The 72,089-nt window shown below is 40.5% G+C and overlaps 1 protein-coding gene across 1 annotated transcript; it reads right to left on the minus strand.

The window, feature by feature from the left end:
- Positions 1-561: 561 nt before the first annotated feature.
- LOC308232151 (hippocampus abundant transcript-like protein 1) lies at positions 562-46,677 on the minus strand (the record flags this gene model as incomplete). The annotated part of the gene is made up of 12 exons (XM_080638215.1): positions 562-1,661; positions 6,267-6,424; positions 8,302-8,399; positions 9,284-9,396; positions 22,060-22,131; positions 22,666-22,779; positions 23,941-24,159; positions 26,067-26,181; positions 27,016-27,143; positions 33,840-33,902; positions 37,506-37,601; positions 46,504-46,677. The coding sequence occupies 12 exons, from the start codon at positions 46,675-46,677 to the stop codon at positions 1,458-1,460; spliced, it is 1,554 nt and encodes a 517-aa protein (XP_080494341.1). The 3' UTR covers positions 562-1,457.
- Between the last annotated feature and the right edge of the window lie 25,412 nt (positions 46,678-72,089).

Consider the following 72,089-nt stretch of genomic DNA (forward strand, 5'->3'; position numbering starts at 1 on the left):
ATGGACCTGGAAGAAAACACACTTACACATGAAACCTAGAAAGCTTAAGCTGTAGATTTATTATGCATTAGGAAGCTTATTAACTGAAAAACCAAACTGCATAGTACAAAAGGTTTGTTATCTATGCTCTATGTGGAACAAGTTTCAAAATATATACTCTTAAATTTGTTCAGTCAATACACAATCCTTTTAAAAAACTATATCTGTCAGTACCCTCATTAAATTTATAAATACTTGATTTACATAGCACCCCATCTGGAAAAATTGAAACTCCTTACAAATATCTACATACATTACATACATATAAAACATTCATAGGAGTACTTCATTAAAGTTGGGTTTAATGGTCCATTTACACTGCAACAAAATACATATAAATCTCTTTTTCATAAAATGTCTCTAAAAATTAGCACATTTGTACACATTCATAACTCTTTTAAAGCCTCTTTTTGAAAGGAAATTTAATATGAATATACCCATGAGATCCATCCGGTAAGACAGTGATATGAAGGCTAAATATGATTAATAACTGAACAATAAATGGCAGTTAAGGCAGGGGTGAAAAGAATTAATAGGAAGCATTTCATATGGCAAATAAAGTGACAAAATGCAATAAATATACATATTTCTTGATGTAAACTATTCTGGCATCCACTGTTTTTCCTACCTCGAAAGTCAGAAGTTTCCATATTTCTGATGCCGCTCATTTTATAGTTAAAATTCTACTTTTTTTTTTTTTAATCAGGAAAACATTAATGTGACCAGTGCTCTCAGGTGCCATCTGGATTTGCTTTAACTGCTCAGAATCGACTGTTCTGGAATGTGGGTTTAAGATTTCAGTATGACCTTCATTCATGACTGTCATGTGTGATCAAGTTATCTCAGTTTCATCATTGCTTCTTGTAGCTTCTGGATTTCTTTTTACCTAATACTATTTGAGAATGTACGTTCAGAAATTGTATTATTTTTATTGATAACCACTATTTCAGACACCAGAACTGCATGATCAGTCCCACTCACATTGTGAGGACTATATGTGGTATACATGCAGACAAAAGGCATAAGAAACACAAAACCACCTTTACCAGTGGTAGCAGAAACCATACTGCCTTAAACCTAGTTATTTTGCATACAACTCCAGGAATGGAACATTCAAACTTAAAAAAAAAAAAAAAAAAAATTATGCCTGCACATTTGAGTTTCTGCCAATACCAGGAATTGACATAGCATTTGCAGTCCAGTACTGGGTTGAATCACACCCAGCTGTGATCTGCTATGCTAAACAAACCCTCCTGCAGGTATGGTATCAACCTTAAGTATCGTACTGCATGTGATGTTCCCCTATCACATGGGAAGCTGCTTTCTTTTCAGAGACTAGATCTCTGCACATCCCACCAAGCTTTCAGAGCTGCAATTTAGTGCATGAATTTTTTCCACAGTCTTCTCAAAAGTAGCCTTCATACACTGCTATCTTGCAGCAATGGTTCAATGTCCTCTTCACTACTTCGGTCTAGGCTGTTTCCCAGAGTATTGCTGCAGCTGCTGCTGTGTTTTCTGGTACCACTGGTTTTGCTGTGCTCAGGAATAAATAAGGCGACTAGGAAAGCTAGAAGAACAATGCACGCTCCAACCAGGAAGGGTGGACCAGGAATGACTGCTCTCTGCAGGGAAACAAACATATCAAAGAATTCAGTTTTAGACATTGACTTCTGCATTAAGAATTGTACCCTTAAGGCAGGACATAGGGAAGCATATTTACAGTGACTATAAAGTTTATGCAAACAAGTTCAGATGCACACTTTAACATGAATCTTCTGCATCCCTAAGAATTCCTCACCTGATCTGCACACTGATCTAAGAAACAGAAACACACACAAAACTATCAATTGACACTAGGACTGCCTAGCAGATGAAACAGACATTGACTGATACCTACTTGCAATTTTTTTTTCTTTAGGCAACATGCCTGTTAAACCAATTAATCCATGTTAAACCATGCCTGTTAAACCTGTTAATCTCCTGTGAAGATTAATAGGGTACAGTTTCAACATCCAGAAGTACAAATGCTCAATCCTTAACTTCACTTGTTCCACTCACTAAGGTATGATTGACATTCCTTAGAATCAAGTTAGCTGAATAAACAAACATCCCAAAAAAATAATACATGAGTGAGGAAAGTAACACCAGGCTATGCAGTACATACCATTTTCATGGAGCCATGTTGTCAGCATATACAATAACTTGGTATTTGGAGTTACTCTGTTTCACTTCTAAGCAGTTTATTTTAAAATACAACTTATCTATGTTTTATAACCAAAATTAAAAACAATCATAAAAAAGATTATAAAACTAGTTTTAAATCAGCTAAGTTTGATGACAAAACCATATAAAAAAAGCCAGCAATCCAGCAATTTCTTTTTAATCTTTAAACAACTTCTCTGTATTTTAGTCAACTGAGACTAAATAAAAATCAGAAACAGCCATCCAGTGCACTTCTTTTCGACTAAAATAAATGCAGAAAATTATTCTAATGTGAAGTGGGAAGGTAGCTGAAATTAAGCATACAGCAACAGGGTATTTCCCTTGCTCCAGCCTTATTACAAGCAGAAGCCTACTTTTTCAGCTGATGGTGTCTAAATTTAAAGTATATAATCATATTAACAGAATTTATATGAACAGTATTACTTAAAGCTTCAAGTGCTGTTAAGCCTGCAAGTTCTTCAAAAATGTAATAAACTTCCATAAATTAGTATCTTCATTTGTATGACTTATCTGAGCAGCTTTTGAATATTCCACTACAACAGTTTCATCAAAAGGAGTAAGAAGTTTTGAAAAGCATTTGCTTACTGCACTGCCAGTTATTTAAAAGGAAATTAAAAGATATATGCTTAATTTTTACTATTTATGCTTGACAGAGCAGATACACAATTTTTCTCGAATAGGGGCATCAGATCTGTTCTTTGATGGAACACTGTAACCTGTGGTAACATTCCAACTCTCCCACTTCCATGAGATCAAAAAATAAAAGTAATTTTCTAGTCCTCTAGAGTAACAGAAATGAACACTTACATGCAATTAAAAAAAAAAAAAAAATTAAGTCTGTTTAAAAAAAAAAAAAAAAAATCACATTATGACCACTAGACTGTGTTCTCCTGCATTTACCCTACAAATTAAATAACTGAAATTGGCATCCAGACTTTCCTGTCACCACTGTTTTAACATGAAAGTTTATAAACCCATTATACCTAACAATTTGGTTTAGTACTCTGTCCATCAGTGATCACAGAAGACTATAACTGAAAGGTACAATACAAAGTTATGACAATAATCAGCTTTCACTAGTTAAACTGAAACTTTTTTTGTTTTGGTTTCTTTTTCTTTTTTTTTTTTTTTTTTAATGGGACAATGTCAGAAGTTATACAAACAAACTTTATCCTTCATTCACATCAATAATTTTAACAATATCTATATAAATATATTGTAGTTGTAGTAATACTCACTATTATAGCAGTGGAAACAAAGCAGGAAGAACTATTTTTAATTCACCTCAACAGTACACTGGGTTTGAGCAAGGTGCAGCACAGTAACAGTGCATTCTCAATTGAGCTCATATAGACTCACAGCTTTTGAAAAGCAGGTGTAGAATACAAGCTTAAGCATCAGAAGAAAACAAACAACAGTGCTTGTCACAGACTAAAACACATTGCACATCAGTTAAATGCAGTTCCAAAGACTTCCAGTGACTTTTTAAAACAAGTCCTGATTATTAAAACTTGTCATTAGAATGCTTCTTACTGAAAATTTATTAGCATTTAATAAAATCAAGATAACATTTTTCAAAGTATGTATACCTGTACAGCAACTCTTAGTTATCAATTTAAAACACTGAACAAAATCCAAGCTAGGCTTGTACACATCCGCTAATTACCTAGCCTAATCTTGGTGCGTTCCCTGATTTTCACTTCCACTCATTTTACTTAAATTAATTTTTAAAGCTATGTAATATCTAAATTGGGGAGTTCTTTTGCATTTTATACTAGACTTAAACATAAGAATCAGTAGGAAAAAACTGATTGGGTTTTTTTTTCCTGAATAATAGTTTTACATGTTAGATGCCTAGTAACTATTAACAGGGAGAGATATAATTACAGATCTTCAACAAAGCTTTGAGTACATACATAATAAGAGCTGTGCCACTGAAACAACAGTTACTCAAATACTTACTGATTTTGCTGTACTGATAGCTAAAAAACTTAATAGTAAGTAGGTTTTCAAGAAAACAAGAACATCTGAAAGAACAGTTGAATTTTTACTTGCAGCTTAGAAAAATCATTATTTCATACAAAAGCTCTAACATTAGACTTCAGTACAGGAATTTCTTCAACCAAAAGCTTTAGAAAATTCTACAACATAAGTTTTGCCTCATTTATAACTTACTGAACAGTCAGTTCCTTTATTGCATATATTTGGGCCAGTTCAACAAAAAGAACCACATGAACATTCTTGCAGTAACAAAACATACTGAAATTACTTGTGAAAGAAATGTGTGTACAAGGTCAAAAAGGCAACAGACTCCCTGTCCCCAAGAAAAGCTTATGTGATTCAATGCTTTAAAAAAAGAGTTCAAGAGCAAAAGTTTAAGTAATGGAAGCATGACAAAGCTCTTGAAAACCTGAAATCATTATTATAAAGATTTTCCAATATTTTACTACAGTTTCCTTTCTGTACAACAAAAAGAATGTCTTTGGCCCCTTACTCTATTTGGCTCGCCTGAGCAAATTACAGAGCACCCTACCACATTCTTAGCATTTTGACAAAGTAACAACATAGTACCTGAAGAGGTCAGAGCAATCAAGCAAAAAAGAAAGAAGGTCCGTAAGATCCTCCAAATACTGCTAAGAACACATTTGATATTTTGGAAGACAAATAGGAAAGAACAAAGCAGGAAAAATGCAGACCTCAAACAAAGTTGAAAGAGATTAAAAAAAAATTAAAAAACTAAAATAAAATAAAATATATTGGAGAGACATTGAATCATAGAATAGTTAGGTTTGGAAAGATCATCTAGTTCCAACCCTCATGCCATGGGCATGGACACCTCACCCTAGACCATGTCTACCAAGGCTCTAACCAACCTCGCCTTGGACACTGCCAAGGATGCAGCATTTACCAATCATTTGGGAAACCTGTTCCAGTGCCTCACCACCCTCACTGTAAAGAACTTCTTCCTTATACCCAATCTAAACTTCTCCACTTCAGTTTGAACCTCTTACCCCTTGTCCTGTCACTACAGTCCCTGATGAAGAGTCCCTCCCCAGCATCCTTATAAGCCCCCTTCAGATACTGGAAGGCTGCTAGGAGGTTTCCACACCGCCTTCTCTTCTCCAGGCTGAACAGCCCCAACTTTCTCAGCCTCTCTTCATATGGGAGGTACTCCAGCACCCTAATCATCCCTGTGGCCCTCCTCTGGACTTGTTTCAAAAGCTCCATGTCCTTTTTATGTTGAGGACACCAGAACTGTACACAGTGCTCCAAGTAAGGTCTCACAAGAGCAGAGTAAAGGGGCAGGATCACCTCCTTCGACCTGCTGGTCATGCTCTTTTTGATGCAGCCCAGGACTTCCAGAGAAATGTTGTATAGGGTTAACTTCTCTCCTCCTCCAGGTAAGAAAGGATGGTGAACAGAACAGCATTGTTAACTGCCGTTTAAAAAATAAAAACAAAACAACAAAAAAAACCCCACAACAACAACAACCAAAAAACAAAACAAAACAAAACAAAAAAAAACAAACCACACAAAAAACCCCCACAAAAAAGCCACACAAAACCCCCCAAAACCCAAACAAACAAACAAACAAAAAAAAACCAAAAAAACCAACCACACACACCACAGAAATAATTAACCTGTCACTGTGAGGTTTAAAGATAAACCTGTTACAATTTACTGAGTTACCAAAAATTATCTTCCTCTTGTGAAAATTTCATGTTTCACTGTAAGTCAGAATTACAGCTGTGTTTTGAGTAGATTCATGTGAAAGTTAACCAATTCTGTTAAATACTGAAACCAAAGCTACTACTACTGTAAATCTGAATATTTACTATCAAATTTAACTTACAAGTGATCTTAAAGGTTCAATAAAGGTGACAAGCGAGAATTACATAGTTCAAGAATTAGATATCAAGATTTTAAATCAATCAAAAATGACAATATTTCTACCCTTTTACCAGTGTCTACACCGCAAACTTTACACCAAATTTTAAACCTACCTCATCACTGGGATCTTGCATTGCTTTTTTTTCAGAAGTCTGATCAGGTGGCAATTCACTGAGCTCCACATGAAAAAGAAAGAAAATAAAGCCATACAGTGCTGGTCCCAGGCCATTGCACAGACCTCTGACTCCAGTTATTATTCCTTGGACAACACCTAATGAAGAAAAGAAAGAGCACGATTGTTATTTTTTCTAATCAAGAATTAAACCTTGGGAGCCAACAGCTCTAAGTGTATTTTAACAGTTTTTCCAAAATAGCACATTGCATAATTATTTCTACATATTACAATCTTAAGGAATATACTGAAGAAAACTTCACTGGATTAAAATAATCCTCTGCATGACCACAGTCTGTTACTGCACATGCGTGCAACCGGGAACAATATGAGTTTTGAAAATGAGTAACTAAATTTATGTGCATGTTTGCAAGTCTAGTGTTCTGCACTAGTTCTTCCACCTTCACCTAAAACCTACAATGAAGAAAGCAGAGGTTAAGTGTGGTACCTGCTCAATTTATTTTCAAGTGAAATTTAGAGTAATCTATCTATGTGTTAAGGGCTGCTACTGGAAAAATACACACAAACTGTAACAGATTTTTTCCCCTTAGTCTAATTCCAGGATTTACTGTAGTATGAAATTTTCGGACAGTATATTCAGCAATACTGTAGTAAATTCACAATATTAGACTGGTTGCAGTATTACATTAGATTATTTTAAAAGCTTGATTAATCAGAGTTCTATGGGTATCTGTTCCAACTTCACTAAGTGTGACAACACTGTAAAAAGTTTTTTGACAATCTTACAGATTAAGATTCTACAGAACACTATTCTCACAATATCAGTAGTCTGGACATCTGCTTCCTCCTTAAGGCAGTAATAACTTGTAAAATAAAAGGAAAGAAAACATGCCAAAAAAGGAAGTTACCCAAATTTTTCTTCACAGGCTAACATGCAAGCTTAAATTCTTTGTGCCACTAGGTGGCAAAACTTCACTTTAGAAACTACTGTATTCCTGAGCTATTAACTGTAGTTTCCTCTATGTACAATAAAAAAAAATCAGTGATTTCTGTCAAGTAAGCTATTCATTTCATGACATAAGAAGAAAACAAGTCTTTCGAAACTCCTGAATTACTCTATTAGAAACAAAAAAGGGGGGCAGGAGAAAGATAAAACAAGCCATGTAAAATACTGTCTTTTGCACCTTTAAAACTCAATGGGAATCTCCCTTTTAAAAATATGGTACCTCCCATATCTGACTGCATCGATCTAACTCCAAGTTGTACAATGTTACAGTGAGACTGATACTTACAATTTATATGAACAGACTGGGGTTTTTTTACAGAGAACACTAAATCCGGTTATTATATATGCCAGTGTCATATATAATGACACACAGTGTGTGTGTTTCTCGGACCAACTACTTACTTAAGCTACCTTTTCTATTTCTTGAAAATCTTAAGTATTATAGCAAACAGGGACAAATTTTCACACAAATACAGCTACTTGTATGTTTCTTTTAATCTGGTAAAATATGGGTTTAGTTTCCATTAAAAATATGGCATTGTTACAATAATCCTCATTATCTACTTAGAGAATATTACTTTTAATAAAAAAAGAGGAAGGAAAAGAACCATGAAAGTTACCACTTCTGTTTTTGCTGCTTTTGTGGTACTTTTACAGGAATCTAGATGTAGCTGGTCAGACAGAAGCTATGTATTTCGCAATGCAAATTTCATAAATTTGTGTATTTCCTTCCTCTCCAGATAGATTGCCAGACTTCCACAGCTACTACCAAAGAAGTCATTACTCATCAACATATTTGTGAAGTACACGTAGATGAGTATTCTGCTTATAATATATATGATTGAATATATAAATATTCAACATATATTGAATATATTCAACATATATTGAATATATAAATATTCAACATATTTGTGAAGTACACGTAGATGAGTATTCTGCTTTCTAGTCAGAAGGGTTATTTAAGAAAGCAGTCTGATGCTCGAACAGAAATTCATTCAGTACTCACCTTGTTGGTCTGACTCTGCATTTCGTGAAACCAGAGCACCAATTGCCGGGAATGTAATGCTTGACATTGCTGCTACACCTCCTGCTACCCACATCATCCTGTGTTAAATACATAATCTGAATTGAAAATGAGACTGCTCATATTAACTTCTCTCCACCCCTCCAAAAAGTGCCACAAGGGTACCTTCAAAGGTACTCTTCTTAAAGTATTAAATCATCCAGTATGGGCTTTCTTCCTACTTCCCTCCCACAAATAACCCTGAAATTCTTGGAACAGAAGCATATTTGATACTACACTACCTTTACAGCAAAGGAAAAGATGGGAGTGGGAGTGAAGTAATGCACAGACTTTCCCTCTCCAAAAGCTGTACAAAGGAACAATTGTCACTCACAGGGTGTCCCAGTGAGGCAGTTCTCTACTTTGTGTAACTCACTACAAATTGCTCTGATAAAGAACTAGCATTTATCACTGTTAGTACAATAAGCTTTGTAAAGAAAAAGCTGTTCCAACTTTTCTAGTTGACTTCACTTCCAGTTTTTCCAACAGAATAAAATCAGTACAGTTTCCAAGACCAAATACATTTATAGTTGGAGAATAGCATGTTAGAAAATAAAAGAAAAAGAGGTCCAGTAACTGACTGATAGAATGGATCTAGTGCAATTACTGGAGAGAACATACTAGCTTGTGAGTTTAAGGAAAAGTTTTAACCACATTTGTAGATGTAAAATGCAGTTGACCAAAATGATGCAAACACTCATTTTTCAAAAGGTCTGTTGGTCTGCAGCTTGCACTACATACCCGGAATATTCTATCATTCCTACATGCAGCGCAAAATGCAGATGGAACTTTAACAGTGTAGCACAAGAATGCTCATTTCGCAGAACATTTACATACCCATGATAACCAAATTAAATGCAGAATTTCTCGGGAAAAACATTTTCAGTTCCTTAACAGGAATGTACCTATAAAAATGTGTGCTTACCAAGACTGAGATCCAAAACCATACCAAGCCAACTGAAAGATCTGAAAGCCAAGGCCAAGGAGAACCGTATTTTTGTTCCCTATGGATCTCATCAAGATACCAAGAAACACAGTCTGCAAGAGAAATTGGTTAACCCAAAAGTTATTTTAAAAAGCCAGATTGCTAAAGCGGTATCTCCTTCTACATAAAATATTTCAGAAGAGCTTTCAACTGCTGAGGAAATTAACACTATTTGTCCTCTTACTTTCCCTGTATTAAGTCCAAAATGCAGACCAGTCGTAACATTTGATGTACAAACATTCTTAACTATTAAAGGATTTCTACTTCAGGACATTGAGAAGCATAGGTACTGCCTTCTCTATGGATGTTTTATCTCAGTGCCTGCCTCTACTGTAACCAGGCTTTTGTTTCCACCTCTACAATTCTGTTTCATTACTGTCTAGAGAGTTCCACAATGAATGCTTGTACCAAGTTAAGACAGTACAGGCTGGATATTGGTTGCATTTACCAGTATCTACATACTTACTATGTCACTTAAATTTACTAGTATCTACATACTAATAAAAAAAAAAAAAAAAAAAAAAAGATTCAGACAAAAGTAATCTCTTTAAGTCTGGTGAATTACTATCCAAAGTTACAATTAAAACAAACAACTAAATCCTGATGCTTTTCCAACTTTACCACATGCAGTGAAATTTGGCGTTGGCGCTCAGTTCCTAGGCATTTTTAATTACATTTCCTGCTGACATTTTACACCACTGATATGACCTTTTTATCTCCTAATAAATCCTAATGGAAGACCACTGTTTCTCATCTGTTGGAAGTGTTTCTGCTGAGGGGCAAGGCGGTCTCAATCCACATACAACATGAATACATTCATGGCAAGAAGCAGATTGCACGTAGTAAGGCCAAGTATGTACAGACAACCTCACTCAGTTAACAGAGCGCACTATTTTTTTTTTTTTTTTTTTTACATAAAAAACTCAGCAACGCATCAGTAAAAAGCCAACGAAAATAAAACGACTGCAGAGCAGAGCACACTTCCCCTCTCACACAAATCTCATCCAAGTTTTCTTGTTCTCATACGAGGCAAAGCTAGCTTGAAAGCCAAACAGGAACAATACAGTACTTCTATTCACATGTGATCAGTTCCTTCTAGAAATATCCAAAATGCCAACACAAACCAGCTTTCGAAAGCAAAGGTGGTTTCAATAAGTGACACTTCTCAAAGAGTTCAAAAGCTTTTTCAAAAACTCAAAAGATTTTCAGCAAAAATACGGGTCTGAATAAAATATGACTGGCAAATGTCAGTGCACATTAACAGCATCAGAACAAACCACCCAGGAAGGCTTAAAATAATGCCTTGAATTGATAAGGAGGGACACAACTGACACCAGTAAAACTGGTAAACACTGAGAAATGTGTTGTTTACATTAAGACCTCCACCCTGCTAAGAATGGCAACAAGGTTACATTATATGTGCCACTCCTTTTTCAGTTAACACAAAAGGAAGACAGGAATACTGTACCCATAAAGATAACAAAGATCACATCATAAAAAATGTTTAATTTCTAAAATGTATAAAGCACCTGTACAAAAATCAGTTCACTGTTCCCAATTAAGATATATAAAAGCAATATACCAGTTCCTCACGGCTCCTCAGTACCCATGCTGAGTCTGAATAACCCTCAACAAACAATGTCAACTCCAGTGTTGTCTGTATGTAAATTTGACATAATTAGCCAAATCAAGAGATGCAAGAACATGACTTTTGCTTAACATAACTCATTTTCCTTTCAGAAAGCCTTGTATTAAGAAACCAATTTCCTACATTATTTTAATAATATAAAACAAGAGTTCCAGTAAATTTAATGATCCAAGCATAGCAAATTTTATTTTCATTTTCTGACGCCCTGGTACAAAAATTCTAAAATAATTAAGATTTAAAGCAAGACATTTACCCAGAGTAGGAATCATAAAATCATAGAACGGTTTGTGTTGGAAGGAACCTTAAAGATCATTTACTTCCAACCCACCTTTCACTACACCAGGTTGCCCAAAGCCCCATCCAACCTGGCCTTGCACACTGCCAGGGGTTGGGCACCCACAGCTTCTCTGAGCCACCTGTGCCAACATCTCAACACCCTCACAGTAAAGAATTTCTTCCTAACGTCTAATCTAAATATGCCCTTTTCAGTTTAAAGAGGTTACCCCTTGCCTATCAGTACAAGCCCTTCTAGAAAGTGCCTTCCCAGATTTCTTGTAGGCCCCCTTTAGGTACAGGAATAAGCTGCTACAAGCTTACGCTGCTATAAGGTCTCCCCAGAGCCTTCTCTTCTCCAGGCTAAACAAGCCCAACTCTCTCAACTTCTCTTCACAGGAGAGCTGCTCCAGCCCCCTGATCATCTTCATGGCCCTCTTCTGGACTTGCTCAAGCAGGTCCACATGCCTCTTGTGCTGGGGGCCCCAGACTGGTTGCAACACTGCAGGTGAGGTCTCGTGAGAGCAGAGCACATGGGGAGAATCATCTCCCTTGGCCTGCTGGCCATGCTTCTTTGGAGATGCAGCCCAGAACACAGGTGGCTTTCTGGCCTGCAAGTGCACATTGCTGGGTCACATTTTGCTCCTCATCAACCAACACACTCAAGTCCTTCTCCTCATGGCCGCTCTCAATCCATTCTTCACCCAGCCTGGATTTGTGCTTGGGATTGCCCCAACCCAGGTGCAGAACCGGAACCTTGCATTTGGCCTTTTCTCTGACAAAGATGTCAAACAGCACCGGTTCCAATATCAATCCTAGAGGGACACCAATCCTCATTGGTCTCCACTCGAATATTGTGCTGTTCACTACAACTCTTTGAGTGCGACCCTCCAGCCAATTCCATATCCACTCAGTGGTTCATCTGTCAAATCCACATCTTTCTAATTCAGAGTCAAGGATGTCACGCAGCACAGCATCAAATGATTTGCAGAAGTCCAGGCAGACAACGTCACTTGCACCTTCATTACTCACTAACGTCGTAGCCCCATCTTGGAAGGCCACCACATTTGTGAAGCATGATCTGACAGTACCAATCACTCCCTTACTTTCCATGTGCCTTAGCATAGTTTCCACATGGATCTGCTCCATGATTTTGCCAGGCACTCAGGCGAGACTGATCGGGGGTCTTCCTTTTTTCCCCCTTTTTAAAACAGGTATTCTATTTCCCCTTTTCCATCAGTGGGAACATCACTGGACTGCCACGACTTCTCAAATATCATGGATAGTGGCTTAGGCACTTCATCTGCCATTTCTCTCAGAATCTGTAGATGCCTCTTATGGGGCCCCGTAGACCCGTGCACTTCAAAGTCCTTAGATGGTCTTGAACCTGATCTTCTCCTGCAGCGGGAGGTTCTTCATTCTCCCAGTGCATTTGCCTTCTGTGACTTGGGCAGTGTGGCTGGAGCTCTTGCTCGTGAAGACCAAGGGAAAAAAGTCACTGAGTACCTCAGCCTTCTCCACATCCCGGGTAACAGTGTCTCCCATTTCCTTCCACCGGGAGGCCACATTTCCCTGGTCTTCCCTTTATCACCAGCATACCTACAGAATCTTTCCTCATTGCCCTTGATGTCCCTGGCGAGATTTACTTCTGTCAGGGCTTTAGCTTTTCTAACCTGATGCCTGACTTCCTCTTTGTCAGGATGCAATGCTCTTGAACTTGAAGGTGGTGATCCTGGAATATTAACCAGCTTTTTGGGGCCCCTCTTTCCTCCAGTGATATATCCCGTGTACCGAGGAAATCCCTGAAAAGGACGAAGTCTACTCTCCTGAAGTACAGGACAGTGAGCTTGCTGTCTGCCCTCCTCACTACCTTAAGGATCTTGAACTGCACCATTTCCTGGTTACTGCAGCCAAGGCTGCCCTCCAGCTTTACATTCCACACCATCTCCTCCTTATTGGTAAGAAGAAAGTCCCGTATTGCACCTTGTTGTCTTCTCCATCACTTAAAAGGGAAGATACCATCAACAAATTCCAGGAACCTCTTGGATTCCTTACTTCCTGTTGTGTTCTCCCTCTAACAGATATATCAGGATGGTTGAAGTCCCATGTCGGGACAGGGCTCATGAACATGAGGCCACACCTATCTGTCTACAGAGAAGAACTCATTTACTCAGTCTTCCTTGTCAGGCAGCCTGTAGCAGACCCCTGTTTCAAAGTCACCTGCCGCTGCCCTCCCTTTAATTCTGACCTATGAACTCTCATTCAGCTCCTCATCCACCCCCACGTGGAGCTCCATGCACTCCAGCTGTCCACTGTCACTGAGGGCAAGAGCCCCTCTTCTTCTCCCTTGCCTGTCCTTCCTGAAAAAGCTTATATGCTTCCATTTGAACACTCTGGTCATAGGAGCCATCCCACCACATCTTCATGATGCCAAGATCATAGCCCTGCAGGCATGCATATATCTCTAACTCCTCTTGTTTACTCCCCATGCTACATGCATTGGCATACAAGCATTTAAGGTGGGCTCCCAATGAAGCCGACTTACTGGCTGGGGTAGCTAAAGTTTTCTTTCTGCTGCTGTTCAGGTGTTCTCCTGCTGACCTGCAATCCTTCTCCAGACTATGCATCTCTCACCGGCACTGGCATCAAACTGGTAAGAATGGCAATAATAGTATGGATTGAGGTTCCTCTCCCCTGGCATCTTTAGTTTCAAGCCTTCTTCACCATGTTGGCAAGCTTATAACCAAAGGTGCTCTTTCCCTTCTCTGACAGATGGACCCCATCAGCCCACAGCAACCCAGGTTTCTCAAAGTGAGCCCCATGGTCTAGGTTGCCAAACCGCTGGCTGTGGTACCAGTCCATGACCTATAATCACTTAGACTCAACTGGCCCTTTCAAACCCTTTCCCTCTGACTGGAAGGATTAATGAAAAAGCTACCTGAACTCCGGAGTCTCTTAGGGCTGCTACAAGAGCTTTGTAATCCTTCTTGGTACGGCAAGGAGCAGTCTGAGGAGGACCACTGGTGCCCATGTAAACAACAGCAGCAAATAATAGTGAACTTTACAAGGCCTGGTAGTTGCTCAGTGACATCCCTGATTATGAGCCCCTGGTAAACAGCGCACCACTCTAGAAAGTGCACCAGGTCAGCAAATGGGTGTCTCATACTTCACAGAAGACAGTCGCCTACCAACTATCACCTTTTCTTAGTTGTGTTGGTTGTTACATGGGGAGCAGACCGGGCTACTGTATTCAGCTCCAGCCTCTCTTCTGATGTGACAGGTCTTTCCTCTTTAGTCTAATGCAGTTCAGCAAGGGTACCTCTAGGCTTTGGGGATGCTTCTTCCTTCTGCAGGCCCTTCCCACTGCAAGCTTCAATCCTTCTGTGTTATTGGCCCATTCCCTTCTGTGGGTGCTGGAGGGGAATTCTTGTCTTTTTGGCTGTGGAGTCACTGCAGACTGTGCTTGGAACCAGCTATCTAACACCTTCTTAGTCTCCTTGATGTTGCACAGCCTTCTCACTGCCTCCTGCAGCTAAGCCACCTGCTGTAGGTGGTTTTCCACTTAAGCACACTTTCTGCAGGCAGGTCTGCTGCCTGTCCCTGCCCCAGGAGAAAGGTCTGGACATTTCCTGCACTCGAGTTCTGCTTTGCAGCCTCTCCCTTCAGCAGCTTCATCTGGGTACAGGCATTGGAGCAGATCCCCCAGCCAACACCGCAGCCTTTGCTCTCATATGAGCGCCCACCATTCTGCCTTGAGGGTCTGACCTGTGCAGGTGGCCACAGAATGGTGCTCAGTTGCTGGATTACTGGACTTCAAGTCTCTACTTGGCCAGTGGAATGTCTGTCCTTCAAAGAGACAGCCTCCCAAGTGAACTGCTGTGCAACCCGCTGCACCACAACCCAGCTGATGTGCTATGCCCTGTTGGACTGTCCTGCTGGTGGTGCTCCTGGTCACTCATGTTCCCCAGGGCTGCCATGTGTGGGAGTAGTGAGTGACCGCTGTTACTCCAGGCCCCACACACACCTCATCTGCCATTCTGATGTGAGCTGCTGGCTCTGTCAAGTCTTGGCACTCCCCTGGGGTTTTTCAGGCTCATGAACCTTTGTCGTGGTTTAAGCCCCGGCTGTAAATTAGAACCACGCAGTCTACTTCCCCCCCCCACCCCCCAGAGGAATGGGGAGGAGAATCGAAAGAATGTAACTCCCACGGGTTGAGATAAAAACAGTCCAGTAACTCAGGTATAACACAAATCACTACTGCTGCCACCAATAATAATAATGATAAGAGAAATAACAAAGGAAGAAAATATGATACCGCTCGCCGGAAAAGAGCCCGACCGAAAAGAGGACGTGCCCTTCCGGGTAGCTCCCAGTTACATCCCCGGGCATGACGTGCTGTGGTATGGAATACCTCTTTGGCTAGTTTGGGTCAGGCGTCCTGTCCCTGCTTCCTCCCAGCCCCTCCTCCTCCCTGGCAGAGCATGAGACTCACAAAGTCCTTGGTCAGTCTAAACATCGGTGTTATCAGCTCTTCCCAGGCCAAAAGTCAAAAACACAGTGCTGCAACAGCTACTAAGAAGGAGAAAAACTGACTGCTACTGATGAACCCAGGACAGTATCCACCCCTTATTTCATACCATTCACGTCATGCTCAGATCCCACATTTTCCATATACCCTCACTCTCATCTCAGTGCACTGTTATCTTAGTGAACGGACCAATTCCTATAAAGCTACTGAGTCCATTCGGTTCATGATGTTGGGCTCCATCTCTTGTAACAGTCTTTCAGGGCAGGAGAAGCTGTGTGCAGTGTTGGATCGTTGTCTGCTGATGCTGATCATTCCTTTACTGTAGAACTCGTCCGGTTCTATCAAAGTTCATTCTCTGTTGGGATGATGGTCGGAGGGAAGTCAGGGCCAGTCGCTGGTGCCCTGCAGACTTCTAGTTGATGGCTATAGCAGGCAACAGCGTACAATTGAGTTCATTGTCTGTTTTCCCCTAAAATCAAATCCCCTTGAGGTACGCATCGGACTTCCCCATCTTCCTGCATTACCCACCAAGTATATCCAGGTCCCTGAGCAAAAGCAATCCCACGAGTGGGTTTGCCTTTACCTGAAGCAGGAATAACCCAGACTGTCTTCCCCAGCAAATTCTTCATGTGCACCACAGGAACTTTGTCCCCCTCTACAATATGTAAAAGTTCTGACTGGGCTGGGCCAGCCCTGTTGGCAGATCCTCTGGTGTTGACCAACCAGGTGGCCTTTGGTAAGTGTGTATCCCAATGCTTGAAAGTTCCCCCACCCATTGCTCTCAGTGTAGTTTTTAACAGCCCATTATACCGTTCGATTTTCCCAGAGGCTGGTGCATGGTAGGGGATGTGATATACCCACTCAATGCCGTGCTCTTTGGCCCAAGTGTCTATAAGGTTATTCCGGAAATGAGTCCCATTATCTGATTCAATTCTTTCTGGGGTGCCATGTCACCACAAAATCTGGTTCTCAAGGCCCAGGATAGTGTTCCGGGCAGTGGCATGGGGCACAGCGTATGTTTCCAGCCATCCGGTGGTTGCTTCCACCATGGTAAGCACATGGCGCTTGCCTTGGCCGGTTGGTGGGAGTGTGATATAATCAATCTGCCAGGCCTCCCCATATTTATACTTCAGCCATCGTCCTCCATACCAAAGAGGCTTTAACCGTTTGGCTTGTTTAATTGCAGCACGTTTCACACTCATGAATAACCTGGGCAATAGTGTCCATTTTTAAGTCCACCCCTCAATCACGGGCCCATCTGTATGTTGCATCTCTGCCCTGATGGCCTGAAGTGTCATGGGCCCACTGGGCCAAAAATAATTCACCTTTATGTTGCCAATCTAAGTCCATCTGAGCCACTTCAATCTTAGCAGCTTTATCCACTTCTTGGTTGTTCTGGTGTTCCTCAGTGGCCCGACTCTTGGGTACATGGGCGTCTACATGGCGTACCTTCACCACCAGGTTCTGCACCCGGGCAGCGATATCTTGCCACAGTGCAGCAGCCCAGATGGGTTTACCTCTGCATTGCCAGTTGCTCTGCTTCCATTGCTGCAACCACCCCCACAGGGCATTTGCCACCATCCATGAGTCAGTATAGAGATAAAGTACTGGCCACTTTTCTCGTTCAGCAATGTCCAGGGCCAGCTGGATGGCTTTCACCTCGGCAAACTGACTCGATTCACCCTCCCCTTCAGCAGTTTCTGCAACTTGTCGTTGAGGACTCCATACAGCTGCCTTCCATCTCCGATGCTTTCCCACAATACGGCAGGACCCATCAGTAAACAAGGCATACTGCCTTTCACTTTCTGACAGTTTATTATATGGTGGGGCCTCTTCAGCACGCATCACCTCCTCCTCTGGTGACATTCCAAAATCTTTGCCCTCTGGCCAGTCCATGATGACTTCTAGAATGCCTGGACGACTGGGATTTCCTATTCGAGCTCGTTGTGTAATTAGTGCAGCCCATTTACTCCATGTCGCATCGGTTGCATGATGTGTAGAAGAGACCCTGCCTTTGAACATCCAGCCCAGAACGGGCAACCGGGGTGCCAGGAGGAGCTGTGCTTCAGTGCCAATCACCTCCGAAGCAGCTCGAACCCCTTCATAGGCTGCCAGTATCTCTTTCTCAGTTGGGGTATAGCTGGCCTCAGATCCTTTGTATCCCCGACTCCAAAAGCCGAGGGGTCGACCTCGAGTCTCCCCTGGAGCTTTCTGCCAGAGACTCCAGGTAGGACCATTCTCCCCAGCTGCGGTGTACAGTACATTTTTACATCTGGCCCAGTTCGGACTGGTCCAAGGGCCACTGCATGAACTATCTCACGTTTAATTTGCTCAAAGGCTTGTTGCTGCTTAGGGCCTCATTTAAAATCGTTCTTCTTCCGGGTCACATGATAGAGAGGGCTTACAATCGAACTGTAATTTGGGATGTGCATTCTCCAGAACCCCACAGCACCCAAGAAAGCTTGTGTTTCTTTCTTATTAGTTGGTGGAGACATTACTGTTATTTTGTTGATCACGACTGTAGGGATCTGGCGACGTCCATCTTGCCATTTTATTCCCAAAAACTGAATCTCCTGTGCAGGTCCCTTGACCTTACTCCGTTTTATGGCAAAACCAGCTTTCATCAGGATTTGGATTATTTTCCTCCCTTTCTCAAAGACTTCTTCTGCTGTATCACCCCACACAATAATGTCATCAATGTACTGCAGGTGTTCTGGAGCTTGCCCCTGTTCCAGTGCATTCTGGATCAGTCCATGGCAGATGGTAGGGCTGTGTTTCCACCCCTGGGGCAGTCGGTTCCAAGTGTACTGGACGCCCCTCCAAGTAAAAGCAAACTGTGGCCTGCACTCTGCTGCCAAAGGAATTGAGAAGAATGCATTGGCAATATCAATCGTGGCATACCACTTGGCTGCCTTTGACTCCAGTTCATACTGAAGGTCTAGCATGTCCGGTGCGGCAGCACTCAATGGTGGTGTGACTTCATTCAGGCCACGATAGTCTGCTGTTAGTCTCCACTCTCAGTTAGACTTTCGCACTGGCCATATGGGGCTATTAAAGGGTGAGCGGGTCCTGCTGATCACTCCCTGACTCTCCAGACTACGGATCAGTTTATGGATGGGAATCAGGGAGTCTCGGTTGGTGCAATATTGCCGCCGGTGCACTGTTGCGGTTGCGATTGGCACTTGTTGTTCTTCGACCTTCAGCAACCCCACAACAGAAGGGATCCTCTGAGAGACCAGGCAAGGTGGACAGCTGCTCATTTTCCTCAGTCTCCAAAGCAGCAATACCAAAAGCCCATCGGTACCCTTTTGGGTCTTTGAAGTACCCTCTCCTGAGGTAATCTATGCCGAGGATGCATGGAGCCTCTGGACCAGTCACAATGGGGTGCTTTTGCCATTTCCTCCCAGTCAGGCTGATCTCAGCCTCCAGTACAGTCAACTCTTGGGATCCTCCTGTCACTCCAGAGATATAGATGGGTTCCACCCCTTGACAGCTTGACGGCATCAGGGTACACTGTGCACCGGTATCTACGAGAGCTTTATACTTCAGTGGGACTGATGTGCCAGGCCATCTGACTCACACAGTCCAGTAAATCCGATTATCCCCTACCTCCACCTGGCTGGAGGCAGGGTCCCTCTAACAGTCATCACAACGTTGGACACCTAAGTCATGTTGAAAGGGATTATTCTTCGTTATCACAGGAGCTGGAGTAAAACCAGCTCTTCCACTCCATCTGGGAACCTGCTCACCAGAGACTGAAGCCGCAGCTCTCATGGGATGATTAGTCTTGACCCTTGTTCCTATTTTCAGTTCATGCACCCCTTCCTCCAAAGCTGAAGTAGGTTTTCCATCCCACTTTGTCATGTCTTCTCCATGATCCCACAAGAAAAACCATAGGGTGGCCCGTGGTGTATGCCTTCTGTATCTTCTCTCTCGAACAATAGGACGTCTTTTGTTAACAGCTGAGACGTGTGTTGGTACACGTGAGGAGCTGGATAAATCAGATAGATCGTCCCTCAATTGTTTGACATCCTGAAACAGTTTTTCCACAGCTGAGATGATGGAAGGGGTGAGATTGTCTTCGAACTCTCGGAGTTTATGAATCATTTCATCCACTGTTGGTGTTACTATGTCACCCCAGGTTACTGTTGCCAATGAATGGGCATATGATGAGGGTGCATTCCGTGTAAGTTTTCGCCACATGGGTCGTGTACATTCGACTTCATCTGGGTCTATGGGTATATCTCCGTTATTCGGTTTGATGTGATAAATCATCTCTACGATGGCTGATTCCCTCAGAGACTGGATGCCTTTGTCTAAAGTAGTCCACTTGGCCGAACGACTCGTAACATCGTCCTTGTATGGAAACCTTTCTTTCACAGCTGCCAAGAGCCACCTCCAAAGACTGAGGGACGTTTTCTCTCTTGCAATTGCTTTGTCAATTCCCCCTTCTCTAGCAAGTGATCCCAGCTGCTTGGCTTCCGTACCTCCTAGTTCATGACCATCGGCCCCATTGTCCCAGCATCGGAGCAACCAGGTGATGATGTGCTCCCCTGGTTGACGGGTAAAATCTTCTCGCATATTCCATAGCTCGGTTGAGGTCCGAGGTCGAGAAGTCACCTCTTCTTCTTCTTCGTCATGGGATGATGACTCCTGATCAGATGGTGGCCCGGGTGGTGAATACATTGTTTCTTCATCTTGCTTCACCCTTCTTGCCTCTTTTTTTGCTTTTTCTCTTGCGTACAGGGGCAATCGATATTGGTACGAATTGGTCCTCCGGTTTAGCTGCAGTCATTATCACTGTGGTTTGAGTAGCAACAGTACTTGTCGCTGGGGGTGGTGTAGCTGCTGTGGTTGGAGCTGGAGTAGCTTCGCTGTCTGTTGCAGTTGAAGTTTGAGTAGCGGCTGTACTTGTCGCTGGGGTAGCTTCGCTGTCTGTTGCAGTCGAAGTTTGAGTAGTGGCTGTACTTGTCGCTGGGGTAGCGGCACTGTCTGTTGCAGTCAAAGTTTGAGTAGCGGCTGTACTTGTCGCTGGGGGTGGTGTAGCTGCTGTGCTCAGAGCTGGAGTAGCTGCGCTGTCTGTTGCTTCACCCTCAGATCCAGGGACATTTTTTCCCTTTTGAAGGTGCTGGATAGTGTTGAACAAGGCCCAGTAAGCATAGGCCAAGCCCCAGCACGTTGCCATGATTTGTCCCTCTCTGGTGTGACCAGGATGACAACACACCTCATTTAAGTGTTTTACTAATTTTCTGGATTTTGCAGTTGTTCGGTGGTGAAATTCCAATACACTGGAGGGGCCCACTGACCTAGATACTTGCCCATACTATCCCACACACCCTGCCACTCATGGCTATCCAACCTCGGGGAAAATCTCTCGGTCCTCCTATTTTGTCGTCTAAGCCCAGATAAGACCCAAACCCGACTCTGCTTAACTCCTGAGATCAGACGTAATGGTTGTGAACAAAACACACTCTGGTCAGATCTGTCGTTATCTCAACCCTTCGGGCCCCACGTTGGGCGCCAAAAAGAACTGTCGTGGTTTAAGCCCCGGCTGTAAATTAGAACCACGCAGTCTACTTCCCCCCCCTACTCCCCAGAGGGATGGGGAGGAGAATCAAAAGAATGCAACTCCCACGGGTTGAGATAAAAACAGTCCAGTAACTCAGGTATAACACAAATCACTACTGCTGCCACCAATAATAATAATGATAAGAGAAATAACAAAGGAAGAAAATATGATACCGCTCGCCGGAAAAGAGCCCGACCGAAAAGAGGATGTGCCCTTCCGGGTAGCTCCCAGTTACATCCCCGGGCATGACGTGCTGTGGTATGGAATACCTCTTTGGCTAGTTTGGGTCAGGCGTCCTGTCCCTGCTTCCTCCCGGCCCCTCCTCCTCCCTGGCAGAGCATGAGACTCACAAAGTCCTTGGTCAGTCTAAACATCCGTGTTATCAGCTCTTCCCAGGCCAAAAGTCAAAAACACAGTGCTGCAACAGCTACTAAGGAGAAAAACTGACTGCTACTGCTGAACCCAGGACAAACTTCCACCCCATACACTGTGACCCTCAGCCCCTCTGTGAAATGTGCCTCCTCCAGAGCTGAACACCTCAGCAGGTTACAGAAAGAAATGAATATAACATTTAGTGAATGCAAGATATACTGGCATTTTAGAGCATGTAAAAAGTTTATAGACTTAATAGTCAGAAGAGTGTGCCTTGACATACAGTTTGTACTGTCTAATTAAACACTAAAAAGAATACAGCTTACCTGAGCTATTATAGACAGAATGCCTACCACAGCAATAAATGCTGCAATGCTGGCAGATCCAAAACCTATAATCTGAAGAGAAGCAGAAAATACATAAAACAAATGCCAAACACAATCCAGAACAATCACAAGCAAAGAGGTATCTTTTTCAAAGAAAACACTGATCTCTGCTTATAATCTAAATCTATACAGGAAGAGTCCTCTTTCAAGAATAATCCCTAACTTGACCAATTGCCAAGATCTCAATACAAGAAGAAAAAAAATGCCTTAAAAAAAGGAGACAGAGGAAGTAATGTATTTGGAAACTCTCACAGACACAATAGGTTTTCAATAGGCAAGGTCCCGCCTCAAAACATACAAACTGCTCTGTGGAATGGGAACAAAGGTCTACTTAACTTTATGAACACATGCTTAAACTTATGGCAAGGTTTATGCACCAGGAGTCAAGTCTTGGCTTAGCAAAGTACACACTGACTTTATTTTTTAAAGCTGTATTTTGCCAGAACGTAGTTTCCTGAGCAAAGTTTTCAATAAGAAACATGTCTTAGGGAATAGGGAATACTTATTTAAATGTCCTTAGTGAGACACAAAGAGACCAACATTTACCTGTCGCAAGTACAGAAAAAAGCTGGAATACTGGCCAGCCTCAGGCAGATAGGAGAGAAACACTGTAATGCATATCAGGAGAACGGTAGAATCTTTTCTAACCTTCTTCAAAGACTGTAAAGAAACAAAGCAAGTATTGGAACATTTATACAAAGTCTAATGAAAGCTCAAAGAAAGCAGAAGGTAAATTCACTTTTTAAAAATGTTTTAACCATGCACATCAGTAAAAAAAAAAAAAAAAAAAAAATCACACATGGAAACAGATAAGCTGAACATTAAGTTCTAAACAACTTCCTGTTATATATGGTTTGTGGTATCTAATTCTTTTGCAAAGTGTCCTTTGATTTTGAAGCTACTGCTCAGTGCCAAATTACAAGTATTCACTAAAAACAGCATCATACAGTATTTAAGGAAATGCTTATCTTCTAACTGATCCCTGTAACAATCTGTTCAGAAAGATGCTAGCAAATAATATAGCCTCATTACAACTGTTTCTCTTCCCAAACTATGAGAGCTACTTTTCCTTGTTCACCCTTATACTTGTTCACCTTATAGTTGTTTATCCATAATATCAATCACTTTGAGTAACTAATAAAGTGTGGAAAACAAATTCTTTTCACTGCAGGCTTTCAAGCTTGTCACTCATCTCTTAGCATTCATAAGCAGTTCCCAGCAAGATGAAATCTCATGAAGAACAATCACTCTTTCCCCTCTTAAGATGTCAAGGTGTAACACAAACACAAATTAGCTAAGTAAGTGTAAATAACTGAACAAGTCACTAGAATAACTGCATGTTTTAACCCTTCCTATATATGCCTGTAGAAAAATCAGGCTTTAGAGATTCATTCTAGATTAAAAAGAAATCAAATACAGCCAAAAGTGGAATTAAGGAGTGGGGAGACATGTTGCCAACCAAAACTAGGAAACATAAGATGAATATGGAAAGTCTTACAGGATCAGGTTTTAGGGTCTGTAGCAGAGTAAATATTCAGCATTTCTCTTAGGACAAAATAGAATAAGTTAGAAAATGAAAGCATTTTCTTTTTGGATTTCAAAACAAACATTGCTTCCTATTCAAGAATTACTTAATCCATAAATTTTGAGTTGGTTTCAGTTTGTAAGTGTAGCTAGACCTTTTGTGCAAGAGTAAACAACAGAGATTATGGTATACTGGTCAATCTAGAAATAAGATTAAAGATTTCTCAAGCATATAAAAATGCAATTAATTATTATTGATCAATCACCATCTAATTATTAATTACTTATTACTCTTACTGCGAAAAGGTCTGCTTGTTCCCATGATATAGAAGCTCCCCACGAAGCAGGTCTTATTTTTTCTGGCAGAGATTCAGGTACAGCTAGCAGAATGAAGCAGATGTCCACAACTGCCACCAATGTGGCCACTAGCACAACGAGGTTATCTCCATAGCTGGCAGACAAGTATGCTCCAATGGCAGGACTAGTTACCAAACTTGCTGCAAAAGTGGCAGATACCTGTACACAAGAACAGTTCACGAATTTGTCGAAGTAGTCATTCTGCCACTGAAGAAAAATGAGGCAATCACACCTCCCCAGAAATGTGGTTTTGAAAATAACACCAGTTAAAATTAAGTAAAAAAATAAAACCAAGGAAAAAAAAAAAAAAAAACAAAACACACAAACAAACAAGCAAACAAACAACTTACCACAGTAAACATGGGTCACGATAAAATTTTCCATTTCCCCATCCTCCTCCACAGCCCACCAGAGGAGACAGAATTCGCAGTTACAGAGCAAGTTTGGCCCAAAAGAAACAGCTCTTACTTTCAAATGCTCTAAAATGTTTTTTGTTTTCCAATTACCAATTTATGAGATTTCACTGAGAAAGTTGTCAGCACATTTAAATGCCTGCCTAAGTGAGCCTGAGCCTCAGCACTTTGGGTAATACACAGAATAATACATAATGCCTTTATTAACAGTTTGCATTTTAAATATATAACAACCGTAAGTTAGTACAGCAAACTAGAAAATCATTAGCTACATCTTCAATAACTGCTTTGCTTCATGTTATGCTGTAGTGAAAAGCAGCTACAGATCACTTACTATATTAACATACATTGGAACATGGTGAAAAATGAAGTACTGTAGTTAAATTTCACTATTAAAACCTTCAGGAAAGGTTGCAATAAAGCTGGTTTGTTTGGGTTTTTTAATGATTACTCTTTTCCAGTGCCCAAAATAAAAACACTCTGCAGAACTGTTTTACAGAATAAGAATGCAAGCTAGAAATTTAGCTTTATGCAAAGCTAGAAAAAAAATCCTAAGCAAAAGGTGTAACAAATAGATTAGAAAGAGATACAGCCCTCATCAGAACAACCACACTCTTGTCTATCGCTTTACAGAATTTCAGATGAAGGTGTTTCTGTGAACAAACAAACAAAAACCCAAACAAAATAAACCTGTCTGAAGGCAGGCAAATATATGTCATATAAGTATACTTAAAGCCCTCTTTAAAGGCAGCAGAAATAAAGAGGGAATTCCAGAACTTCGGCACCTGTTGTCTGCTCTGCTAAACAATACACACAAGTTTGGTCAAGAGAACTAAGTACTTTATTTTCTTAACTGTTAAATCAAATTCTGAGGAATCATCCGTCTCTAAGGCTAAAAAGAAATGGAAACCTTAACAGCTCAAAGTACAGTACAGTTGGCCAAAAATCAAGTCCATGAATACATGTGTAGTGAAAACATACGCACAGAGGATGAAGGGATAAATGACGTTCAAAAGCTAAGGGCATCTACCAATGGGCATCTACCAATGGGCCTTCAAAACCTAAACCAGTATAGGTACTCAAGAAAGCAAACTAAGCAAGAATTACATTATTATTGAAAAGGTTAGTTTGTACTAACCTGAACTATTTCCTTCTTCTCTTGCTAATTAAAAAAGGTCACAACAAAGTTACCAAAATTACTACATTATGCATTTTTACCCTTCCTGACGGTCTTGACTACAAAAAAAGCCATTCTGTATTAAAAATAAATCACATAAAGTGCAATTTATGTGTGGTGAAAAGATATTGCTGAAGTACTAAGTAACTTCTATTAAATAACAAGTATTAAATAACCTTTAAGAACATTTCTTGTTCTGCCTACAAAACTTAAAACCTGTTTTGTTATTCATGCCTTCTATGCAGATAAAGTTGTCAAATTCTTACTCTGTTCCTATGAGCACAGAGCAGTCTGTAAGACACTGAAAAGTCTAACTTATATTTCCCAAACTCTACCACAGTGCCTTGATGCTTGATATTCACTCTTTTCTCTATCAACCTCATTACATTAACCAGGAAACAATCTGTGCACCAAAACACAAGTTCAATATGAAGGTCATAATCTGACCTTTTTTTTCCACATTCAGCATATCTTACCAGTCCATAGGCTGTAATTCTTTCATGTTCTTGTGTTACATCAGCTACATAGGCAAATATTACAGAAAAGGTAACAGAAAAGATTCCAGACATCGAAATCATAGCAAAGTACCACCTAATGATTTAAAAGCAACAATTAGAAAGTTTAAGCTAAGACATCTAGCTACTTTACTAATCAAGCAAGTTTGTATTTAAGCTATGAGAAGCATTCCTCAAGAACGAACATACACCTTTACTAGAGATGAATGACACAGTCTCACCTAAATACTGGAACACAGCGTTTTAATTTTTTATATCTACTGATTACTTTACGTCAGCCTGAAGTAAGTGGCCCTTTCAAGACAGGCTACCTATACATTTTCACTCTCAAAGGTGAAGAAGTTATAAAAAATTAATTATCTGAGAACTCAGATTTTCAACCAGTTAAGGAATAATGTATCACATATAAAGCTTCAGAAACTAAACTTTCAATGCACTCAGTGTACACAAACTTCTACACTAAATCCTTCTACACTGCACAATCAATGTAAATGAAACTGAAGCTAAGTCAATTCCACTCAGTTAAGACTTCAAAGTTGCCTAGTCAAAGAGTTAAAGGATCTAATTTACAGCAATTATACTTTTCTGTGGTAAATAAATTCCAGGGTTCTTTCAGTTTTACAAGTATGTTTCTTACAGCACTTTTAGTCCTCGGGGGAATAAAAATTAACAGCTGAGCTTAAAACTGAGTTAGACAGTACTATCAAACCATTTAATTAGTTACACTTGTTATCTTAAAAGTAGAAATTATTAAATGTGATTTAGTTACGCTTTTAACACTCGAAAAGCTATGGAATAACACAATCATGTTTTGAATGGAAATTGTCCCTCTCCCACTTCCTCAAACAACTTGTCTGCTTGGATTCCTGCTGTATTGAGAAGCTTGCTATTAGAAGTCTGCACCACTTACCTTGGACTTATTCTCATTAATGGAATTGGGGCACAAGTGAAGAAAACTGTAATAAGAAGAAAATATTTTCTTCCCCATGCATCTGACAGAGCACCTATTAGCGGAGCACTAAGAAAAGAGAAAAAGCCCTGTGACAGAAAAAAACAATTAATATGTATATATACATTTCCAAGTTTTATTTGACAATATAGAAAAGAACTACCAGTGAACTTGATTTAAAACTAACCACAAAATAGTAGTTTACTGAAATAGTATGAAACTTCTTCTACTTTTTAATGATTCTGACATTTTGTATTTCAAATCTATAAAATCTGACTGCATAAAAAAAAACAAAAACAAAAAACAAACAAAAAAAAAACCTCAACCACATATATTTCTTCAAAATCAATTTAATTCAATACAGAAGTACCACAGACTGCAAAAGCTACTATAAAACCTCCAAAATATCATATTATAGAACGGTTTGTGTTGGAAGGAACCTTAAAGATCATTTACTTCCAACCCACCTTTCACTACACCAGGTTGCCCAAAGCCCCATCCAACCTGGCCTTGCACACTGCCAGGGGTTGGGCACCCACAGCTTCTCTGAGCCACCTGTGCCAACATCTCAACACCCTCACAGTAAAGAATTTCTTCCTAACGTCTAATCTAAATATGCCCTTTTCAGTTTAAAGAGGTTACCCCTTGCCTATCAGTACAAGCCCTTCTAGAAAGTGCCTTCCCAGATTTCTTGTAGGCCCCCTTTAGGTACAGGAATAAGCTGCTACAAGCTTACGCTGCTATAAGGTCTCCCCAGAGCCTTCTCTTCTCCAGGCTAAACAAGCCCAACTCTCTCAACTTCTCTTCACAGGAGAGCTGCTCCAGCCCCCTGATCATCTTCATGGCCCTCTTCTGGACTTGCTCAAGCAGGTCCACATGCCTCTTGTGCTGGGGGCCCCAGACTGGTTGCAACACTGCAGGTGAGGTCTCGTGAGAGCAGAGCACATGGGGAGAATCATCTCCCTTGGCCTGCTGGCCATGCTTCTTTGGAGATGCAGCCCAGAACACAGGTGGCTTTCTGGCCTGCAAGTGCACATTGCTGGGTCACATTTTGCTCCTCATCAACCAACACACTCAAGTCCTTCTCCTCATGGCCGCTCTCAATCCATTCTTCACCCAGCCTGGATTTGTGCTTGGGATTGCCCCAACCCAGGTGCAGAACCGGAACCTTGCATTTGGCCTTTTCTCTGACAAAGATGTCAAACAGCACCGGTTCCAATATCAATCCTAGAGGGACACCAATCCTCATTGGTCTCCACTCGAATATTGTGCTGTTCACTACAACTCTTTGAGTGCGACCCTCCAGCCAATTCCATATCCACTCAGTGGTTCATCTGTCAAATCCACATCTTTCTAATTCAGAGTCAAGGATGTCACGCAGCACAGCATCAAATGATTTGCAGAAGTCCAGGCAGACAACGTCACTTGCACCTTCATTACTCACTAACGTCGTAGCCCCATCTTGGAAGGCCACCACATTTGTGAAGCATGATCTGACAGTACCAATCACTCCCTTACTTTCCATGTGCCTTAGCATAGTTTCCACATGGATCTGCTCCATGATTTTGCCAGGCACTCAGGCGAGACTGATCGGGGGTCTTCCTTTTTTCCCCCTTTTTAAAACAGGTATTCTATTTCCCCTTTTCCATCAGTGGGAACATCACTGGACTGCCACGACTTCTCAAATATCATGGATAGTGGCTTAGGCACTTCATCTGCCATTTCTCTCAGAATCTGTAGATGCCTCTTATGGGGCCCCGTAGACCCGTGCACTTCAAAGTCCTTAGATGGTCTTGAACCTGATCTTCTCCTGCAGCGGGAGGTTCTTCATTCTCCCAGTGCATTTGCCTTCTGTGACTTGGGCAGTGTGGCTGGAGCTCTTGCTCGTGAAGACCAAGGGAAAAAAGTCACTGAGTACCTCAGCCTTCTCCACATCCCGGGTAACAGTGTCTCCCATTTCCTTCCACCGGGAGGCCACATTTCCCTGGTCTTCCTTTTATCACCAGCATACCTACAGAATCTTTCCTCATTGCCCTTGATGTCCCTGGCGAGATTTACTTCTGTCAGGGCTTTAGCTTTTCTAACCTGGTCCCTGGCTGCTCAGACTATTACAGTCTAGTTTCATAATGGACATCTTTGTTCTATACTACCTAATTATCATACACAGGACAATTGTACATTGCAGGTATGAGGATCATTTGAGTAAGCTTGACAACTTTAGGCAGTGGAACACCAAATGATATTCCAGTGGCAATTGTCAGACTTACAGGTACATCTGTTATGCAAAATACTAAGGATCAAATATTACATTTTTCAGCACTTCATAAAGTCCTGAAATACAGGCCTCAAAACTGTTATGTATTCGTCAGAAGAATTAAAATAAGCAAAGCCTTTCACAGGTTTGTTAACTGCAAAACCCCCAAAATGGATGCATCCTCCTCCTAATTAGCATAGTGTTGTCTCATCAATCCAACTCTGCCGTAATTCCAAATGTTAGCAAATATATGGTTCCACAAACACTTCAATACACTGGAAGTCTACTCCAGCTAACTTTAGCTAACTGACGGTATTCAAATATAGTCACCTTCAAGTTTAACATATACGTACAGTATATTGTACTAGATCACTGTTCTTCCAAATCCCAATAAACTCCGATTCCAGTGATTTCAGTATGTAAATTGAGAGCAAAAGCTCTAAAGCCAGAACACTGGATCCTAGGACAGTTAGATGCCTTGCTCAGTTGATATTTATGCTTTTGCTCCTTAAGAGTCAGACTTCAGTAGAATATAACACGTTTTGCTGTCACTTGAAACACATTCGATTTTTCATAAATAGCATTGCAAAGAAAGTATTGGATGCTGATGTGCAAGCTCACTCTAGTGTATGCTCCCCTGTTTATTAAAACTATTCAAGCAACACACAGCTTTAGACTATATATATATATATATGCTCTGTAGATAATATACGGAAAACCTTCTACTCACAGTATCACAGTATGTTAGAGATTGGAAGGGACCTCAAAAGATCATCTAGTCCAATCCCCCTGCCAGAGCAGGAACACCTAAATAAGGTTACATAGGAATGTGTCCAGGCGGGTTTTGAATGTCTCCAGAGAAGGAGACTCCACAACCTCCCTGGGCAGCCTGTTCCAGTGTTCTGTCACCCTCACTGAGAAGAAGTTTCTTCTCAAGTTTAAGTGGAACCTCTTGTGTTCCAGTTTGTACCCATTACCCCTTGTCTTATCATAGTTTGCCATTGAGAAGAGCCTGGCTCCATCCTCATGACACTCCCCCTTTATATATTTATATACACTAATAAGGTCCCCCCGCAGTCTCCTCTTCTCCAAACTATAGAGACCCAGCTCCCTCAGCCTTTCCTCATAAGGGAGATGCTCCACTCCCTTAATCATCTTTGTCGCCCTGCGCTGGACTCTCTCCAGCAGGTCCCTATCCTTCTTGAACTGAGGGGCCCAGAACTGGACACAATATTCCAGATGCAGTCTCACCAGGGCAGAGTAGAGGGGAAGGAGGACCTCTCTCGACCTACTGACCACCCCCCTTCCAATACACCCCAGGATGCCATTGGCCTTCTTGGCCACAAGGGCACAGTGTTGGCTCATGGTCATCCTGCCATCCACTAGGACCCCCAGGTCCCTCTCCCCTACACTACTCTCTAACAGGTCGTTCCCCAACCTATACTGGAACCTGGGGTTGTTCCTGCCCAGATGCAGGACTCTACACTTTCCCTTGTTATATTTCATCAAGTTTCTCCCTGCCCAACTCTCCAGCCTGTCCAGGTCTCGCTGGATGGCAGCACAGCCTTCTGGCGTGTCAGCCACTCCTCCCAGCTTAGTGTCATCAGCAAACTTGCTGACAGTACACTCAATTCCCTCATCTAAATCGTTGATGAATATATTAAATAATACTGGTCCCAATACTGACCCTTGAGGCACTCCACTAGATACAGCCCTCCAACTGGACTCCGCCCCATAGACTACAACTCTCTGGCTTCTGTCCTTCAGCCAGTTCGCAGTCCATCTCACTACCTGATCATCCAGGCCACACTTCCTCAATTTAGCTATGAGGATGCTGTGGGAGACTGTGTCAAATGCTTTGCTGAAGTCAAGGTAGACCACATCCACCACTCTGCCATCATCCATCCACAATGTTATTTCCTCATAAAAGGCTAGGAGGTTGGTCAAGCATGACTTCCCCTTGGTAAAGCCATGTTGACTGCCCCTCATAACCCTCTTATCCTTAACATGCCTTAAGATGGCATCAAGGATAAGGTGTTCCATCACTTTCCCAGGGATGGAGGTGAGGCTGACCTGTCTATAGTTACCCGGGTCCTCCTTCTTGCCCTTTTTGAAAACTGGAGTGACATTTGCTTTCCTCCAGTCCTCAGGCACCTCTGCCGTTTCCCAAGACTTGGTAAAGATGATGGAGAGTGGTCTAGCAATGACTTCCGCCAGTTCCCTCAGCACCCGCGGGTGCATCCCATCTGGACTCATGGATTTATGGATGTCCAGATTGCTCAACTGGTCCCTAACCCATTCCTCATGGACTAAGGCAAACTGCTCCAGTGACCTGACTTCATCTGAGGTCTCAGGAGTACAGGGCTCTTCAGGACTGCCTCCAGCAGAGTAGACTGAGACAAAGAAGGCATTCAATAACTCTGCCATCTCTGTATCTTCTGTCACCAGGGCACCCATCCCATTCACCAGTGGGCCAACCTTGCCTCTGGAGTTAGTTTTATCAGCTATGTATTTGAAAAAGCTCTTTCTGTTGTCCTTGACCCCTCTGGCCAGATATAATTCTAAGGAGGCCTTAGCCATCCTAGCTGCCTTCCTACATCCTCTAGCAGCAGCCTTATATTCCTCCCGAGTGGCCAGCCCCTCCTTCCATGACCTATAAACTCTCCTCTTCCACTTGAGCATACGCAGCAGTTCCTTATTCAGCCACGCAGGTCTCCTGGCCCTCTTCCTTGACTTCCTACGTGTTGGGATGCTCAGCTCTTGAGCTTGGAATAAGCAATTCTTGAATGCCAACCAACTATCTTGGGCCCCTTTACCTTCAAGCAGCCTTGCCCATGGGACTTCCCCTAGCAATTGCTTGAAAAGGCCAAAGTTTGCCCTGCTGAAGTCCAGGGTTGCAATTCTACTTGCTATTGTACTGGTCCTACCACACAAGATCCTGAATTCCACCATCTCGTGGTCGCTGCAACCAAGGCAGCCCTCAACCCTTACTGCTTCGACCAGACCCTCTTTGTTAGTGAGGATGAGATCCAGCAGCGCTCCTCTCCTGGTTGGCTCATCCACCATTTGCATGAGGAAGGTATCATCCATACACTGGAGGAACCTCCTGGACTGTGGCTGGGTTGCTGAGTAGTCCTTCCAGCAAACATCAGGGAAATTAAAATCCCCCACGACGACCACGGCCTGTGACTGTGAGGCCGCTCTCAGCTGCTTGTAGAAGGCCTCATCAACTTCCTCACCCTGATCTGGTGGCCTGTAACAGACACCCACAACAGTATCACCCCTGCCAGCCTGCCCCTTAATTCTCATCCACAGACTCTCAACTCGCTCATCCCCTGTTCCTGGACAGAGCTCAGTACATTGCAGCTGCTCTCGCACATAAAGAGCAACCCCACCACCCCGCCTGGCTGGCCTGTCTTTCCTGAAAAGGACATAGCCCTCCATGAGTATATTCCAGTCATGCGAGCTGTCCCACCACGTCTCTGTAATTGCCACCAGATCATAATCTCCTGACTTAACACAGGTCTCCAACTCCTCCTGCTTATTTCCCATGCTGCACGCATTGGTGTACAGGCATTTCAAGGAGGGAGCTGAGCTCACCAATTTCACCCTAGGATTATAGGAGGCCTCCCGGTCTTCATCAATCCTAGAGTGCTGCCCCACTGGGGCAAGCCCAGTTACAACCCCATCTCCCTTCGAATCTAGTTTAAAGCTCTCCAAACTCACTACTTTTAAGTGACTCTCACTGTAACATTGCAAACAGAGTTGAAAGAAAACACAAAGAGGAACCTGAACTTTGCTATTCTAAGAGATAAATACAAAGTTAACTTCCTCTTTCAGTATGAGATATCCTGACATCCCCAGTGCATAGTGATATCATCCTAAAGATGTCATGTTTTTACACATAAGAACAACGTTTTAATTTTGTTACAGAATACAAACTCAACTTCTGGCTGCTATAAATTAGTCAAAACTTACAGTAAGTGCTTTGAAGCCTCTCAGTAAGACAGTTAGCAAAGAAGAGACTTTCAAGCTTTAGTTATGCTAGAGAAATTTTGCAAGCTTTTTTTGTAGCAACAATCCAGCATGACCATCATGTGAATGAAGTGGTGTAAGCTACAAGCTGGCCTGAATATCCTTACCATCACAGAACACTAAAAAAACACTGATCTAAAAAAAATCATTTAATATTAGGAAGCAGACACTAAAAACCTATCTCCGTTCTTAGAAGGATCCTTATCAAGATTACAATAGCTACAAGTGGTACCTATTTAAATGAGAGGAATTTAAACTTTGAGAAATATTATGCTTGTTTCAAAGTGCTACAATTTAACAGTAAAACTGAAACTAAGCCCAAGAAAACAACCATTACAATGGAAAACAAAAGGGTTTAAGAATTAATACAATTAATTACATTCTCAGTGGTTTGAATGTTCTTACGGAAAATGCAAGACAGATAAATTGCAATACAGGAACACGCAGAATATTTACATCAGAGGCTAAAAAAAAATAAAAATAAAAAAAATCTTACCTTAACACCCTGAATAAGACCATTCATTAAAAATGTATGATGGGAAAATGTTTCATGTAAGACCTGATGGGGGGAAAAAAGGAATCAGAAGAGACAGAAGAAAGTTGACACAAAGTTTAAACCTGATTTATAAAACATGGTAACTCTACAGGGACTTGTTAAGAAAGTATCTTATTCCAGAATTACACTCTTACTTGTCTTTGGAAGAACATACTGACAAGGTTTAATATCAGTTTATTGGCAAAAATTCTTCTGCTGGCACAGATGGCACTATACTGCAGAGACAGTTTCGTTTGGGTTACTCTGATCAGAAAGGGATCAATATAAGCAAAAGGTAGCTCCATGTGGTATAAATAACAGAATTTTTGAGGCAGAGAATTCCCTCAAAATGTTGACTCAATCACTGTTACTAATTAGGAATGGAAATGGGAGTCAACTAACTTACTCTGTCAAGAAAAAAAAAGCATTATACTCACAACTGCCTAAAAAGGCACTGTGCAAACTGTTTCTGTATGAATTGCAGATATACAATAGTCAAACAGTTAGAAACACTTCTAATGAACAAGTAGATGCTTACAAATACTAGCAACAGTTCTGAGCATTTCATGTATCCTTTAACTACAGCTATGAATTCATTTAAGGTGCTTTACCAGCAGTCTTAATTCAAGGGCAAGCATGTTAATCTACACTAAACAGACGCATCATAAATATGCAAGAGAGTTAAAATGCCTCATACTTGCTATTGTGTGGATTAAAAAAATTATTGCAATAATTAAAGCATGTATACACACACACTCCAAATACATTTGCTCATTTTATCTATAGGTAAGTGGCAACTACTATGAATATTACTGATATATATATATATGTATATATATAGAGAGAGAGAGAGAGGGAGAGAGAGAAATCCACTAGCCTAAGAAACACAGTATTTCAGTATCATTGAGAAGTATCAGCATCATTTTTCAAGGATGACTAAGATTCTGAAACAACAGATCTAATAAAGATTATCGTTCCCATGCTAACTACTGGTTAGATCATTCAGCTTATTAACAGCTCTATTTACTTCTGATCTCATCTTCTATTTAAAAGAATTTTGCAGCTCTAGAAGAAAAAAGTCAAGGTTCATTTTAGAAAAAAAGCAGATGTCTTCCAAGTCAGGGAAAAAAACAAAAATAAAAAACAAAACAAAAAAAAAACAAACCAAAAATAAAAAAATAAAATAAAAAAAATAAAAAAAATAAAAAAAAAAAAAAACAACAAAAACAACAAAAAACAGGGCAAGCAGAAAGTTCACAGTGTCCAGTCTTAACTATCCTAATTATCGTTCTGTAAAGTGTTTTCCAGTATTTTTCCTGGAAGATAACCACTGCTGATATTGGTTCAAGATTTTGAGATTAATTTCTGTCACATTATAGACAAAAGAAATGTAAGTTGACAAACTAGCAAAGAGAACTGCCTTACTTGAGTTCTACTGATAGAAATCATATTATAGAATCATAGACTGGTTTGGGTTGGAAAGAAGCTTAACGATCACCTATTTCCAAACCCTGGCCATGAGCGGGGGCACCTTCCACTACACCAGTTGCTCAAAGCCCCATCCAGTCTGGCCTTTGAACACTTCCAGGGATGGGATGTGGCAACCACAGCTTCTCAAGACAGTATGCGCATGTTTATAAAAAGATTACATTAAAGACACAATATGCCATTAAGTGATTAATATTTCTAACAGTGATTTACTAATAGTGGCTTACAAGTCCACAAATGAGAGGAATGAGCATAAGTTTTGTGCAGTCTGTGCCCAAAATAACCTTTGTGTGCTTATAAACACTTTAAATCATCTCTTCTTCAAGTATAGCGTCATGTAGCAAATACTACAGCTTTGCTAATAGATGTAAAAAAAAATCATAGTCTCAGCTATCATAGAATAAATACAGTTTATTTTGAGAATGCACAATATTTTAATCTAATTTAATGTTGACAATGACCTGGAGAATCACAAACACAAAAAATTGAGTGATCATGAGCTTTGATTGACAGGCCAGACATTTCCACTTCTGCCCCTCCTACCAGACAAACCTCCTTGAACAGAAGTGGGCAAATGGCAGTTCCAGTGCTGAACCTTGCTCATAGGAAAGTTCTGAATGACTTTTAATAGTGCTGACTTATTAGCAGGTCAAGGTAAGTTACAAGTACATTACATGACAGAAGGGTGGAAGTATCAAACCAGGTTTGAAATTATTTAAAACAAAGAGCAGCCTTTCAGTGTGTGCGAAGCTGATTACAGATAAAGATGATCAGCCCCATGATCAAAGAAGAGATTTACACCTGTGTAAGGCAAGTTACACTATTATGTGTAACTCAGTGTTTTAAATTAAGTTTTTGATCCAATTTAACAGCCTCCAAAGTATTCAAGACCATGTAAGACAGAAACACAACTTGTTCAAAATACAAGACGTTCAATACCACAACTGTACTGAATCCACACATCTTCAGTCAAAGTAAGAATTTAGCTTTATATTTGAAGAATTTCATAACACTCCCATTAGACACAATACTAATTTCAAGAATTAACATTTCAGCTGCATGTGACTAACAGTAAAAATTCATATGTAACTATTGCACTTGGGAGTACACTATTGAAGAACCCATCTAACAATTCTATTAAAGTGGGGTGTTTTCTTTAAGACTGTGTAGGAATTATTATTGGCACATTATTCTTTCAAATGAGAAGTGTTGAGCTTGAGCAACTTAAGTCAAGCATTTTGCTTAAGGAAAAAAAGGAAAGAAAACAAAAGAAACAAAAGAAACACCCAGTAAGCTTCCCCATATTATGACACTGGCAAGACAGTGTGACAGGATGGTCACTTAGTGAGACCTCTTCTTTATGGAAATCTGTTAACCATTTATATGGACTTCATTATTAAGCTATGTTAAAAAGATCAGTGATTGTCTTTACGAAGGGTAGACAAACACCTCTCAAAAATTATGTAGATTATTTTATTTGGGTTTGGAGAAGAAAAATTAACTCAAAGACCTTTTAATCCCATGAAACCTTGCCTGTCTTGTATTCAAAGATATTATCTGATGAAAAACTGGACTAACAGACTTTTGATGATTTCTCTCAGGCAGGCCTGATTTTAATTAATAATACCCATTTCTTCATATCCTATTACCAAACTGAATTCCAGAACAGATTAAATACTTACAAAATCCACTTCTTATATAAAAGCCTTTACATTTTAGTTCAAGTGATATGCTTGCAAAACAGCCAGCCCACAATATGTACGAAGTTAACTATGGAATGCATAGATGATTCAATTGTTATGACTGAAAGACGAACTGAACTACAGTCTTAAAAAAACCAGAATTTCCAAAGAACATTTACATCAATACACTAAACTGATACTACCCTAAAAGTCAAATAAAAGTCAAGAAGTATTACAGTGTTCTGCTAATTTATTTTTTACTATCTTTTAGTCTTTCAGCAGTTCAAATCGCAGCTCTAATATACTAGTATTGCACAGTGTTAAATGTGGAGACTCCTGGAATTCAGTTAAAGAGGTAAGCAGAAAATGTAAAACAAATTAAAGCCCCAGTCCCTAGAAATTAGTAAATTAATTTTTGTCATTATTGTCAAGAAGACAGCTGATCAGTGATACTTACTGTTAGCATTGGAGTTGTCAAGAGCCCCCAGGCAAAGAATTCTAGAAATATGACCACCACCGCATGGTACACGCTTGGCCGACTAATACCATGTTGCTATGAAAGAAAAACACATGCAGTGGTTTGTAAACATCTAGTTAGTAACATGTGCAAAGACCTCTTAGAAACATATTTCTAGCACCGCCAGCTCTCAGAATGACTTATTACCAAGCCCTTGGGAACCCTAATAAGCCAAACAAGGGTGGAGAAGAGTTATAACAGAACAACAAAAGATCTCCAGAAAACTTAAGAACATTTATTCCGTCAAACGCTTGCTGATTGAAGAGAACTATATTCCCAGTTCCTGATATCGCCCTGTACTGCTCAAACCCCCAGTGTGCCTTCAGGCTTCATCTCCCCTTGAGTACTATTCACAACCCTTCCACAGCAGTGTGACAAACGGTGTAAATCTCCCTGCTATCTCCAAAAGTGACAATGAAACAGACCTCCTTTACGAAGATCACATCACCATTACAACAAAATTACGACAATGTACATAATCATAAGAGCACTAGTTTTTGCATTTGAAACTGCACAAATACAAAAAAGAAGAGGCAGCTTATGCCATCTGTGCAACTGCTTTCTGCTAACTGCTGACCTACACTTCTGTGTGCCTACACTTTAGAGGCCCAGGAGCTATTCTACCAGTCAACAAGTAATCCCACAAGAATGAGCAAACCATGGAAGTGCTTATGATGCTTAGGATGCTGTGAAACTGCTTCCGTTCAAGACTCAAGGCCTGGATCCCAGGTAAGAGATCTGGAATCAAGCATCAAGTTATTTTCAAGAAAATAGCTTATAATTGATCATATACACAGCCTGCACCACTGATAAGAAAGCAATAAAAACTCTTCACTCAGTTTAAAATCAAAGAGCTTTCTAAAAATACTTCCTTTTAAGATGAAAGTACCGCAGAAGTAATAGGTTTGGCTCATTTCTATATTGAGAAAATCCTTTGCAACAGAACACAACTGCACGCAATCTACATAAAGAACTTGAGACACATGTGAAAAATTGTTATAAACTTGAAGCACAAAGAGCTCCAGGTTTCTGGAACTAGCCAATATGGAGACAAACAACTGAATTCTTTGTGATCAAAAAGATTTAAATATAATTTCAGAAATAGCACAGATTTGGTAAAATACAAGTTGCTTTCATCATCCCCATCCCCAAAATTTTAAAGCTTTAATGTTAAAAATTAAGTGCCCTCAGGAAAAACTTAAAAACCTGTTATGGGCCTATCTTCTGTCCACACAGATCATCTTCAGATGACAACCCAGCGTGTGGGCTGAGAAACTACGTATGAACATTAGAATCCTTTTCAAATGCAGCTGCTGGTCAAGCTATTATACTTGCATAATCAATAATGAGCAAAACATTACGTAATCTCAAACGCTTAACAATAAAAGTTTAAGGCCATCATCATAAAATCTGAAGTCATAGGAGTTCCACCAAAATATCCACTATTTCTCCAATTTTACATTTCCATGCTTTTCACTGACACCCAATTCCAAAAAACATTTCTGTTGCCTTTATTAGACGCAAAACAAACCCCAAAGTTAATCTGAAGATAACAGGGAAAAGTATTGGGATGCAATACAAATTTTTTTGAAGCAGAACACAGCTGTTGAACATTAATAAACCCATGAGGAGTTGTCAAGATCATAAATCCAGCTGGTGACAAATTGCTCATAGAAATGGAGAAAAAAAATCACAACACAGTATCAATAAGAACAGACATTTTAAAGAAGTGCTATTACAAGTCACCCTAAAACATGCCACAGCAAGACACAGTTTTATAGCTCGTCCCAGATTTTCAGAGCAAAGCTGGAATTAACAGTATTCATTTATTCACACCACTTTTAGGTAACTATTTATCTGTTAATTCAAATCTGTAATTTAACAATTAAAGTTGTCTGAATGGCTGCCAAAGCACCCTAACATCCAATTTCAAACATGCTTAACTGTTTGTCGGAAGGAATGTACTTATTCCAGAGGAATTAAAAAAAAAAAAAAAAAAATCACCACACAAAAACACAAGCAAACAAACCCACCTTCTAACTGCTCTGAAATCCTCCAGAGTGCAGAAGACTCTACTGGATAAACACAGCATGCTTTTTTGCCCACAGAACTGCACACAGACACCCTCAAATAGTCTCAATACCCAACCAGAAAAGTTCTAGGCAACCTGCTCATGCCTCACAGCTGATCCTGCCCTGAGGAGGAAGAGATCTCTTTGAAGTACCTTTTCAGTCGAATAATTCTGTTATTTCTCAGGCAGATAACAACCAAACTCAAACTGAACTTCAGAAGAGACAATCAAAGGAACTTGCCCCCCACACCCTCTTCTGGGAAATTCATTCCCACCAGGCAGCAGGGTCTCTCAGGAGAGCCTGCTAGTTGCTTGTTCTACTTCCAGTACACAGACAACTTTGCAAACAGCGCTCACAGTCCTGCCATAGTATGTAAATCAACATTCAAGTGAGCAAGTATGAAGAGTTTTCTTACTTTATTTTTTAAAAGTGTCTTCAGAACCATTCTCCCACTACACAATCTGACTGCTAGAAGTACTTTTAATTTACACAACAACCCGCACTGCAGTCCACTGTCAACTCTAAAGTTTTCAAGAAATCAAAGAACTGAACAGAATCAGTAAAACATGTTAAGAAACATGCATGAATCATTCATACACGAACCCTGAAGTTCATGCCAAACCATAAAGCGCATTCCCTTTCCACATTTATATTCACTTTTCTTTCCTTAGTTTCTCCTGCAAATTATACTTCAAATGCACACTTTTCCTGCTATGCGTCACTACATCACTATTTTATCATTTTAGCTGATTCTAGCACAAATATTACTTACCAATCTGTCTCACTACATTATGGATACTCTTTTCTCTCACGTTACCCAAGTAGTTCTCTAGGCATACTGCATATTCACCTCTTTCTATTGCCTACTGTCTTTAATTTTCAAACTGAAGTATTCAGGAACCACCTTAATTCCAGCTGTTCCCCATGAATGACTCACTTACTGGCACTGGCAAGAATTCACTGAAGTGCAAAAAGCAGCACCTGGAAGACCACAGCTGCTTTTGTCACATTAAGTAACCACCAAAGTGATAATGTGTATAAACCACAGCCTAAGACATGTAATTTCTATGCAGGGCAAAATACGCTGAATACAAGTGAAAGTACTCTCCAGTCCGGCACAGTCTTCAGCATTTCAGATGTGCTTTGTAAGCTAGAATATAAATCATAAACAATTCAGTTTATGCATTGTCCAAACTTGTATTTCAGTTGCAAAAGAAATACCTTAAGCAGATTTGTATCTGGACAGCAAGATAATGATGCGCTCCCTCAACAAAAAGCTAGGTTAAATCATATTACACAGGACTAGAGTATCAGAATCACAGCTCATTCAAAATGGAAAGAGCTGCACAGATTTTGTAAATAGATTGTGCCTCAAAAAAATTCCTGAGTTCTCAAAAGAACATGCATGGATAAAAGAGGGCACGTTAATAAGCCTTCTGAGAATTCAAGCAAACATACTGAAGGACCCTCACCAAAAGCTCTTAAAAAAAAAAACCAAAACCAAACCCAAAACCAAACAACAACCCACAAACCAACCAATCAAACCCAATCTGTTTCCACAACTGAAGAAAGTTACCAGATGAGTCCCAGTGCCCTGTCCCAATGCCTGTGTAGTTCAACATATTCATAACTGAACTGTAAAAAAGCTGAAAGCAAAGTAACAAAGCTCACTGATGACAAAAACCAATTCACATTAGAAAAGCTATAGGGTAATAGTGAAGAACATCAGAAGCTGATGGAATCAGTAAAACAATTTAAGTGGCAAATTAAAATTAATGTAGATAAATTTACCTAATGCAAACATGAAAAAAAAATTCCACATATAGGATGACCACTATTTAGGAATGTGATCCTAGAGAAAACAGTTCCATGAAAGACACCAGTTTAGCAAGTGGCTTACAAAAGTGTATTCAAAGATAGACCATGTTAGAAAAAATATTATCATTATATTGCTGCATAAACATGTGATGTGCCTGTCCTAACCCTCTGCTTCTGGTGCGCTAACCATTTTTATTAGATCTCCCTCTTATCCCATGACTGCTTGTTTTGTTCAGAAGCTTTAAGCAATACACATTGTTTAACAGCCTATTTTACAGAAGCACAAGTGAAAAAGGCCCACAGAAGGACAAAGAACATTGCCAAAGGTATAGAAGAATGCTGAAGTAAGATCCTCCAAGCTATAGTCAAAACATCTGCAGAAAGATACAACTGGGATTTATTGAACTTGGAGTGACATGAAGAGAAAACAATTGTCACTGCCTTAAGCTAAAATACAAAAAAATTAGTAAACTGGGACCAAACACACCAAGTTAAAATTGCAATGTCCTGTCAGTGCCCAAAATGTTTTGCCACCTTTTTTTTTTCTCCTGGGAACACATTCCTGTAAACTGGACAAGTTTAAGAAGCAGAATTCTGAAGGACATAAAACATGAGAACACCATTTCTGCTTCAGTCTTTGAGGCTAAGGCCATCAAAGGTCCCAGAGACCAATCAAGCACCCCAGAGAACAATAACCATACACCCTGACACATTCTGAAAACTCCGCTTTAGACAGTACTGCATTGCTTAATTAAAACAGAAATAATATATAACCAGCATATTATGCTACACCAAATTGCTAGCTGATTTAAACATTGTTGAAGTTTTCTTCCTAAAAATGTAGAAAGATGCATGACACTCAGAAGTAACCCTAAAAAGCAGCACAGACTGCTTAGTTAACTCACATACTTCTCCATGGCATAGATAATTGCTCAAGCACATTGCCCAGTAGTTAAGTTTGGATCTTCAGCACTGAAGTATCAAGCCCTATTTATATAATTAAATTTCTACTGCTCTAGCCTAGCATACTTTTTCCTAGACACGAAACTTTTCAAACTGCTAGAAGATGGAGGATCAGTAACAAAAACTCAGAACAGCATAAGTGCCCTCTCAGCATGAATATAAGCAAGAGCTATTTGTTTTTACAGAGAGCAGATAACCACTCCTGATAATGGTTCAGAGCTCAGACTCCGTGTTAATTTAACATGATGGGAAGATTCAGAATGACACTGGCAACCCTGAGAAGGCAACACAGTTTCTCTCTTATTATTCAGATTTAACAGGGAAAATAATTTTTGTGGGGGAAACAATACTGTGCCACAAAGGACTGGCTACCCAAACTGCCAACCTCAACAATATATTTACTACTGGCAACTCAATTTACAAACCAGAAATTTAAAAAAATAACTTAATGGACTGAAAGGTGTTTTGGTAAAGTCTCGTAACATTTAATCAAACTGCCTCAATTTCACCATGCTATGGTTTTTTTGAAGCATTAAAAAGAAAAATAATAGCAGTAAGGATAAAATTACAAGGTAAAATTACAAGGTAAAATTACAGATAATTCTTTGAGTATATACCAGCTGTGCTCTGCTGTTTAAAACAGTTTAACGCACACAGGCTGGCAAACTTCCGAGATGTACAGTTCTGACCTTCAGAATGCATTCATTATGCTTCTAAAAAACCACAGAGGTACTAGGCTTCACAACAGCTGAGGCATTTTATAGTGTCCGAGAACATGAAACTAATGTCTGATTAATTCTCAAAGAGGTACATAGGTGTGTTTTATCTTCAGATATCCTATTTGGGGACTTCTCCCATAAGAGCTCTTATTTAGATAGAACAGTATACTGTATTTTACTAAAACTCTTCCCTACCATGGCATTATTTTACTGACAACAGGTTGTATAGAAATGAAGTACGTAGTATGAATATTCTGAGTGTCACGCTAAGTTCTATACTACCAATGTTCATAATTCAGATGGAACAAGATTGCATAACCAGTAACAAAATGTCCGTGGCATCATTACTTCAATTTCTGAAGCTCACTGAAATCGAAGTAACACAACCAACAGGAACTGATTTGATTCAAGTGAAATTTACTTAAACATACTACTATTCCTATTAGTTTTGAGCCAGTAACTCAATTAATAAAAACTTATTTGCCTGCCATTTATATTTAGTTCTTCAATTCAGTCAAGCCAATGCATTCAACAGGGTGAAGTTAGGTACAGATAAATGAACAAAATAGAAGCTTGTTACTCCTAAGCTGGAGAGGTAAAAAGTCTTGTGCAACCTGACAGACCTGGTTGCACTCTTTCACGTTGTCCTACTGATTTGATGTGACAGAAGAATCAGCATAAAAATTAAAACATCCTTCACAGAGCAAAGAAGTGCCTCACCCAAATGACATTTCTTTATTTCCTTCTTTGTCAGAAGCCAAAAGGGCAAGCTTCTACTTTCAAATGCCAAAGATGGGCTCCCATTGATTTCAAAGAGATCTCTACAGCTACATACAAAGCCATGATCCAGCCCCTCATATTTTAGTTTGTATAAGCTCTTTCAATAAAGTCTAGTTAGAGTTCTAGCAGTATGACAGCCACATGAGAATCACAGGGAGGTGCAGAAGTGCAATAACAAAGTAAGAAACAGACTGCCCAGTCAGGAATTGTGAAGCAGACCCTATAATTGTATTACTGCTATATCAATGCACGGAAGATAAGATTAAAGTTTCATGTCCTTCTCTGTGGTAGGAGATCCATTACAGGAACACAAAGTCCCTTAAGGGTATGACTAGGAGGGAGGGGGAAAAAAAAAAACCCTATCCAGACAGCGAAATCTGAAATAATTTTATAAAGATTATGCTAAATCTTCATAAATCTTTACAAAGATTATGCTTTATATATATTTATATAAATATATATATTTATGCTATATAAATCTTTATAAAGATTATGCTAAAGATTATACAGAAAATGCTAAATTTTCAAACTGACAAACCATCATATTTTAAGTACTCAAAAGTCTTATTTTAATCCTTAATCCAACTGCAGCAAACATTCCATACTTTAATAAAAAACACAAGTTAGCTCCTCTGTCACTCACAGACTTTTTCTCCATTTGAGTTTCACTCCTCAAAGTTAGAAAAAAAAAATCAAAGTTCGAAAAAAAAAATCAAAGTTCCTTGATTTTTTAAAAATTTCTTTACCCATACCCTCCATTTCCTACTCTCTGTTAATATTTAAATAAATTTGTACGGTTTTCCTTTATACAATGACAGCATCACCTTTACTGTTTTAACCCCATCATCCATGTCAATAAAAATGAAAACTTACATTTTTTAACTAAAAATTTAACACTTTTTTTCTAGAGTTACTTTCCTATTCAGTCTTAAGATTGTCTTACTGTATCTTACAGTAAGGTAACAGTATCTTACATACCTACCGTTATAAATAGGAGCAGTACACAAACCTAGAACAACAAATATACCATACAGTCCAGCCTGCTTTTTGGAAGGCTTCTCTAAAAGAGAAGTGAAAGACAAAGACTCAAATATGAAAGTGATCCTTTACAGATGTGCAGCATATACTTTGTAATTAACTTACACAAAATAACCTGACTAATGAATTCCACAGAAGAAATTTTTTGTTTTTAAATCTTCTGTGGGTTAACCACTTATTAAAAGTACATTAACCCCTTCATCAGATATGAGTAAGGGACAAAGAACCTACTGATATCAAATAGATGGGTTTCAATATTTATTTATTTATTTCCATTTTTGAGTTTTAGCCATATCACCACATTAATGCTATGCCATTAATTCTCAACTGAAGATATCACAAGTTCATTCACTTCACATTAACATAAAAGAGTAAACTATTGCCTATCCAATAGCAGAGATGCTTATCCCTGGGAGGTTAGGTGGCACAGGTAGCAGATGTTGGCTCCCCCACCCAAACTTAACTTCCAGAACAAGCAGTACCTGCAGCATATCTGAGTCTGTGAGTAAACTAATACTAAATACATTATTCAGGAACAGCCTAACATGCATACAGTCTAACAAAAAAAATATTAATAGGTGGTAAGTCGGGCTGCAAATAAAATCTATGTGATTTCAACTTGCCAGAAGATTTATCACAGCAGGCCTTTGCCTAGTTTTCTGTCTGTACCCCTTCAAAACCCACACGTGACAGGATCATCTGTTTTGTTACTTCACTGTTTTGCTACTCCTGGGTTCCTCTACTCCCATTCTGCTCTGGAATCACTGCCAACAAACAGGGTGGGCTGTATGATCTCTGATCCACCCGACACGAAACAACTCACCTGTCCCCACCTACAGCAGAAAGTTCAGGAGGTGTCATCTCAGATCAGTTTCAAAAGCATCTCATGAGCATGCACACACAAAGTGGAAGGTTTAAGCTACTCAAAAGACGTTTGTGCTGGGAAGTAATTAAGGTTCGCTCCCACACAAACACAACTTCGGATGCTTTCAAGCGCACAGACCATCCCTTTCCAGCTCCTTTTATTTGCACAAAATCATATTAATGCTTAATGTAGTGGGAAGCGACAAAACAGAAAAAGCAGCAAGTTATTAAAACTGTGTGGTAACAATATGGTTTTGGTTCACCAAGAGGCACCTCGTATAACTCCGAAGGAAATCTAAGCTTTACTTACAGGTACCTCGGATTTGTATGTTTTAAAAGAAAGTTTATTTACAGCCATCTGCTCCCAGGTGTCACCTCTGCCCACGATGACCTAGCAACGACACGCCGAAGCTAGCACAGATCCGGGGCTGGCACAAGAAGCGGAGGGACGGCGGGGCATCCCGGGCCGGTCCGACCCCAGGTGCCGCCAGCGCAGGCGGCGGGAACCCGGCGCCCCACCGCACCCCGACTTCCAGAAGGTTTCCGGGGCCGCGGGGACACCTGGACGCCGCTCTGGGGAGCGGCTGGCTCCCTACGGGTGGGGATGCTCAGTGGGACAGGCTGGGTCGCTGCCGCCTCCCGCAAATCCCAGCGCCCCCCAACCCCGCCCCGCCCCGCACTTACCGCGCCGCTGCTGCCCGCCTTCAGGCCGACCCTCTTCACCAGCATGATGCAGCCGTCCCGCCCGGCGGCACCGCCGCCCTCCCTCAACAACGCCGCCGCCGCCGCCGCCTCCTCCTCCTCCTCCTCTTCTTCCTCCCGGGCCTGGGCTGGCGACGGCTCCGGCTCGGGGCTCATCTCGCTCCCACCATCCTCCCGGAGCGGCGGGACCGGAGGAGCGAAGGGGGCGGGGAGAGGCGGGGCGGGGTGGGTTGGAGGCCCCCGCCCGCGCCGCCTGCACGGGGCACCGCCTCCGGGCTCACGTGACCGCGCGGCACCGCTCTGGCACGGCCGAGGAACTGCTCCTTACCGGCCGGAAGCGGCGCGAAAGCCTTTGGGGGAATGGTTTCCAAACGAGTGTCTGTTGCGGAGGCCGCAAACCTGAGTGGGCCCTTCGCCACCAGGCAGGTGCAATTGGAATCTCAGTGTTCTCTCCCTTAAGTAGTGCGAAGGCAGCCGGTCATAAGAAATATCACAAGATTTCACAAGAAGTCAGCTGACCAAATGTGCACAGATGGAGTACTTTGAGATGATAAAGATTATGGCTGAAAAACGAATGCATAGGGCCAGCTGCCCATCCAGAGTGCGCCATTCACCAGGCAGCTGAATGTGGCCTGTGCATGTCTGATGCTTAGAGCGTTTCACCCTGGAAACTCTTCTGCCTTGATGTTATTGGGCTCAAGCCTTTGTTTTCCCTGGTACCTCAGGTGTTCTGTGCTGCTAAGTACCAAGCTGTTTATAGTTTAGGAACTTCTCATTCTGCTGGAATAAGACATTTTAATTTAAAAAGCCATTTCTCGTGTGCTGTGTATATCAAGCTATATACTTGATATAGTGCATAATGAAATTCATCTTTTAGGGTATCTTACACCACAATTTAACAAGAATTCTCTTTTAGCAAAGTAGTGTGCATTGACTTGAACACATTCCTGTATGTGACATTTTTTTGAAGCTCTGTTTTGCTTAAAGAAGACATCAATATTTTAAGAGGAACATTGGAATACAGTGAGCTAAATGGATAACACAAAATTATCTTTCTTATTATACAGGCATTAGTGAATCAACACATAATCTTTAAAATTAATTTTGCTAGCCAGCTCAAGGAAACCCTGTGTGGAATTTCATTTTTTCCACTTCTTTTGTTCTGTTAGCCAAGAAGTTACAAATATTTCATTTCTTCAAAAGTAGTCACCTGTTACTTTGAATTACAGCAATATTTTTTGCTCCTTTGAAGACCTGACCATTTTTCTATTAAATTGTAAACAGAGAGCCTTCATCCCTTGCCGTGTTGGATGTTCTGGTCGGTTTTTTTGTTAACCAACAGGCTTCCAAATACTGAGGAGTTTTTTATTAATTCAAACACCTACTTCAGTTAGAAAGTTATGAATACATAAGCTTAATATATCAGGTTTTGTAGGTAGACAGGTTTATGGCTAACATATCCGGTAGCAACCACATCCACCTTATCTGTCCTGTAGACTGTCAGCAACTGTACAGCTCTGTGGCAGAGGAGGGAGAGGACAGCAGTGTGCCATTGTCTGGTTGCTTCCCTCTCCATATGTGCAACTGCAGTACAAAGCAGCACCTGCCTGTGTGCCCTCTTCTCCCTACCCCATCTCAGCTGGCTGCTAGTCTATCAGACTGGGCTAGCACAGGCAATTTCATACTCATCCATGGCTGGCTTTGTTACCAGCTGCCACTGCCAATACTCTACTGTGGCACCACCACATCTCGAGGGCTGGTTGCCAGGAGCTGGAGGCTACCTGTTGTCACAGCCCCAGGACTGGTGCACTGACTTAGTTCTGCAACACTATGACATGGCTGTTACCTTCCACCATTCAAGTCAGAAGAAATAATTAAATCATTTAGATTTTAAAAAATAGTAATGCCTGAGGTGGAAATCAATCAGCTGTAGAAGATATTTGAAGAACAGCAGCTCAACAAATTTTGAAAGAGAATTAAAACAAGCAGGTCCTACCCACTACCCAATTTTAAATATTTACATGATACCTGAAGCTGAGAATTCTGTCTTTGAAGGCTAATTTTTTTTTTTGGGGGGGGGGAAGGGAAACAAAAAAAAATCAAAAACACTTTTTATTTTGACTGAAAGCAATATTTCACTCATTTGGAGTTAAAAGACATGCACAATGCCAAACTCTGCATCCACGAGTGGCTGTCAATGCTGAGGACTTTCCACACTGAACTGCAAGACTTGTGCCTTTCATGTCCTAACATGAACTGAAGATTTTGCTAGTGATTCTCCTGTTTTACACATTTCAGGCACTAGAACAAAATACATAAATCAGCTTCCATCTAATTGGTTCTCTGCAGCCTTAAATCCTCTGCAATTGACCGGGCAAGAGGCAGTTGGCTGAAACACAGGAGGTTCCTCTTGTATGTCAGGAAACACTTCTCCACTGTGAGGTGACTGAGCATGGACAGAGGTTGCCCAGAGAAGTTGTGGAGCCTCTGTCTTTGAAGACATTCAGAAGCCATCTGGATGTGGTCCTGGGCAATTGGCTGTAGGTGGCCCTGCTTGAGGACAGGGTTTGGATAAGATGACCTTCCGAGGTCACTTCCAACCTCAACCATTTTGTGGTTCTGTGTTTATAACAGAATTAACAGTCATTATTTGCTAACCTGCTGTATTCTAATGTGCCAGTAGAAATATTCTGTGTAGTTAGAACAGTTTGCTGTTGCTGCTGGATATCTATCATATCAAATTAACTTTTCATAATCTCTTTTCCGTTATATAATTAAAAATACATAATTAATTTTTGGATTTTTCTGCAACAGTGTTGCAGAGAAACTTAACATGTTTCAGCGAGAACAGGAAAGGAGGATGGTGAGCTGGGAGCTCAATAAAATTTTTTTCCTGAGTAGTAGGTAATTCCTTACTAGAAGCATCCATGTTACAAGATGTAGCATGTGCTGTTTTCCAGATAAATTATTACACTAATATTAAGGTTAAATTAACATGGAAAAATAACGGAATTATACCCTGTAAATTATTTATATAAGTTTTTTATTTGTGGATGCTCACTCACAATGATACGACTTTGGGGAGGATACTACAGGAGGAGCATATTTCTTGTGTCAGAGAAAGACATACTCGTTGGTTAGGCCATTTCCTAAATTCTGTAGACAAAAGCAGCAAACGTCAAAATTAGGTATTACACCAAGCAGTACAGACTATTGTTATGGATGAGCTGTGCATCTCATCTGGTTGATGAGAAAATGAACATGAGCTGGCAGTGTGCGTTCGCAGCCCAGAAAGCCAACTGCATACTGGGCTGCATCAAAAGAAGCGTGACCAGCAAGCTGAAGGAGGTGATCCTGCCCCTTTACTCATGCTCCCATGCGACCCCACTTGGAGCACTGTGAGCAGTTCTGGTGCCCTCAACATAACAAGGGCATGGAGCTGTTGGAACAAGTCCAGAGGAGGACCACGAGGATGATCAGGGGACTGGAGCACCTCCCATATGAAGAGAGGCTGAGAAAGTTGAGGCTGTTCAGCCTGGAGAAGAGAAGGCTGTGTCGAGACCTCATAGCAGCCTTCCAGTATCTGAAGGAGGCCTGCAAGGATGCTGGAGAGGGACTCTTCATCAGGGACTGTAGTGACAGGACAAGGAGTAACGGGTTAAAACTTAAAACAGGGGAAGTTTAGATTGGAGATAAGGAAAAAGTCCTTTCCTGTGAGGGTGGTGAGGCACTGGAATGGGTTGCCCAGGGAAGTTATGAATGCTCCATCCCTCGCAGTGTTCAAGGCCAGGTTGAACAGAGCCTTGTGTAACATCATTTAGTGTGAGGTGTCCCTGTCCATGGCAGGGGTGTTGGAACTAGATGATCTTAAGGTGCTTTCCAACCCTAATTATTCTATGATTCTATATAAATATATACAGCAAAAATTAGTTACAGAAATTGAAATGTTAGTCCATGAGATCATCCACAGTTGCCTGTGTTGTGTAAATGCCTATGAATGTAACTTCCAACTGTCCAGGCTTACATGCTTAAAAGAAATTTTGTGTAATTCTCTGGTCCACAGCTGCAGGATATGGATGATTTCCCACTTTTGGCTAGCAGTTGTAGAAGTGGATTTCAGTTTGATCTGCCTGTAGTTTATGTAAAGCCATGAGTGAGTACTCAAAAATTGTTGATGGTTTTGTTTCAGATTTATCTGTGCAATGATGAAGATAGAGTTCCATAATTTCTATTAATAGCTGTCAAGTAGATTATATGCAAATATGACAGTTAGTATTCAGGAACATTAGTGTCATTCACTGCAAACCAAAAAAGGTATGCACATTTCCCATTTTATTTTTTAGAGGGATACATTCAGGGGTAGATATCACTTTAGGTTTTGTGCTCAATGCAGTCTTGGGGTACTTCTTTACAAGGTGCTTTATTGTTAAGTGCATGAAAATATTGTAGCTAATTTAAGCAAACATAGGTAAATGTCCCCTTAAAAACTATTAAAATGTCATTGCTAATGAGTAGCAAGAGTTATTGTTGAGTTGTTAGTGCATCAGAGAAGACCTGTAACATTAGTATACAGATGTTTTCAAAAGTCATATTCTTGATGAATTGTAGTAACTAGTTGGTTTGGATGGTTTTCTTTCTTGCTTGATGTGAAGGGGAAGGGACAAGGGAAAAGTCAGCTGAGCATCAGCATTTCCTATGTGGTATTTCAATTTCTATATCAATTATAAAAAAGTTGCTTAGTATAACAACTGTGTTGCAAAATGTAAGGTGCACAATAGCTCCAGTTAATGTTGATGAGAGGCACATGGCTGTTTGATCATCAACTTGACAAAGCTACTGAAGTAATCTCTGTAATTAATTTAAAATGCAAGAATTATAGAATCATAGATTCATAGAATAGTTTGGGTTGGAAAGGACCTTTAGAGGTCATCTAATAGAGCCCCCCTGCAATGAGCAGGGACACCTTCAGTTAAGTCAAGTTGCTCAGAGCACCGTCCAACCTGACCTTAAATGATACCAGGGATGGGGCATTTACCACCACTCTGGGCAACCTATGCCAGTGCCTCACCTCCCTCATTGTTAAAAAAATTCTTCCATATATGTAGTCTGAATCTCTCCTCTTTTAGTTTAAAACTATTACCCCTTGTCCTGTCAAAACAGGCCCTCCTAAAATGTCTGTCTCCATCTTTTGTATAAGCCCCCTTTAACTATTGAAAGACTGCAATAAGATCTCACTGCAGCCTTCTCTTCCAGGCTGAACAACCCAAGCATTTTCTCATAATTTCTGTGGCTGTCCTCTGGATTCACTTCAGCTTCAGCTGCACCTTGGCCTTCCTGACCCCATCGGTGCACAGCTGGACAGCATCTCTATACTCTTTCCAAGATACCTGCTGCTGCTTCCACTGCCGCTGTATTTATTTCTTGCCCTTTAGATTGACCAGTGGGTCTTGACTCAGACGTGCCAGTCTCTTCCCTTCATTTCCTAATTTCTTACACATGGAGATTAAGAGGTCTATGGAAAGTGTCTTTAAGGATCTGCCACCTCTGTCCTGTTCCCCCATCCCTAAGGGCAGTTTCCCAGGGGGTCCTACTGACTAAATTCTCTCCTAAAATTCAGGGTCCTGACTTTACTGTTTGACTGAGCCATATCCCTCAGGACTGAGAACTCCACCAGTGGAAGAGTAAGAGTGAGCTCTCAGAAATTGTTATACCAATACTTTGGCAAGACAGAGGGCTTGTGTAATAAGGGCTGTTTATATAATTGTGTAATAAGACATGTATTAGCAAGCATGCAAGACAAAATTGTAAAATCTGATTATCTAAAAGTGATCACCTTCAAGCAGATGGCCAGACTATCACCTGTGTTGGGAAAGTGCAACTACCTTTGATATCACCAGAGAAAAGGCAAGTCAATACCTTCTATCACATTCAACTCCAATGAATGCCACAGATGCCTAGAACCCGATGGGACAAAGATATTGATAGTAGATGCAACTTTTAGGCATATACAGTTAAAAAACCCCCACAACCTGCCTTTAAATGAAAAGCCTAGAATTTCATTTAAATTAAAGACCTAGATTTCTAATCATACTTTTACTGATTTAGTTAAAGTGGTCATTACTTTCTGCATAGTCACATATGTCATTAAGTATAAGACACAGGAGTTAGCTGAATAATCCGATTATTAAGCAACATATCAATTTAAATCATAGTATAATTATAATGGTTTTAAGCTAAAAGAGGGGAGATTCAGGCTGGATGTGAGAAAAAAATTCTTTACAATGAGAGTGGTAAAATACTGACACAGGTTGGCCAGAGAACTGATGGATGCACCATCCCTGGAGACATTGAGGGCCAGGCTGGATGTTGCCCTGAGCAACCTGATGTAGTTAAAGATGATGCCTGCTTATTGCAGGGGAGTTGGACTAGAAGACCTTTGAAGGTCTCTTGCAACCCAAACTATTCTATGATTTATGACAGTCTGCCAAATCCGTGGGACAGTATTGAAAGTAAGCCCATTATTATGATCTGAAAGTTATCTGTTTGGAGAATTAAGGGAACCAGGACACCTATTCACAAGTCAAAATGGAATATGCTTTCAGTCTGAAGAGGGGTATTACCATCAAGGAGAATACACACACAGGCAACGTGAGAAATCTTGCAGGCTTACAGCAGTGCTTAAAAAAAATTGGACCACTGTTTAGAGACCCAGAAATTCATTTAGCTGTTTTGTGATTGGAAATGAGTTAGCGGACAATTTCACTAGGTTTTTCCGTCTTCATTTACTCTGTAAGGACATAACAGGTACAACAATGCTTCAGACATGCAGCAAGGTTGACATTGATACCATATTTCCAAGGCATTCACACGTCTATCACTCTGCTAGGCCTTAGCGTGTGTTTACATGATGGGATCAGTTGGTAATCAAAGGAAAAGAGCCATTGTTGTGAAAATTGCCGCATTATCAAAATATAGCTTCATCAAGTGAGATCCAGGTTGTGACAAATAAAGGACATTTTCAATTATTATTGTTCTGTATTTTAAAATTGTCTCTACTGTATCATCTATGCATATCTCCTGTGCTTTTATGGGGTTTAGTAGTAGAAACTACTAAATTAAAATAAATAAAATAAAACTTAACTAAATAAACTAAATAAATTAAAATAAATGAAAAAAAAAAGTAGAATTATTAAAAAAAAAAAAAACCCAACCTAAAAAACCCAGGTTCAAATGCTAAAGAATCCTTATCAACAGGAAATGGAAGGTTAATTACTGGTGCTAGGCTTGAAACTCAAGGGCAAGAGTTCAAACTTAAACAAAAAAAACAAGATGGTGTTTGACCTTTATCAGCAGAGAACCTATTCCATTTAAGCTGGGCTCTGGATGAATTTACTAGCTACACTTGAGGGATGGAAGTCAAAACTCGGATTTAACTGTAGTGGGCGCTACTTACTCACTTTATGTTGCAATAGTGACAACTGCAAAGGCCTGCAGTTCAACAGTTCACAGCAGCTTGTATAATTTTATATGAAGCACAGAATATAGGAGAGTCAATTTGAAGTAAACAAAAAATGCCAAGAAGACAGAATAGATTTAAACCTGAATTTGCTCAAGAAACACAAAATGTGACTATCAAAAATTCCAGTGTATGTAGCAAACCATGTAACTTCTGCTGCAATTTCAGCTAGCATTGCCCTTTTCCAGTTAAATCTATTTGTTGCTGGTGCTGCTGTTCCTCTACTTCTGTAGAATGAGGCAAAAGTTTATTGAGCCGTTGCTTGGCCTCAAGCTTACTACTAGAGTAGTAGAAAAGCCATCCTTACTGTGTTGTCTTGTCTACATCTCTGAACTTACATATTGTGTATGTCACCAATTAAGGAAGAATTCAATTCTCACCTTTTTATGCTTTTACTAAAACAATAGAATATGAACTTTAACAGTGATTTAAGATGTTTGAAAGGGGCTGGAGGTTGGAGCATTCACAGAACTTCACTTTGAATGACAGATTCATATATTGCCAGGCACTGCAGAGCAGTGTTTGGTAACTTCCTGCAACAGACGTGGTCATAGCTGCTACAGCTGCTTGCGCCTTCACTCAGAATTCCCATGGAGGTGTTCCATTCAGAAAGTAACTAGCTCCAGGTTTCAGTTTCTCATGCATGATCGTATAAATACCTTGCAATAGCTTTTTTTAGTGGAATATTAATACCATTCTATAAATAGCTCTTTATTTTGAATCCCTGCTTTCAGTCTGAAGAAAAGAGCTCTCAAAAGTATTTACTAGACAAAAGCTATCACTAGTACCTTGTGATTAATAAGTCATAAAGAGCCAACCTAATGAATGAAAATGAATGCGTAAACTCACAGCATACATAATAAGTAAATCCGTATAAGTTACGACTACAGCGAAATTGCAAGTTCTGGTGGTACAGCCTATTACAGCTTTTCAAGAAGCTTAGACGTTAACAGCATGTGCCTCCAGTACAGGGCATGCTAACCTTTAGTAGAATTAGTTATTTATTTCCCTTGCAGCTGTGTTTACACCTGTATCTTATTTCAGAATTCCCCCTTGGGTAGTTATTTGGTTCTGCTTCATGGTTCTTTTACAGTTTTTTTTGTTTATATTGAATGTGCAGCCTTGAACTTTGCCTTCAGGGCTTCAGGAAAGGCTAAAAACCCAAAGCAGTCCTAAAACTGCTAAAGTATACAGAAATTTTAGAGTATCTTTAGAAGCCTTTTTCCTTCTACACAGAATTGGAGTTTGCTGTAATTTTGCACATAATAGGAGAGAAACAAAAAGCAGACATTTTGCACATGTTCCTCTTTCCTACTTGCAGTTCACATATAGTCATGTAGTAAATACTGGAGCAGCATCAACTCTGCTTTTTGTTGCTTTATCTTGGAAAAGCATGTCAATAAAGGTAATGCCTTGTCCAAGGACTAAAACTGCTGTTTTGAGGGTCCAGTTAAAAGTATCCTTTTTCACAGTTCCCCATGGGGGGTTGGGGAAAGGGAGAGAGGAGGAGCAGAAAACTCCAGGCAACTATATTTTAACCCTTTTCAAACAAATGAAGAAGTACTTGGTTCCCAAAGTGACAGCACATACTGCTCCTTTCCTTCCTGAACAAAAAGGGAACAATAGAAAGGCCTGTCTGTTGTTTCCTTTTACAAGTTGAGTAGCAATTTCTATGGATACAAGCAGAGAGTTTCATGTCCATTTGGCACATAAAATATGTTTCCCTTTTCCTATGGGAATTTCAGACTTGTGTTCTCTCTGCTAGAAAGGTAGGTACGCATTTTATGTCATAGTAGACCTGACATGCCTCCAAGGTCCCTGAGGCTCCAAAGAACTGAACCTGGTATTTTGAAAAAACCAGTATGATTTGTAGGCTGCACCCTCAGGACTTTGCCTGATGACATTAATTTTCCCCTAAGTGGAAGCATGAAACAACATGTCCTGAAAACTATGGAGGCATAACTTTAAGTACTGCCAGCTGAACATCTCATTGGTGGCATGAGGATGCCAATATGGACCTCTCTAAGCATCTGTGTGTGATTTGTGATTGTCTCCCTTGCCGTTCTCCCTCCAACAGGCCTCCCACTCACCTAGTTCCAGACTCTGTCTGTATTTTTTTTTCTGTGGTTGGGAGCTCATTGGTACATCTGCAGTATTACTTAGCCTATTGTCCGTAAGTCACAAGTTACTCACAAGGCAAGAGAAGATAATCCATAAAAACATTGCATTCAGAGGAACAGCAAGTGCCATGAAGAAAAGCTGGGAGTTACTTCATGATTGCTGTGGGTATCTTCTGGCGTCCAAACCCAAGTGTCACATTCTTTTTTTGTTATTCTGCACTTAATTCTTTGTAATTTTGAGATAAACCACAATTTTGCATAGTAATAAATATTTATTTACATACATTATACAGCAGTGCTCAGCTTTCTTGACTGCTGCTTAACAGTAGCAGTGTGCATGTGTATGTGTACTTTTAAAAGGTTAGGTGATCTGTGTTAGAAACGTTGAAGAACACTGATGGAAGGGAATGAAATTTAGATGATGCAGTGTGAGGTTTCCAGCTGTGAATAAGGTAGAGACTGTGGTTCTGTCATTATGCTGATATGTTCCTGACCATTTTTCTAGTGCAATACGCTGCACTAAGGTGAAGCGGAGCATTGGCTCATGCAGCTGTCTCTAAGCTCAGCAAAGGTCTGCTCTCAGTGTCAGGCATCTCAGGAAATGCACATCCACAGAACAGCATATGCCTTAATGCAGTAAACAATGTGAGTGCTAACTGGAAACACACCACAGAAAACATCCCACAGCAAAAGATGGCATTTGTTAACAATTTTGGAATCATTTGTAAGGTTCCTTAACATTACCCTTCATTTATGTCATTGTCTTCACTGCCTCTTGCACAGGCTTTTCCCACATAGAGCAAATTACTTTTCTGGAGAAACATGCATTCTTAAAGAAAAATGGAATTTTTAATCTGAAAAGAAGCAAGAACATTTTGCAACTTCTAAGAATACTAAAGCTCTTTAGAACATCAGGTAACCAAAACTGAGCATTCCTACAAAGTTGCTTAGTGTTATTTCCTTTTAAAAGATTAGGAGAGTGAGAAACAGAGCTGGTTTTGTGGTTTTGCATGATTAAGGTTAGGTAAGACCCAGAAGTTGTAAGCCTTGCTTCTCAGCACTCCCCTTTGGACTCTGCATGTACTTGTCATTATTTCATAAATAGAAGAATTATAGTAAGTATGTAAAACTCATGACTATTTTCTGTTTTCAAAAATACTTTGTTTCTTGGAATTGATTTCATGTGGCGCAGCCAAAAAAAAACATTAAAAACATGAGAGCCAAACAGTTGCGTGGCAGGGAGTCCTTAACCATGAGAGACATGTCGAAGGACTGTCAGGAAAACAGCTGACAACACTGTATTTCGCAATCATCTGTTTCTGAAGCACATACTTATAACCCATGTAATCAGTGTACCAGTGTCCCATTTGGCCTGTAGCAGTAATCTTTCTTTTCCACTTCCTGCAGACTTCAGTAATGGGTGCACGTGAGATGACTCTCATAGATTGAACTTTCTACTATCAAAGAAAGATTGATTGATGGATTTTTGCTTTCTCTACATATATTTTTCTACTAGTGCATCATTATTTTATACGTAGATGCTTTAAACAGAAAATATGTCAGATATTATAGCTAGCATTTTCAAAAGCAGTGTGAGGGATCAGTATGCTAAATGGCATATGCAGCCTTTTTTCTGCATACCTTTATGAAGATGCAAAATGTTTAATCAGGAAAAAGTATACAACAGTTAGATGTACGTAATAGATAACAGAAGAGCAGCACACCCTTCCTTAGCAAAAGTCTCTGTAAATATACTTAAACGTAGTAGCTGCTCCAAGGCACTAAATATAAAATCTTGGTGCCAGAAAGACGGTGTAAACCATTCAGATTGGCATCCTTCTAAAAATGAAAATTATTGAAATTGATAGGAGAGGACTCATTTTGCTGATTGTTAGCTGAAGCAAACAGTGAAGTTGAACTTCAACTAAACAAAACCATACATATGTCAAGAAGGAACAAAACAAAGGGTAAAGAACATTCTTTGCCTATCCAGCTCATTGAACTGGGAACCATTCCTCACAAAGTCAGAACAAGAGAAGCCAACCTAAGACCATAAAAGAAGTACAAAGAGAGAAGTTCAGCCAAAACTCAACAAAGATACGACCACCAGGGGTCACAGAGACCCTGGAGACCCTCACTCAAAAGAAACTGCTCATGCTCTAGAGAATCATAGAATGGTTAGGGCTGCAAAGGACCTTAAAGATCATTCAGTTCCAACACCCCTGCCATGGGCAGGGGCACCTCACACTAAACCATGTCACCCAAGGCTCCATCCAGCCTGGCCTAGAACACCGCCAGGCATGGAGCATTCTCAACTTCCCTGGGCAACCCATTCCAGTGCCTCACCACCCTCACAGGAAAGAACTTCCTCCTTATATCCAATCTAAACTTCCCCTGTTTAAGTTTGAACCAGTTACCCCTTGTCCTGTCACTACAGTCCCTGATGAATAGTCCATCCCCAGCATCCTTGTAGGCCCCCCTTCAGATACTGGAAGGCTGCTATGAGGTCTCCATGCAGCCTTCTCTTCTTCAGGCTGAACAGCCCCAACTTTCTCAGCCTGTCTCCATACGGGAGGTGCTCCAGTCCCCTGATCATCCTCGTGGCCCTCCTCTGGACTTGTTCCAACAGCTCCATGTCGTTGTTGTGTTGAGGACACCAGAACTGCACACAGTGCTCCAAGTGGGGCCACATGAGAGCATGAGTAGAGGGACAGGATCACCTCCTTCAGCTTGCTGATCACGCTTCTTTTGATGCAGCCCAGTATGCAGTTGACTTTCTGGGCTGCGAATGCACACTGAAGCTGTTAATTAGTTCTAGGAAGAAATTATAATATGTAGAAGATTTCTGGCAATTATAATGTAGATGTATGAAATGAATGCTTATAAGCAAGAAACTTGTAAGTATTGACATGCACGTTAGGAGGAGCTATCCCCTGTGTATCCAGCGCCACAATGAATAATGCCTGTTTCTTAATGCTGCATTGGTATTAGGGAGTTTTATTCTCCTGACTTTTGGTGACAAAACAATATAAAAATTAGAAGAGAATGGAACAAAATGTGGGGAAGTACAGCTAGAATCCAAATCTATGAATTAGTCAAACTGAAGGGAAAATAACATGGTTCCATCTCAACAGCACTGATGAATTATAAAAAAGTTTGCATCAATTTACTTTTACTTTCCAGTTTTGTAATCTATAGTCATTCTTTTTGTAATACACTGTAATTCTGTAAAACACTGACAGATTTATGTTTTTAGTTAAGAAGCACTGCCTTCTACTTTTCTTTGATTTAGAAATACTTTTCAGTTTTTGTAGTGTGTTTTCAGAAACTTGGAAGGAAAATGCACTTCATGTGTTCCTTACAAGCACAGTCATGAACAGGCAGCACTGGGGATACACACTGCTTAAAGATGTGTTATAAGGACAACACAACGCTGGTTGGTTTTTTTTCCTCCATTTATCCAGTAATGAAAGGTTTTTCTGTAATACTTCTGCAGGTTGTAAAATTATTTGAGGTCTTTTTCATACAGTGAAGAGTAAAAGGAAGCTTTAGATGCAAGCAGTGTTAGAACTTTCATCAGACTGCAAATGAAGCTTATTATGCCTGAATCCAATAAGTATTTTGCATATGCGATTTGCTATAAAGAATAAATCTGAAAACATTTTGGATTTAATAGGAATTCTACTTGTTAATTCAGGAACCATGTTATGAACCAATCATTCAATCCTTATTTTACATTTTAGTGCAGTAGAAGGAAAGTTACACTTTTTTACAGGGTATTCAATGCAGAATGCTGAAGATTGTCTTTCAGGAATCTACAGCTATGATCTTGATGAATACAAAGGTTCAAAATGAATGCTATTTGGAGTTTAACTAAGGCAATGTCAAATGGAAGGGGCTGGGTTTGTTGTTTTGAGGTTTTTTTCTTTACAAATGTAGCATTATTTTCAGTGTTGTTTCTGTAATGCAAACTAGTGATGAGAATAGTTATCTATTCAGCTTGTGCCCTTGTAGAACTCCCAATTTCGTATCACCTCCAAAACATCAAAGATATATTACGAATATCATAATGATGCATATCAGAATATCCCATACTGAAATACAATATTAAATACTTCTAATGCACATTATACTTCATGGCAAAAAAAAACAAAACAAAACAAAACAAAACAAAAACAAACAAACAAACAAAAAAACCCCCACAAAACGATTGCTTAGAATATCATTGCTTTACAAATCTGAAAACTGCAAAATCAGTTTTGGATTCTGAAAGTATTGTGTATTATAGCAATTTTTTCCATAAAGAGAATGCTTTCAGGCATGTTAGGTGCCAGAATTTAGACAACTCTACAGAAGTTTGTTTCTTTGTGTTATACTAGAATGAAGATGGATATAGGAAAAGGTTAACTTTCTTTATTGGTGTAGCTGCTGCTGTAAGTCTAGAGCTTATTTCCCAAGCAGCGTGGAGACCTGGCTGGAATGCAACTTACTTTAGGAGTGCCTCTTTTAGATGTCTCCTTACTTCATCCACTGAAGGCAGCTTGTCTCAGTGGGTGAGGTTCCTTGCTGTGAACTTTCCAAATAAAAAGCTAGTTCTGTGCCAAATGTCAGTTCTCCGAGTACAGAGTTTCAGATCCCACTTCAGACTTCTTAGCTCCACAGAAGAACATAGCTCAAAACAGTGAGTGAATGCAGGCTCAGCGCAGGTCCTCTCAACAGTATCATTTTCAATGTTCATACAACATCTGGAACTTTAATAAATACACCTTGAAGTGTTCCCAGGTGTTGTGTATAGAGATTAGTGAGGGAAATATCATAATAATTTCCAAAGTATTGCCATCAACATCAGGATAAACTCATCAGATTTTGAATTATCCCTTTCTTTCATCAGGTTCCCTGAAAAAAAACACTGAGATATTGAGAATATGTGATCCAGTGACAGGACATTTCCGTGCGATACGGGATACTCTGGCACAACAGGCATGTGAACCTGAGTTGACTGTAGCTGTCGTACCCACCCACCTACTAGACTAATGATTTATTCACTCTTTATCTCCTCAAGAATCCCAGTTTAGGTAAATTAATATAAATGGAACAACTCTGATGGGAAAGATCAAGACATCTATCCTAAAGCTTATCAAAAGTGCTTTATAAAAAGACACATAGAAGACACATACAGAAAACCGACACATTTTGTATTTCCTGAAATAATGGGAAACAGAAAGAACACTGAATCAGACAACTTCTTATCTGAAAAGATACATATGCATTATGGGCTGTTTCATCCGTGTGACAGTTATGGGTAAGATCTAGCTTCAGTTGATGCTCCAGTGGTTCCCATGGATGTGGCTTGAGAAGGGAGGAGAAAGGTCACTGCAGTTGAGTGTTGTTGGATGGACTGTCACAAGATAGGCAGTGGCATATTCATCACTGAAGCAACTGTGAAGAGCGAATAGCAAAAGAAGGGCCAGAGGGCAAAATCTGACCTGTTATATGGTGTGTTTTATATGTGAATGGGGTGAAGCATGGGAACTTTGGAACTAATTTAAGGGTAACTCCTACAGAGAACTTTCTTCCCTTCTCAACTTTACTGGTTTCTAAATGGATGAATGCCTTATTATTACACATAGCAGGATAAGACCTACTAAGGCTAAGTTGCTTCCTGTTGCCATGGTGATTACAAATATTGGTTGTGTTTACTCCTCTGATCATAAGCAACGTTAAAATTTTACAGCTTTTTATGGAAATTATTTTATATTACATCAGCAGTGTGAGAACACATTTTTGAGCAATAGAGCAGTATACATGCTTAGGCTGACAGAAAACCTTTTGTACGTTGAGCAATTCTGTGATATCATGAATGCAACTTACAAGCTTCTGGTACTGCAGAAAGAGCTGTGAAATTTTTTTGGTTGACCATGCTTCTTGTTTCCAGCGGAGTGCACAACCCACAGAGTGTTCAGCCACCAACCTTAACTGGGTCCATTAGGACTCACTCAGAATTTTATTTTCTCTAATGTTGAGCCAGTTTTGAATTGGTGCTTCATATTGATGAGAAAAAATGTATTGATTCACTTTGCTTGTGGGTAGATAGGGAAGCAGAACATCAGTAACTTAGGGGTAGTAACTTGGGGAGGGGTGTTGTATTTCCTTCTTATTACTGTTTTAAGATATATTTGCCTTGCAGTTTTCACATCAGTCTTTGAATACAAGAATTTGTTGGCATTGTGCATGAAAGGCAACATTATGCATTATGCACATTTTTTTTTTTAGATCATTTACTTTGCATTCCTTGATTTTTTTCCTCCTTAATTATTATTGTGAGACTGAACAGCATGGATAAAATCTACCTTCTAAAGAGGTGACACAAAATTATGAAGTTCAATCAACTTGATGCATGAGTTGTCACTGCATTGTTTCTGGAAAAAAAACGTGGAATTAAATTCAGGTCTCAGCCTTCAGTAGACTTAAGTCCAAAAAACTGCATTTCTGAGGAAGGAATGATAGACAGGTAGTACTCTACAGTAATTTACTGGAATCCCAGAAATACCATTCCTGTGCAAATGCCACACAATTTTACCTGATCAGGTAAAACACAGACTCATGCTTTTATTGTATACAAAATGTTTGTGTCTAAAATGAACTGTGGGATTTAAAAGTTAGTGGTAGGCATATGGCAAGTCACTGACTTTGCTGTATAAACGTTTACTGCCAGTACTGTTAAAGAACATATAATGTGAGGGGTTTTTTCATTTTTAGCAAAAAGACTATACCTCTGGCCTTGCTTTTTAGGATGTTCTGTAAGACGCAATAATATGGGTTGGTTTAGATATGTTTATCTAGAACTTGCCTCTTTTTGTGACCTAAAGACAAGCTGTAACAGTGCTACATAAAATTTGCTAAATTGCTTCTCTCCGAAACTAATTCAAGGTTAGAGCTGTATGAGGAACTAAAATAAGAGATCTTAAGCTTTCATGTATTTATTTATTAGCATGTCTGTTCAAATCTTACTGCTTAATATTGTTTAAAATGGCTTTTGATTTCTTTCCAGACAGCAGAATCTCCTGCCTGCAGTTTAAATGTCCCAGAATCTTATAGTCATAATTTCTTCACTGCTTTTTTCTCTCCGTAGCACTTAACTCCTAACACACCATCACAGAATCATCTGTGTTGCTCTGTCCCTTTTATTTCATTTTTTTAGTTAAGCAGCTGGTTTCTTCTGCTTCACTGTGGCAAGCAGAAGCTGCTTTATTGGTTTTCCTAAACATTTTGCAACTCTACACTATTACTTTCTACCATTTCTTTCTTTTTGTCTCATTTGTTAATCATTACTATTATCTTTAACAGTTTGTTTGCCTCCTCTCATATGATGTCTCTGCCATTCCTTCAACTTTTTTCTCTCCCTAGCCTGGTCAAGAAGATATTAGTCTTTTCCTCAGCGATTCCTCTACATCTCTGGAAAAAAGGGTGTCTCTAAGTCAGTTGTCAAAAACAAAAGTCAAGGTAAGTTGTTATGGAATAATTAATGCATTTATATTAGCATGGAAAAATATTGATGCGTTTATTATCATATATTCACATTCACTCAGCTGCTTCCTCCGTTTTCATTACATCTCCTTCTGTCCAATCCATACTCCCCCCCTCTTTCTCATCAAATGCACATACATTCTGCTGGTTATATTCTTAGGCTGTGGTCTTATTTTCACAAAGGATCCTCAATGCTACCAATACATATTTTTTAGACCACCCAAGCACTCAACTTCTCATTCACTCTTCTCTTCTGTGCTGCTCCAAAATTCTCTTCTTTGTGAGATTAGAAGAAGCCATCCAGAGCAACAAATAACCAACACAGGCATGATAACGTGTTGGGGTTTTTTTCCCCAGAAAATAAAGATAACTTTGAATCTTAGGATTGCTGAGGTTGGAAGGGACCTCCAGTGATTACCTGGCTCAGTGCCGCTACTCAAAGACAGGTCAACTACATCAGGTTGCTCAGGTTGTCTAGTCAGGATGTAAGTATTTCCATGGATGGAAATTCCTCAGCCTTTCTGGGCAACTTTTTCCACAGTTCGACTAACCTCTTATTTTTTGACAGAATGTTGTGATAGTTTTATACTTTGTAGGATGTTTAAAACACTAATGCCAACAGGATTTAATTATAATTATTATTATTTTATTATCTCCTCTTCTACTATATGATTCTAGGATGATAACCTGCATCTCCCTGAACTCCCCTCAATACACGTTGTCAGGGTCCAACTGGATAAAACCCAGTGTCTGGAAATACTTTGTTCGTGATCCCTAGAGTGAAATTAAGAGGTCAAGTACCGCAATCGGTCAAGGTGTTTATTATAAAATGCAATTATTATGAAAATATTATTATTATTAAAAATGTAATTATTTAGTAGTGATAGGACAGATCAGGGAGGGGGCGGGGGGAAGAAAAGGACAGAAATTTAGCAAGCATTCAGAACAGATAGTGTGAGGAGATAGTCACCACCATGGATATGGATCCATCAGTGTCCTGAGGGTCCATAGTCTTAGTCTTTGGTGGTGGGTGTCCACATCGGTGATTATCTTTGTCTGGTTTTATTATGTTTTAAAGGGAAGTAATACGCATTCCTGATTGATTGCTCACATCCAGTTTCACTGGTCTTGCAGCCAGCTTTTCAACTGCACGTATCTGTAGTCAGGCTATTTCTGCCTAACAATTTTTCCTCCTAACATTATTTCCGCCTAACATAATTTCTGCCTAGCATTATGACTAACATTATGTGTCAGCAGTTTCCCATCACCAGCAATTCTTGAGACAAGGGACAGCAAACTCTGATACAATGAACCTTGGTTTCTCACACTAATCCTTGAGACAGTGGACAGTGGAATCTTATCTCAGTTCCTCACACAGCCATCTTTGAGACAATGGAATGTGATCTCAGGTCCTCAAATCCATCTTTTAGACAGTGGACTCAGGTCTTCACACCCATGTTTGAGACAGTGGACCTCAGCTCTTCACACTAGTATTTGTGACAAAGGATGGTAAAGTCTTACCTCAGTTCCTCACACAGGAACTGAGACAGTGAGCAGTGGAATGTGATCTCAGTTTAGTCTCATACACATGCACACAGCTAAAGAAAGGTAACTAAACTATCACTTCTTTCTCCAGCCTCTCTGAACCTCTAGGAATCTGTGGCTAACCGTTAATGTGCTGTGAGGAAGGCAAGGCAACAGGAGGTCACTGATATTAAAAAAAAAAAAAAAAAAAAAAAAAACCAAACCAACAAAACTAACAAACAAAAAAAAAACTCCAACCAACAAACCCACACATAGCCCCCAAACCACACACACCAAAGCCAAAAAACCCACAAACAAAAAAATAAATTATTTTAGACAGAAGTCAGAGCCCTGCAAACATAGGCAAGACATTTTGAGTATCTCAAACATGCATGTCATCCACTGACACAGCAGATTAGTTTTGTCCTGTCTAAGAGCAAGTTCATGTCATTGAACCAAGCTCAATGAATTCTCTTTGGATTCACCAGCCCTGTTTCCCTTCCATTCTGAAATTATGAAAGCAGAGAGGGGTTTTTATATCTGCTTTAGTTCTTATCTTCAATTCTTTCATGCCAGAAAATAAAGAAGCTATTAGCGTCACACCCCAGACACTTCAGACACAGCTCAGCTGTGGTAGGGAAAGTGTCCGTCTATATCATGATACAAGGAAGTGACTGATGATCTGTACATGTTCAATCAAGTAAATGAAGGTATCCTAAACTGTCTCTGTGTTTAGGAAACATGTCTCACAATATGAAACAATATATTTGAGTTTCAGAGTACTACCTTAGGAAAAGTTGCAGTTGGAAAGTGAAAAGCTGTGTTGGCACACTCAGCAGTTTTTTTAGATAAAGAATACCACTAAAAATCAGGCTCAGAAACCTTTATGCACATGCTATATAAATATGAATTGCTTAATTAATTTCTTACTGCCCCCCATGAAATCAATACTGCATAAGACTTAAGGACATCACCTCCATCCCTGGGAAAGTGATGGAACACCTTATCCTTGATGCCATCTTAAGGCATGTCAAGGATAAGAGGGTTATGAGGGGCAGTCAACATGGCTTTACCAAGGGGAAGTCATGCTTGACCAACCTCCTAGCCTTTTATGAGGAAATAACATTGTGGATGGATGATGGCAGAGCGGTGGACGTGGTCTACCTTGACTTCAGCAAAGCATTTGACACAGTCTCCCACTGCATCCTCATAGCTAAATTGAGGAAGTGTGGCCTGGATGATCAGGTAGTGAGGTGGACTGCAAACTGGCTGAAGGACAGAAGCCAGAGAGTTGTAGTCTATGGGGCGGAGTCTAGTTGGAGGCCTGTATCTAGTGGAGTGCCTCAAGGGTCAGTATTGGGACCAGTATTATTTAATATATTCATCAATGATTTAGATGAGGGAATTGAGTGTACTGTCAGCAAGTTTGCTGATGACGCTAAGCTGGGAGGAGTGGCTGACACGCCAGAAGGCTGTGCTGCCATCCAGCAAGACCTGGACAGGCTGGAGAGTTGGGCAGGGAATACCTTGATGAAATATAACAAGGGAAAGTGTGGAGTCCTGCATCTGGGCAGGAACAACCCCAGGTTCCAGTATAGGTTGGGGAACAACCTGTTAGAGAGTAGTGTAGGGGAGAGAGACCTGGGGGTCCTAGTGGATGGCAGGATGACCATGAGCCAACACTGTGCCCTTGTGGCCAAGAAGGCCAATGGCATCCTAGGGTGTATTAGAAGGGGGGTGGTCAGTAGGTCGAGAGAGGTCCTCCTTCCCCTCTACTCTGCCCTGGTGAGACCGCATCTGGAATATTGTGTCCAGTTCTGGGCCCCTCAGTTCAAGAAGGATAGGGACCTGCTGGAGAGAGTCCAGCGCAGGGCGACTAAGATGATTAAGGGAGTGGAGCATCTCCCTTATGAGGGAAGGCTGAGGGAGCTGGGTCTCTATAGTTTGGAGAAGAGGAGACTGCGGTGGGACCTTATTAGTGTATATAAATATATAAAGGGGGAGTGTCACGAGGATGGAGCCAGGCTCTTCTCAGTGGCAAACAATGATAGGACAAGGGGTAATGGGTATAAACTGGAACACAAGAGGTTCCACTTAAACTTGAGAAGAAACTTCTTCTCAGTGAGGGTGACGGAACACTGGAACAGGCTGCCCAGGGAGGTTGTGGAGTCTCCTTCTCTGGAGACATTCAAAACCCGCCTGGACACATTCCTATGTAACCTTATTTAGGTGTTCCTGCTCTGGCAGGGGGATTGGACTAGATGATCTTTTGAGGTCCCTTCCAATCTCTAACATACTGTGATACTGTGATACTGTGTGACATACATGTAGGTCCCCATCTTTCTGCTCATATTATGTATCAAAACACTTACTTATGCATCTAGGGAAATAACTTAGCTCAATGTATCATAGAATCATAGAATGGTTAGGGCTGTAAAGGACCTTAAGATCATTCAGTTCCAACCCCCCTGCCATGGGGAGGGATACCTCTCACTAAGCCATGTCACCCAAGACTCTGTCCAACCTGCCCTTGAACACCGCCAGGGATGGAGCATTCTCAACTTTCTTGGGCAACCCATTCCAGTGCCTCACCACCCTCACAGTAAAGAACTTCCTCCTTATATCCAATCTAAACTTCCTCTGTTTAAGTTTGAGCCCATTACCCCTTGTCCTATCACTACAGTCCCTAATGGAGAGTCCCTCCCCAGCATCCTTCCCTTCAGATACTGGAAGGCTGCTATGAGGTCTCCACGCCACTGACAAAGATGTTGAACAAGACTGGTCCCAACACCAATCCCTGAGGGACACCACTTGTTACTGGCCTCCAGCCGGACATCGAGCCATTGACCACAACTCTTTGCGTGCGGCCATCCAGCCAGTTCTTTATCCACCGAGTGGTCCACCCATCAAATTGATGCCTCTCCAATTTAGAGACAAGGATGTCGTGTGGGACAGTGTCGAATGCTTTGCACAAGTCCAGGTAGATGACATCAACTGCTCTACCCCTGTCCATCAGCTCTGTAACCCCATCATAGAAGGCCACCAAATTGGTCAGGCAGGATTTCCCCTTAGTGAAGCCATGCTGGCTGTCACCAAACACCTCCTTGTTTTTCATGTGCCTTAGCATGCCTTCCAGGAGAATCTGCTCCAAGATTTTGCCAGTCACAGAGGTGAGACTGACTGGTCTGTAATTCCCCGGGTCATCCATTTTCCCCTTCTTGAAAATGGGGGATTATATTTCCCTTTTTCCAGTCATCGGGAACTTCACCTGACTGCCACGATTTTTCAAATATGATGGCCAGTGGCTTAGCAACTTCATTCGCCAGCTCCTTCAGGACCCGTGGATGGATTTCATCAGGTCTCATGGACTTGTGTACGTTCAGGTTTTTAAGAAGGTCTCGAACCAGATCCTCTCCTACAGTGGGCCTAGGGTCTTCATTCTCACAGTCTCTGCGTCTGCCTTCCAAGACTTGGGTGGTGTGGTCAGAGCCTTTGCCAGTGAAGACTGGGGCAAAGAAGTCATTAAGAACCTCAGCCTTCTCCAAATCCAGGGTAGCCAATTCTCCTGATAGCTTCCAAAGGAGGAAATACTTAATTGTCCTCAAAAAAATAAGCATGTCAAAGTCAGAAGACCTTTTGAAAGAAGAAATTTTCAGTGCTGCTTTAAATGCAAATGTCAAAGAAACTTGGGGTTTTATTTTTGTCATTACTGCTCCCTGCATAAGGCAGTTCTTACATAATATCATTTTTGAACACTGCAACATTTTTTATTCTCATAGAATAAGAAATAAGACTTTGGTTATTAAGATTTTGCAGTGCATTTCTTATAATAAGAAATAAGTGAGTGATAAATGTTCCACCAGTGTAGAAACCATTAAAAGAGACTGTACAACAAAACACAAAATTAAAGGTTACTGTGTATCATGTTGTTTGGGGGTTTTTTTTGTAAAAAAAATTTATTCATTCTTCAAACAACATCCTTGCTGGCTTACTTTCAGAGTGAGGCTTTTGTCTGATTTAAAATTAAAGACTAAACCTCATTAAGCATGACAAAAATATGTACAGTCTAATGCTTCTAAGCTTGCAAGTTCAGTTTGAGAAATGCTGGAAAAAAATTTCTTCATCACCTACTGCCATGAAAAAATGCCTGGAACAGCTGAGCAAGGTTCTTCAAGCTCTAAAGAAGATTTGAAATGAAGATGGAATTTGCAGTCTTAGTTAGTGGTTTTTGGAAGCCCCGTCAAGTCGTTATGAGTTTTGATTTCATTCTTCTGATGTGACAATAGATGTAGCAACATATATGATAACCATTTGTTGGAGTTTCATCAAACATGAGTCTTGCAAGTTTTGCTTAAGAGAATTTTGGAACTCAAAAGCAATACAATTTTCTCATTTGTCTAGTAGGTGGGCAGTATTTGGACATTAATATAGGTAAATGCATATGTACTTCATTACTGGTCAAACTCATTGCAAGCTCTGTCCTTTGCACAACCGTGTGAAGGTATACCCATGCTAGCAACTTGGCTTCTCCAGAGCAGGGTCTTGAAAACTGAGAACAGTAACTGGCACAAAGGATATTTCAGTTCTTTGGGGAAACTGAACAATTGTCAGTGATGAAAGGCAGATCCCTAGCTAATAAACACTTTGTCAGTCACTATGGTCTTTTCTCACTTTCCTACCTCAAAGAAACTGAGCTTCTGGACGCTCACAGGAAATTAAACTACTGCTGCTGCTTTCTGTCTCCTACCACCTAACACCTCATTACTTGCTTAAGGGTCTTGACCTGTCATTTGAGGATGAAAGCTCTATAGAAACAAGTTAAGAGTCACTGTGGTGATTAAAATCACAGTCTCATAAGTACCTGAGATTATTGTTTCTTTCAGTGTACTACGCAAATTTTAAAACATTCCTACAGACACACACACACACACACATACAGAGTATGTATGTAAATATATATACCTGCTACAGAGGTATATATTTCAGGCAGATCTAGTAAATTTAGGTCATTTATCACTTCTCATTTTAACATGCCTTATAACTCCACCATGCAAAATTGTGTCTTCAGTTTTAAAACTGAAGCCTTATTTCTCTCTCCCAAAGATGGCTATGTTGTTTCGTCCAGGGTCTGAAATTCTGGCTTAATTCTGGCAGACATTCTTTTTAGAAAGCTTAGGTTTGGAATAGATATTGAAATTTTGTGGGAAGTCTTTCATGAGCCACAGCAACTTCATGCAAAGCTACAGGCTTGGGGAAGAGTGGCTGGAAAGCTGTTCAGCAGAAAAGGACCTAGGAGTGTCAGTCAACAACCAGCTGAACATGAGCCAGCTTGCACTCAGGTAGCGAAGAAGGCCAACAGCATTCTGGCCTGTATCAGAGACAGTACAAGCAGCAGGGCCCGAGCAGTGCCCTGTACTGCGCACTGATGAGGCTGCACCTCAAATCCTGTGCTTAGTTCCAGGCCCCTCCCTATAGAGGGTGCTGGAGCAGATCCAGAGGAGAGCAGCAAAGCAGGGGAAGGGTCTGGAGCACAAGTCTGGTGAGGAACAGCTGAGGGAACTGGGGTTGTTTAGTCTGGAGAAGAGAAGGCTTGGGGGGGGGGGGGGGGTGCATATCACTATCTAAAAGTACCTGAAAGGAGGGTGGAGAGAGGTGGGTGTTGGTCTCTCCACCCAAGTCACAACGAATAGGACAAGAGCAAATTGCCTCAAGTTGCACCAGGGGAGGTTTAGCTTGGATATTAGGAAAAAAATCTTCACTGAAAGGGTTATGAAGCACTGGAACACACTGCTCAGGGAAGTGGTTGACTCCCTATCCATGGAGGTGTTTAAGAGATGTGAAGGCATGGCACTTAGAAACATGGTTTAGTGGTGGACTTGGTAGTGTTAGGTTTGCGGTTAAACTCAATGATGTTAAGGGTCTTTTCCAACCAAATGATGATTCTGTGGCTTAAGGTTTGTTTATCTGTTAAGTATTCTTAACCTTCTCTTTCACAACCTTTTCAGTTGTGAAGACGAAAGACACCTAAGTGTAACTCAGTGTCCGGAGGTTCAGTATTTACTGACTTTCCAAGTAATGTGTGTGGCATGGGGAAGGGTGTGACGATATTTCATTTACCTGCACCTCAGTTTCTGAAGGCAGTAATAAGTAGGTCTAAAATGGTCTGAGGGCCTGAGGGTGTTAACAATTTTGCTGGAACCTCCTCCGTTTAAGCAGTTTCTCCAAACAGTCAAAATCAAGGTCAAACACATGAATAATCTGTGGGTGACTGTCACCCACAGCAAACATTTCTTCTTTTTTTTTTCTTTTTTTTTCCAAGATTTTATCTTACAGGAAACTAGCAAGATCAGAGAGATTGAAAAGGAATACACAGACTTCCACTACTGCTTTCTTGTGTTACATCTATGCTATGTTGGCAATGACCACATATTAGTTTTATGATCACATGTTAGTTTTAGAATGTAATTTTGTGAAACATATTTGGTGTTTTCACTTCTTTTCACTGTAAACAAAAAATCACCTCACTTAACAGTCTTGTTGCAATAGACAATAATTGTGTAAAAGTACGGACTGACAGATTTTCTCATCTTATAAATACATGTCCAAGTTTCTGGTGAGGCTTTTTCATTAAATAATGCAGGATATAGCCATGTACATGCATAACAAAGCTGACAGGAGTGAGAGTTGATTGAGTTTATAAGACTGCAGTTTGCAAACTGAACAATTCCGTTCAGGCTTAAGCAGCTCACAACCAAGCCACTGCTGCCCCCAGGTGTCCGTCAGGCACATGAGCTCGGGCTGCAACCATAGGCTCTTTTAACAACAGGCAGGGATGGAATACGTAATATGGTAGTGAGATAACGTCAATATCTGTCTTCATT

The sequence above is a fragment of the Psittacula echo genome (genome assembly GCF_963264785.1).
Source record: "Psittacula echo genome assembly, chromosome: Z".
Classification (NCBI taxonomy): Eukaryota; Metazoa; Chordata; class Aves; order Psittaciformes; family Psittacidae; genus Psittacula; species Psittacula echo.